Source organism: Embiotoca jacksoni, unplaced genomic scaffold, assembly GCF_022577435.1.
Source record: "Embiotoca jacksoni isolate LCO1_2020_lvr unplaced genomic scaffold, fEmbJac1.0.p SCAF_47, whole genome shotgun sequence".
Classification (NCBI taxonomy): domain Eukaryota; kingdom Metazoa; phylum Chordata; class Actinopteri; family Embiotocidae; genus Embiotoca; species Embiotoca jacksoni.
In genome coordinates this window covers 2,621,255-2,685,000 of record NW_027185400.1, presented here as the reverse complement: position 1 = coordinate 2,685,000, position 63,746 = coordinate 2,621,255, and the positions used below count along the sequence as shown (strand labels likewise).

The 63,746-nt window shown below is 43.3% G+C and overlaps 7 protein-coding genes across 7 annotated transcripts; 2 read left to right on the top strand and 5 right to left on the bottom strand.

Moving 5' to 3' along the window:
• Nucleotides 1–11,882: 11,882 nt before the first annotated feature.
• On the top strand, nucleotides 11,883–30,439 carry slc7a8a (solute carrier family 7 member 8a). Its single transcript, XM_069169781.1, has 11 exons — nucleotides 11,883–12,676; nucleotides 17,702–17,906; nucleotides 20,936–21,087; nucleotides 25,284–25,409; nucleotides 26,102–26,255; nucleotides 26,597–26,720; nucleotides 26,932–27,035; nucleotides 27,475–27,571; nucleotides 27,724–27,873; nucleotides 28,415–28,592; nucleotides 28,700–30,439. The coding sequence occupies exons 1-11, from the start codon at nucleotides 12,529–12,531 to the stop codon at nucleotides 28,855–28,857; spliced, it is 1,596 nt and encodes a 531-aa protein (XP_069025882.1). The 5' UTR covers nucleotides 11,883–12,528; the 3' UTR covers nucleotides 28,858–30,439.
• Nucleotides 30,440–30,966: 527 nt separating this feature from the next.
• nedd8 (NEDD8 ubiquitin like modifier) lies at nucleotides 30,967–33,880 on the bottom strand. Its single transcript, XM_069169782.1, has 4 exons — nucleotides 33,705–33,880; nucleotides 33,579–33,626; nucleotides 32,579–32,661; nucleotides 30,967–32,301 (listed from the first exon to the last, which is right to left on the bottom strand). Exons 1-4 carry the CDS (start codon nucleotides 33,720–33,722, stop codon nucleotides 32,175–32,177), a joined length of 276 nt encoding a protein of 91 aa, XP_069025883.1. The 5' UTR covers nucleotides 33,723–33,880; the 3' UTR covers nucleotides 30,967–32,174.
• Nucleotides 33,881–34,189: 309 nt separating this feature from the next.
• On the top strand, nucleotides 34,190–41,838 carry gmpr2 (guanosine monophosphate reductase 2). Its single transcript, XM_069169883.1, has 10 exons — nucleotides 34,190–34,274; nucleotides 34,616–34,772; nucleotides 35,508–35,627; nucleotides 35,983–36,066; nucleotides 36,154–36,327; nucleotides 36,405–36,486; nucleotides 36,674–36,780; nucleotides 40,518–40,560; nucleotides 40,674–40,833; nucleotides 40,915–41,838. Exons 2-10 carry the CDS (start codon nucleotides 34,686–34,688, stop codon nucleotides 41,102–41,104), a joined length of 1,047 nt encoding a protein of 348 aa, XP_069025984.1. The 5' UTR covers nucleotides 34,190–34,274; nucleotides 34,616–34,685; the 3' UTR covers nucleotides 41,105–41,838.
• On the bottom strand, nucleotides 41,835–44,054 carry LOC138210628 (tripartite motif-containing protein 16-like). Its single transcript, XM_069169885.1, has one exon. The coding sequence runs from the start codon at nucleotides 43,862–43,864 to the stop codon at nucleotides 42,278–42,280; it is 1,587 nt and encodes a 528-aa protein (XP_069025986.1). The 5' UTR covers nucleotides 43,865–44,054; the 3' UTR covers nucleotides 41,835–42,277.
• Nucleotides 44,055–46,828: 2,774 nt separating this feature from the next.
• On the bottom strand, nucleotides 46,829–49,101 carry LOC138210594 (tripartite motif-containing protein 16-like). Its single transcript, XM_069169837.1, has one exon. The coding sequence runs from the start codon at nucleotides 48,912–48,914 to the stop codon at nucleotides 47,334–47,336; it is 1,581 nt and encodes a 526-aa protein (XP_069025938.1). The 5' UTR covers nucleotides 48,915–49,101; the 3' UTR covers nucleotides 46,829–47,333.
• A 3,665-nt stretch (nucleotides 49,102–52,766) lies between these two features.
• Nucleotides 52,767–55,046, bottom strand: LOC138210662 (tripartite motif-containing protein 16-like). The gene has a single exon (XM_069169939.1). It carries the CDS (start codon nucleotides 54,853–54,855, stop codon nucleotides 53,272–53,274), a length of 1,584 nt encoding a protein of 527 aa, XP_069026040.1. The 5' UTR covers nucleotides 54,856–55,046; the 3' UTR covers nucleotides 52,767–53,271.
• A 2,431-nt stretch (nucleotides 55,047–57,477) lies between these two features.
• LOC138210665 (tripartite motif-containing protein 16-like) lies at nucleotides 57,478–59,692 on the bottom strand. Its single transcript, XM_069169943.1, has one exon. The coding sequence runs from the start codon at nucleotides 59,499–59,501 to the stop codon at nucleotides 57,921–57,923; it is 1,581 nt and encodes a 526-aa protein (XP_069026044.1). The 5' UTR covers nucleotides 59,502–59,692; the 3' UTR covers nucleotides 57,478–57,920.
• Between the last annotated feature and the right edge of the window lie 4,054 nt (nucleotides 59,693–63,746).

The following is a 63,746-nucleotide window of genomic DNA, read 5'->3' as shown; positions in this document are numbered from 1 at the left end:
AACTAAATGAAAAGCCCACTAACCTGATTAATTGCCAGCTGTGTGCGTGTGAGTCTCCGAGCTGCTCTGTAGCGCGGTTGTGTTACACTGCCCCCTGCAGGCGGCCGCGTGTCAGTACACGACAGAGGATGCGTTGACGCAGTGCGGCCGCTAGGTGGAGCACGAATGTTAGTTTATAAAGGAAATAAAACGTAAAGCAACGACTAACCAAGTAAAGAAGATAAACTCAGATCCTTTATCAATGTAATTATGATATTAATGATTAATGCAATCCCTAACACCACAGATGTAACTTTTTTAATAGGCAAATTACAAACAGAAAAAGGATCAAAATGTGTTTTATTGACCTTTTGGATATAAAATATCATCAACTCTTCATCTTATTTATCCTGTTAGACATTTGTGTTCAATGTTGTTATAATTAGTGTGTGAATTTTTGAGAGGGCCAGAAGACGTGTTTTGTGGAGGGCACTGTGACCTTTGACCCCTGAGATGGACAACCTGAAAGCGGCTGCGTTTCACACATCAACCTGAAAATGGGTCAAATTTGGATCAAAACAGGAAGATTCAGTGCTCGAGTAAATGTTCTCTACTACTTTCCAACACTGCCTGTATTTGATTGTTTTTGTACATTTCGTATGTGTTTATATCGACAGATTTCACCAGCCTTATATTTAATTCATTTGTTTAGATAAATCAACATTATCATTGGAAATACAGTAATGTGAGTGTTGTTTTCTAAATTCTCACCTCTGTAACAACATGCAGCTAAAAAAAGTGAGTGAAAGAAGGAAGTTAAGTAAGTAAGTGAGTGCACATGACAGCGTCACATCTGCTGAGCACCACGGTTTTTTTATGGAGCCACTCAGCAGCTGTCAAAGCATTTTGTAAAACACAAATCTCTGCAGGTCTGTGGCCTCCATTTCCTGCAAGGGGGGGCGGGGGAGGGCGGGAGGCCCGGGGGGGGGGGGGGGGGGGGGGGGGTCCAGACGGGGAAGCTCACTGACTAAAGAATATCAGACAAGCAAAATAAGAGTCTGCAAGGGAAGGTTGTTATATTCAGTCAATGGTTCTCAACTGATGAGTCACGACCTCTGATTGGGTCACGGTGTGTAGTAGTAATCAGATAGGGGCGGAGCTACTTGTTGTATCATGCTGATTTTGATTTGATGACTTTGCATAACGTTTACAGGCTCGTGAGCTTTACACCTTGTATCTTGGCATGCATGTGTTCATTTTTTTATCGATCAACTATTAATGAACTGATTAATCTTTTCAGAGATACGAGACAGAGAGTGTCGTCCATCCATCCCATTATCGTGATATCTCATACAACACCGTTGGGGGAGGGGGGCATTTTCTTCTGATGTGCCGCAAACTTTTATTTGGACTCAAAGGTCAAAGGTCACTGATGTCACAGAACACGTTTTGTTGTGGCCATAACTCAAATTGTTTTTTAATTATTCACAAATGAATGACAAAATCTCACACAAATGTGGAACAGGGTGAAACGGCGTGTCTATTGATTACCACCGTGACTCAGACTGGGACTATACTTCACATTTTGGTTGGATATTAAATCAGTGACACGAATCAGGGGTGTCCATCCTGAAACTGTGCTGACTGGACAGATTTTCTGCGCCGTCGGGTTGAAGATGGATGTGAATTTGTGGCTTCTTTTGCAGCAGCCTCCTTATCATCTACCGTCCGTCAGCTTTATTGACCAAGCATGTGAGCAAACGTCTTCCCCACATTTATGATCTGAGTCTGGACATATATAGCTGTGACCTGTAGTTGACTGGTTAGCAAAGACGTTAATTCTAGTTAAACTGGGAGAAAGGTCAATTATTCTGGATTTGCTCCATAAACCTTGTTTTGTCTGCAGAAACTGTAACATTTTAAATTTTGAATGCATATTTTTTAGGCATTTTCTATGTTTTTAATATTACATGACTCAGCTGCAAATCAATGGAGGCTGCCGAGACAACATGTTCTCACCTCATGTATGTGCTCAGAGTTTTATTGAGGTTTTTTTTCTGTTTCATTGCAGTGCACATAAATTGCCCTTTGGGGTTAATTAGAGCGGCTGAATCACTGATTGATTGATAAGATCATTACCAAAACAAAAGGTTCCGAGCTTATCCTTTAGTGTCTGAACCAAACAAAACCGCTAAAGAAAAGAGTTTTTTCACTGAATGCCAAATCTGAATTTCTCCCTGCAGGCTCTCAGACTGATTACAACTTCAGTTTATTTGTATGCTCACATGCTGTAAACCAAGCTGCCACAGAAACAGACTGCAGTGTGCACGAGTCCTTCACAGTCACCCAGAATATCGATGCAGCTGACGTGTCCGTGACGCTGCGCACATATTTGTGTCTGTGTGTGTTTGTGGGTCAGATGTGAAGCTGTGTGAAGTGGCGGTGGTGAAACTATTGGTTTTTATATTCAGCGCAGGCTATTTATAGTCCGCACACGCAGCCTAAATATTTTATAAGTCCAACCAGCCAGCAACAAAATGACGTCCTGGAGGAAGAAAACCGACCACACGCGCTCCTTCGTAGGTTTATCATCCTTTATTACTGAATAACCTCCCATCGATGTCCAGAGTGAGCCATCCCGCCATCAGGTTCTGTGACTGGTTTCCATAGCTACCAAGGTCGCAATCAATCAATACACAAAGAATCAGTTTCGAAATCCCTAAATAATGTCAAATACTTCCTTGTTTCCAGGTTTCAGTAAATTGATTTCTGCATATTCTGTCTTTTGTTTGTCACTAAAAAAGCTCTTCAGTCCACAGAAAAAATAATTAGTGACTTTTGATCTTTTTGTTGTTGCCCCCAATCAATCAATCAATCAATCAATCAATCAATCAATCAAACAATTACTAAATCAATCAGTCAATCAATTAGTCATCAACTCAAAATGAGAAAACCAACAGAAACATGCAAATGTTCTGATAATCACGTTCATAACAGGCAGCAGCTGCTTCTGTTGGTCTCCATGTGAAAATGAATATTTGCTTAATGGCACTTTATGAGCTATGAGTTTAACTGTTGGGGGATTTATTCATATGAACTCCCTCCGAGAGAAGGACACAAACAATCGGTTTGTGGTGCTTTTGTCTCTTTATTCAGTCTTTTTTTTTTTTAATTCAATGTGTTCATTCAGCATCTCTTCTTCACCAGTTTTGTCACTTTCTGTTGTTTTCGATCTCTGTTTTGAATCTAACATTTTAAATATATGTTTTGAATCTTTATTTTGAATTTCGATTGTAGTTTTGAATCTGTTTTGAATTTCTGTCATTGTTTTTAATCTCTGGAAGTTTGTTGATATTCTTGGTGACTCTTCGCAGCCGTTTCACATCTGTCTGTTAGTTTTGTCTGTTTCTCATCGTCTCCATCTCCTTGCAGTCTGTTGTACGTCCCTTTGGGGTTGTCGTGAATCTCTCTGTGGTCATCATGTGTCTCTTTGCAGCGCTTTTTACATCTAATTCTGGCTTTGGTTCATGTTTCTGTCTCGTAGTCGTTTTGGGTCTTTTTGCATCTTGGTGGTGGTCAGTTCATCGACTTTCCAACGGGAAACATCAGCGGTCCCGTCAAACAGCCAGTCCTGTCCATGACCCCTTCAATGACCCCTCGGCCTCTTGGACCAGTTGTCTGTGATCCTCCTGTGACAAAGGCCTGTAAATGCACACATAGTAGCACAGTAGAGTAAAAAGAGAAGTGGGAGAGCGTCGTGGTGGGAAAGATCCACGAAGAAGAAAGGTGTTAGATTCTACACCTTCACTAGAGCCATACATCACAAACACACAGCGCCAGAAAAAACAAGAGCCAAGATCCTTTTTTGTTGTTGTTGTTGTTGTCGTTGTTAGACTAGTTTACAAAGTTGAGAATGAACTTTAATTTGTACCTTTAGTGTTATTTTTCTGCCCTCTTGTGTTTCTTGGAGACAAGCAGATGCAGATGTTTTCAAGCTCATATCCTTTTTTTTTACCTGCAGATTCTTCAACAGCCTTTTGGATGGACGTGTCACAGCAGCAAGAGAACAGGCTGAGATGGAGTAAGATTTCATGAGAGCGGGGCTGCCACAGTATGCTTGGATGACTCCATGCCCCAAAACATCATCAGATCGTTGCTCCAGTCAGTGTTCATACAATCAAATTCTCCAAAATGATCCAAACATGTCGCCTGATATACAAGTGTTCATGAAAGAAGGTCGACGGAAGAGAAAACAGAGATAGGAGAGGTGAAGGACGGAAAGGAAGGAAAACACTGGAGGAGTGTGAAATGACAGGAAGCAGAAAAAACAGAAAGACTTCAGAAAAAGTAGGAAAAAGACGGGATGAGGAGAAAAGAAAAAGAAAGTGGAGGAATAAACAATATGAGCCAAATACCCATCAAGTCTCAGATCTTCATCCGCCTAAATACCACATTATGGGATGGCCTCTCACACCTGACAAAAAGCTGCTCCTCTATTAAATACTTGAAAAGGTGCTTAAAAAAATATTTAACTTCTGTTTCCTAAACTGCAACATACACATATATTAACTCATCCATCACCATACTCATATCTTTTTGCTTTTATATTGACTTTATTGTTTTTGCTGTGATTGTTGGAGCCTGTATTTTGTTGTTATTTGTTTCCATTATTTCTATGATTTTAATTTGTCCAAAATAATTGAAATCAAAAAGGAGAGTAAGATGAGGAGTTGTTGTCTCGAGGCAGCGTGAACTGGATTCAGCCAGACTTCCATGAAAACAAGCCGAGTTGACAGTCGGAGAGGGGCTGCAGTGGGGGGAGGGGGGGGGGAGGGAGGGGTTGCTATATTTGCTGACTCATGTGAGAAACACATGTGTTTTTATCCCTCCTCCGCACTCTGAAAGAGGAAGTTGTGGTCATACAGTTGTTTTAGGGAATCTATAGCAACGAGCTGCTGTGACAACTGATCAGGATTACTGTACTTGTTCAATCCCTTGTTATTCTTAAAGGATGTCCGCTTGTAGTTTTAGATTAAGGAGCACAAAACACAGACTGCAGGCAAAGAAATGAACTCTGTGTACTTTGAAAATGTATTTTAGTTTCCTTACTAACGAAACTGAATTTATTTTGAGTTAAAGATTTTGAAGGACATTTAGATAAAACAGATAAATCAGATGCCCTGTTGTGACCACGCCGTGATTCTCAGGGTCGACGGTGACATTAAGGATCTGAGTAAACAACAAGCCAGATGAGCAGCAGTAAAGTGTGTCAGCTGTGATGCAATTTGACGGCGTAGACAAGTGATAAGATGAGTGATAAGATGAGTGATAAGATGAGTTCAGATGCGATGGACCCGGAGAAGTTAACCATGAAGTTTGAGTATTTCTTTGTTTTTCAGAAGATGGGGGTTTTATTCAGTTGTTTTAAATTCAGAGGTACTGAGAATGTTTGTCCGCATTACATATGAATTACATATGAATGTAAATAAATAAATATTATCTTTGACAAAATGTACTGTTGATGATTTTGGTAAAATTTTTTATATTCTAAACTGAAAACAAAGAGTTCATCACGTCAGTTGTTTTGAAATATCAACTTTTCAGCTACAAAAACTGCATATTGATGATCAGACTCCAACAAACCATCTTCAATGCAAAAATGTCCAAACAGTTTCCATCGTTGGAAACACAAGCAGATATTTAAATATGGACTTTGGCCATTTGAGCTGCAGAATGGAGGCAATCTTTAAAGCTGACAAAGAAAGAAGCTTTATTTAAACCCATTTTTTAATCTAGTATAACACCGGGATCAGAGCTGTTTTTGCCTCTTTACATCCCATTTCTACAGAATAACAGGAATCATTTCCTGTTTACAGGTTCACTCTTCCACCTGAAACCAGCACCGAACTGAATCCGCTTGTTTGGGTCATGATCTCAGTCTGGGATTTTGAATGCATTGTCTCAGGAACTCATATGTTTCTCGGGACAGTAAACACATGGCTCAAATTACCATCTCCTCCTCCTCCTCCTCCTCCTCCTCCTCCTCCCTCTCCTCCTCCTCCTCCTCCTCCTCTCCCAGCCAGTCAGTCTCTTCTTTCCCCTTCACTCCTCTGTCTTGTTCCCACTTTTCACTGTAAATTCAGACATTCCTCTAAGAGGTCACAAACGTTTTCACTTTCCAAATATTTTCCTCTCTGTCTCTCTCTTTCTCTGCCCCCCACCCCCCCCACCCCACCCCCCGCCTGTCTGTTTTGCAACTCCACCTTATGTTTCTGTAAATAAATGTTTGTAGGTTTACAAGCATGAATAAACAGCATGTCACATTACTGCCCTGAAGCCCCCCCGGATCCCTGGAAGGAGGTTTCTAGGAAAACGATGGGCGGCGACGCTGACGTCTCCTCCCTGCTCCTTATTTGGTGTTCATACGCAATGCAAAGCCCCCGAATCTAAAAACATGCTGAGCGGAGCATTTGTCTTCTGTATATGAACACTGATTTATATTTGTCCTGATGTCGTCTTCAGTTTATGAACACTGATTTATATTTGTCCTGATGTCGTCTTCAGTTTATGAACACTGATTTATGAACAGATGTGAACAAGTCAAATGGTGTGTTGAGGGAGATCAAATCAAATGTTATTCGTTCTTTCTTTGTTTTGTATTATAACTGTCACACCGTGTCCCAAAGGTTTTTTTTTAATTCGGTTATGACATAACAGCTACACCCCTGTCTCTCTCTCTCTCTCTCTCTCTCCCCCCCCCCCCCTCCCCCCCGGTGGTGGTTGACTTGTGCCCCTGGTTGATCAGTTAATGCTGTAAAGCTTTTGTCCGCCTGCCATCGCTCAAGCACAAATTAAATCACCGACCGGATCGTTTTTCACCGAGTATTGTGTGTGCAAGTCTCCAACCTGTATTTTGAGAACCTGAATAGGCTCCTTCGGGGGGAGAATTGAATTTACTGTAACCAGAGGAAACTAGAGTCAGTCCACAAATGTGTGGAAACAAGAGGTAGCTGAACAAACCATGCATTAACCAGATACTATAAAAGACAGGTAGACTGAGCCTGTTAGTTTATCTCATTAAAACCATCACAGCATTGTGTTGAGAGTCTTGTCATTCGAAGCCAAATGCTTAACATAACTTTTGTTCTACGAACGCAGGAGTAAATCTCATCAGCGTCGGTGGAGCCACAGCGTTAACTGTTACTGGTTCAACTTCAGTCAGTAAATCTTTCATTGGAACACCTTGTTTCACGCAGAGACACTGTGAAGTTTGGGCTTTTTTTTCTCTAAGATTGAATAACAACTATGGAGGCAAGCTCACATACAGTCATCAATAATGTAGCCTGGATATTTTAATCCCTTTGATTTACCAATGTGAGCGAGAGAATCACACTGCATTCAACGGTTGCTCTGGAGGATTTATTTTAAAGTGTTTTTTAGTCACAACACAGCAAATGTTTCACAATAAAAGCCTCGTTAAGGAAATGAACGGTTTCTGACCACCGACATGTTAAAGGGCTTTTAATTTGATACAAATACAGGGAATTGTTTGGTTTGTATTAACGTATAATTCAGTAACTTGAGCAGAGCAAATGGGAGCGGATCAAATGGCGGCTGAGCGTATACTGATATAAAGAGGAACCTTAATGGACAGACGAGTTGAGAAAGACGAGCTCAGCTCGGATGAAGCATCACGTCTCCGGCACACCTCCAACTCCGAATACTCGCCGCTTGACGAGATGAATATCAGAGTGATTTCCTCTAAGAATCTAGCGATGTGTCATTTTTGGTTTCAACCAGCAGTGATCGTCCTCTTTCATCTCTCGTTTTAATTGGACTTCTGCTGCATCGAGACTCAAACATCTCAGGGTCATGAAAAATGTTTTTGACTTAATCTTAGATTTCATCACATGATCGCAATGCAGAAATTAATTGTCTGTTGGAGAGTAACAGTCTCAGATTTTTCAACACGTCCTCATCTGTTTCCACTGATTCTCCAAAAAACAACAGGTGAGTGTTTTTGGCGCCCTCTACAGGACTAACACGTCCTCAGACCTAAATGAGAGAATAGCTCATTTACCAACACCACATTCGGTATATCACCGTTGAACATTACCAGCGACAGGTGTACTGGACCTTCGTTGTCATGGTAACAACAATGGACACATGGATCACAGCTTGTTTACGTTTCGGCACCCAAACCACTCAGTTAGGTTCAGATGACAATCAGGGTTTGGGTTTAAATAAGGACGTTTGTTATGTAAGGTATGTTATGTCGTGAGTTAAATGTGCTACATAAGTTAAAAAAGGTTTACGTGGAGTTTTGTGTTCATGCAGGGGTGCTCGGACCTCTTGGTATATCTTTGGTATATCAGTATAAAGCTAAGCACAAACAGTGGAAACTTACCTCGTTACAACACCAAGATGTTATATCTTCTCTTCCAAAAACCAAAGTACAGTCATGACTTCGTTCCACACAAACATAAGGGAGGGCTTCGATCCCTCATCTGACTTATCAACTACGATGTTGAAGTATTGCTTTCAAAACATGTTTTTGTTCAGCTGTGTTTGTCAGTGAAGAAAAAAAAATAATTTCAAGGATCCTGACACCAAAACAGCTTTTCTTCCCACAGATGATCATGTGCTTGTTTTTCAGTGTATCACCCTCCTGTGCAAGTCGGGTCTTGCACAAGATACCAGACACTGAGATGTTAATAGATTCAACGATCACTCTCAGTACATCTGTCTTTATTCATGTCCCATCAGACAGTGTTTTATAGCTTTAAGACACGACTGTAGTGAAGCTGTGTTTGCTGTTAGTGCTCTGGTCTGGTCCGTGTTGGAGACCTGCATCTCCTCTGTGGACCGCCTGCCCAGCACCATCAGCCATTACCTCCGTGTTTGCATGCTATGGTTCCAATTTTCCAGCCACTGAGCAGCAAACAACCTGAAACAGCAGCGTTACTCATTAACAGCCTCATAGGTGGAGAATCTCTGCCTTTCACGACCTGATCTGTCACCTGCCACAGAGCCAGTTAGTGTGTGTGTGTGTGTGTGTGTGTGTGTGTGTGTGTGTGTGTGTGTGTGTGTGTGTGTGTGTGTGTGTCTGTGTGTGTGTGTGTGTGTGTGTCTGTGTGCATGTATGCTATGTATGTACATGTATATGTTACAGAGGATTATGTCATGTGATGGAGACTGACATTTAGCTTTTAAGATCATCCTGCATGGTTTGATGCATACTTGTGTGTTTTAGATCTTGTGCGCACACACACACACACATACACACACACACACACACACACACACACACACACGTGCGCGCGCGTACACACACACAGCCGTGCATCAATGTGTGTTGCTATCAGAATAAAGGCTCAGTCAGCTTTACCACGGTGATAAATTCCCAGTAAGAGCTGATTCAAGACAAACTGCCAAAGTTCAAACCTCTCGCCTCCCGACAGTTATTATTCACCAAACTTTCCCAAAGCTTTATTTATCTTAAAAATAATAAAATGTCTTTCAGTCTTTCTGAATCTGCACACACAATCACATCAAACTAAACACAAGCCATTTATTGATTGGAAAACTTGTGACCTCTGCAAATACCGACCCTCCCCCCCCTCCCCCCTCCCCCACACACCCTTAAAGCTTAAAGCACTTCCAGAAAAATTAAGGTACGTGACATCGTAGAAATCACGATAAAGTTTGTAGAGTAGCAGTTTAATACTAAAATGAATATCTGAGGGGAGTTGAGAAACAACAGCAGCCGGTTTCTTTGCTATTTTTGCAGCAAGTTTCAGGCTTTCAGCAGCTTAAGCTCATTTGATGTTCCTAAAAAATTTAACAATGTTGGGTATTTGTCAATTGTATTTTTGAATGAGTATGTATAGACATATATTATGAATTTTAATACTTTACCCAATAAAGAAGATAAAATATTCAGCATCACCCAACAGACTAACACGAATCTTTGAAATAGTATTCAGACCTTAATTGCAGGAAATTAATTCTAAAAACGTAACAAATATATACAAACTTTTTAACATAGTAAATCACATGATTATCAGGAAAACATGGACTCATTACTGAGGTATTTCTAAAATCCTTGCTTTACCCAATTGCACAATTTCCTGTCATGATCTCACCTTTCTGTTCTCAAATAGAAGCAATGTTTGCCATTTCCCAAACCTATTATCAAGTAATTATTTTAACAAAGCTCTTTATCCTGCTCTAATTACTGTGACGTAATTAGAGACAATCTAATCTAATCATGCAAACAATGTGAAAATGGAGGCTGTTTGGTTTCAGTCAGCGAGCGTAGAAGATAATCAAGGACGTCGTGCACCGAAACGATCGATGCGATCAGAAGCAGAACGATAAGACTCACTAAGGTTTCTTGAAGCGATCAGCAGAGAACAGAGAGAATTTACTGACATCAAATCAAAAGAGAACAACACAAAGATCAATGATGATGAACGATGAAGCTCCTAAACTGTGAAACATCGGGCGGTTTGAGGCCTTCACTGTCCAGTGGGACCAAATGTTGGTTATTACAGCCAACTCTATTCTTTTTAGTAGAAAGCTTACATGTCCATTCATTTGTGTGCAGATTTTGAGCCTTGTTTTTGATTGGTTCTCCTGTTTGAATTCGCACCGTCTCTCGTCTGCCAATCAAATCACACGTGCATCGCTCTGAGCAACTATAGGCTAAGTAGGTTAGCGGGGGATTGTGGTTGTTTTGTCAACTCAGCAGTGAAACACAGCCTCGCTCAGATTTGCACATTTATCTGCGGATTATGTAACAGCTGCTTTCTGTTCTGCTCAGGTTGTCGTGAGTCAACAGTTGTTCAGGAAGTCCTGAGAGGTTTCTCAGGTGAATTCGATGTTTTCCTAAAAAAAATCTCAGGAGATGCTTAAGAAAGCAGAATGTGTGGGCCGGACACGAGTTCAGGGGCTCCTCGTCCTGCCTGAGCCTCTCTGTCCTTGAGCAAAAAAAACACTGGAGCAGGACTCCAGAGTCCAGCAATGATCTTGTTTGGAGTGAAACTACTTATTTAAATTTAAATGTTGTAATTGTATCTGTCACTGTGAGTCCTGTCCGTTAACACGGACGTGATGCATTTTAAATAAACTAAGACCTCAGTCCTATTTTTGTGAACACGATGTCTCAAGAACTCCTTGATGGAGCTTCGTCAGATTTGGCGCAAATGTTCACTCGGTCCCAAGGATGAGCTGATTAGATTTAGGGGTCACTTTGACGGTTAAGAGTCGCTGTTTACCTCGCGGCCCGTCACATTCCTGTCAACACGATGCCATAACTTGGGAGCAGAAGAGGAGATTGGGAAAATATTTCCCATTTGGTCGGATACTGAATTGGTGCCACTAATCTCGGGTGTCCACTTTGAAACTGTGGCGACTGTTCAGATCAGCTCCTTCAAAGTATATTGATTAATTCTATGTTACATACAGATCACACTGTCGAAAGAACGTATTCTTTTCTCGCACGCGGCCCACTATAATTTGAAGAGAAATAGTCTTTGAGAAGGAAATCAAGAGTTTGGGATGATCATGGTCCAGTCACCACTGCAGCTTCTGTAGCCTCCATAATGTGAACATACAGGATGGATGGAAGCAGTCCTGCAGCAGCAGTGGCAGACTGAGGTGTGACGTCACAGTCTGAGGGCTAAATTTAGATTGTGCTGCATCTTGAATAATAGGCATGAGCACGTGCACGACAAAACAAAAACGAAGGAGGAAGTGATGAAGACGAGGTCCGAGCTGTCGAGCTGCGTGTCACCTGAACTGAGTCTGTTTTCTCACCATGTTTGGGAGAGGAGCCGGAACAGCTGATGGGAGGGTCCTGGAGACGCTGAAGGAGTCGGAGTAGGAGGGGCAAGCATGGAAACGGGGCGGTGCTAACGTACTCTTATGAAGATGTGCATATTTACTCCAATGCAATCCTCTGGTGTCTCAGATCCACGCAGGTCGGGTGTTTACGAGGCAGACCTGAACGACTCGGAAGACCTTTCTCGCTTTATTTTGTCGTCCAGTCCCGGAGCAGATCTTTGGTGGCGCACAGAGAGGATGTTCATGTGTCTCCTGCTCTCACCTGAAACAAGGAAACCACGACAGCTCTTTTCTTATTTTTAAGGGTAATTTTTGTTTGCCACCTGAGAAGGTTATTTTATTTTCGCACTTTTAAGGACTGTCACTGGAATATGAGCTCCGCCGGTCGATAAGGAGACGTGCCATCACGCCCCACCTGTGTCACGCTTGAAGAAACGATTGCAGGATTTTTTTTTTTTTTTCCACTGTGCAGGGCAGTTTTTGCACAAGCGTTCTCAAAGCCCGCACTTTTTGTTTTCATTTTTGTGTGATTATTGTTATTTTTTTGCTTTGTGGTTTCGTCTCTTTTTAAATTCATTTTCGCAAAGTTGCTGACACCGCAACAACTTCCTTTATCAGATCAGTGCTGCACGATTCACTGAACGTAGTTCCGCCAGCATCCAAAAAGACTAAATAAATAAAAGCCAAGTGCAGCCATCAAACATGACGGACGGTCCGAGACAGCGGAGCAGCACGTCGGCCTCTGCCAAGGATGCTGCCGGTGAGACGGAGTCCGGAGGAGGAGGAGGAGGAGACGGGGTGGCGCTCAAGAAGGAGATCGGGCTCGTGAGCGCCTGCGGCATCATTGTCGGTAAGTGATTGTCACTTTTAAAGGATCGGGGAAACTGACATTTAATATAATGCAACCAGTTTTTCTATCTGACCCCACAGCAGTTAAGTTTGTGCATTTTTTTTTATGTCCACAGTTTGTCAGAGAAAAGTATAACAAGTTTGTTAAAAGTGAGAGAAATAAGAGATTTTTTTTATTTTTATATAAATGGTCATAAACTACTCATTAAAACAGTAAAATATTTGCAGGGTTTAAAAGCTGCTTTGGGATCAGATTCCACTGAGACAAAGTTTATGAGGATGATATTTATGTAAGAATCTCCAGATTAAGATGTTGTGTTTGACCTCAGTTATAATACCTGCAGTTGGGCTCAGACAATAGTTGGTCAAATGGAGCTGGTGTTTACTCAACCTGTGCTTCAGATAAAACGCACGCACGCACGCGCACGCACGCGCGCGCACGCACGCGCACACACACTGATATGATTGTAACAGGAACTCAGCATAAAGACCCCTTCTCTTGCAACAGTCTCATGCCCTCTGACCACCGTTAATCAGTGCAGCTTTCATCATCTCTCTGTAGCCCGGCCAGTAACGAGGATGTCCTCACCCTCACTCATCTCAGGTGTCCAATCACAGCTCACATGACTGACTTGGACTCGGTGAGGTGGCTGTAAGGAGGCTGCTGGCAACATGTAGGCGGCCACAAACCGGCCTGCAGATCTTGTATTTCACTGGAAATTTAGGATCCAGGATGTTTTGAGTTTGAAGGATATTTCTGCTCTGATTTCCATAACTTTGTTTCTGATCAATTCATCGACCGTCTTTCAGCTCTACTTCATACTAAAGGATTACTATTAGTTTAAACAATCCGCCAGCAGTCACTGTCCTCATGAATTAGATTTATAGAAGAGGTCAGGGAACCTAAAGCCATTAAAGCTAACATGAGGTCATCATACTGTATAATAATGGCGGTAATTGACACATCGACGTGTCTCATCTTCATTCAGCACCGATGATGAACAGGTCGACGTCGATCAATACGAACTCAGGAAGGAAATGTGGGATGTCCAGGTGGAGCGTGGGTTGTCTTTTTTTACACGTGTGTTGACCTTGACTGGATGAAGAGACAGGAGGGGAGGATGACTCATTCAGTCATGTGTTTCCACGGTAACGGGAGGAAAAAAGAGGGGAGAGAGGGTCCCCAGGAGGTTTGCAACAAGAGAGATGAAGAGCAACGTTTGCATTGACGTGACATCATAGTTTGTAACTTAAATCCCGAAATCCTGGATGAAAGAAAAAATGAACTTTAAATTAAATTATTACTTATCGATAGAATAATGTTTCTAATATTTCTCCGGGGCATTGATCCGGTCCTGAGTGATTACATGTATTGATTATGCTTTGTTAAAGGTCCCTGTGCGTGCTGCTGCTAGTATCTTTCCCTTCAGCCCAACCCTCCATCGTATCTATGCAGCAACATTCAGATAATGTGCGTTTCCACGGAAAGGGCCGAGCACACGATGGCATCAAACGCTTTCACGGTCTATTGTAGCAGCGCAGGCGTCTATCACACATACAGAACTCCATAAACGTGCAAATCAGGATTAGAGGTGAACTTTTGGCCAAAGAAGGACCCACCCTGATAAGGCTGTTATTAACTGCGTCTGAGCTGGACTCCGATCGCTGTGTTTTGTGATGAAATCGCTGCATAAATCTCCTTTTGATTAAATATCGAGCTCCGTTTCATCTCGTGTTCGTGGCTTCTGGTCGTTTCAAACTGAGTTAGGCTGCAGAGCCCAAATCCTTCATTGGAAGGATTAATGAAGACATCAAACTCTCTTTGCTTGCCTCGTCCTGTCCTCTTAGCAGCATGGTAAAGTGGGCTCCGTGTCATACATGGCTCTGTGCAGTAATAACTCATGCGAGCAGCCGGACCTGCAGCGCCCGCGAGGTTCTGGCCGAGGGTCACGCAGAAGGTTGCTTCGGCTCGGTGGCTGTTTGAACAGACAGGAAATCTTCCAGGGCTTTATAAAGGCTGATTAGGGTTATATCATAATGCTGCACAAACACACACAGATGCTTGTTGGTATTCGTAGTCAGCTGCTGCTGTGAACGCTGTTTGGTTGAGTGGTGGCCTTCGACCACGAAGGCCCAAAATCAAACGGATTTCATCGGTTTCTTCTTTTACTGTCGGTGTAACGTTTAAACAGCTGATCCCTGCTTAAGATAAAGCATTTTAAAAAGCCTCTGCATAGTAAGTTTACACATAAATGTTCATTATATGTATTTATGTTAACAATCATTAACTTTTGCAACACATATTCAAAGAAGAAATGTTCTAATATGCAAATAATAAGTTGTAAAATAACAATACTCAAGTTATTCTTACAATACTGAACCTGTATTTAACAAGGACAGCCTGCTGGTCCTGACTATGCTAATTAGGAGAGATAATTCGTAATCAGTCATTTTGTCATGTGATGGTAAAATGAGATTTGAAAGCATCAACTTGGGCTTTAGATAATTGTAAGAAGCTTTTCTCACTATTTTCTGAAAATGATCAGTGGATTAATCGATAATAACAGTATTTGTTAGGAGCCATTATAACACACATACCAACACAAAATAGGTAATTAAGTCTATTTAAACCTAAATAAATAAATTAGGTAAACCTAATTAAAATCTAAAATGTGATTATAGAGTAGATTGCATCTTAAAAAACAACATAAATATTACTTTAAAGGAGCCAAACTTCCGTCTAAAACTGTAAAAAGACCAATTTTAAAGGTTGAAGTTGCCTGTTGCTTTCAGAAAACATAAAAGTGTAAAAGGAACAGAAATGTGCTCAGAGAGCACGTCAGAGAGCGAGCCTCTTCCTCTGTGAACCAACAATCCAACAACAACACCAGTATCCTGCAGCAGAAAGAGGCCTGCTGGGATTTGAGTGGACACGTCGGACGTTTGTTTCACACTTCAGACTTTTTATCCGCTGCTTCTTAAAATTGATGCATTTCTCTCAGATTTTCTGTTTTAAAAAAAAAGAAAAAAAGAAAAGAAAAGTTCTCTCTCCCTGTTTGTAGACAAAAGGATGTCAAAACCTCTGCAAGGACAGGAAACCTGAAGATTCCACGAGTCAGCAGTCTCACACACACACACACACACACACACTCGATGCACGTGATACGAACACACACACATTTGATAACCTCTGATAAAACCTGATAGTTTCATAAAAGTGAAAACATAACCTCCCTCACACCTTCCAGAACCGGAGCGTAAACTTTGATTGCTGCTGTAAACGTTGCCTCACTCAAAAAGTTACTGCTGAGTCGGCACGTGGCAAATATCAAAGGTCACACACTGAAGACCACTTGTGCCATAAAGATGTCAGAACAATCAGAGGAAGGGAAGCTTTCTTTGTCTCGTTTTCATCTTTTACCTGCAAAACGAGTTTCATAAGAGAGCAGCGGTCAAGTATTGTTTAATCTGTTGATTTCTTCTTTTCACAGATTTTTTTTTAAAGACCTGAAGAAGGCTTCTCTTTGTGCAAACTTGCATCTTCCAATAAGATGCGAGGCATTTAGGGAATATCAGTAAACCGTAGCTGCAGCAAACAACCTGGGTTACACTCTCCCCCTCTAAACTGCATGAAAACTAAAGATTTCATTTTCTACTTCTCAAAATGGATTTTATATAATTGGTGTAGCTCACTTACATGTCAAAAAGTCCAAATATTTGCTGTTTCCAGCTTCTGAAATGGACGATGTGCTGAACTGTTCTTCATATTTATTATATTAAATCTTTGGACTTTTAAACTATCAGCCCGACAAATAAATGAGTTTAAAGACTGGTTTCGATACCAGTTCCTGAACAATACTTATAACACTGCTGTTCTGTCGCACCGTGCTGGATGTAAAGTTAATTGCGAGTCCTAAACTTCACCAGCGGCTCCAAAGTATCCGCACACACACACACACACACACACAAACACACACACACACACACACACACACACACACACACACACACACACACACACACACACACACACACACACACACACACTTCATTGAAGACTGCATCGTCCGTATCTTTGACTTTTGTACTGTAAAAAATTCCACTCAGCCTCCTGTGATTTCAAACCCTTCAAACCTTCGACCCCGACACCTTTTTTATTGGCCATCCGTGTTCAAGTTCACTCAAACCACAGTCGACCCAGTCAGCTGAACTTGATTGGAGGCTCCTGACCTCCGACCCCGGGCCTTATCAGACATGGCTTGTCTCTCATGTGGTACCCGAGCCCGATCATCCGTCCCCCCTAAAGTAAACTGCCTGGCACGCTGATGCTCATTGAACATGTCAGGTCATTATTCTCCCGGCTCTGCATCCGCCTCTCATCCCTCCGCCCTCTCTGCACTCGTTCACCCTGCTGCTCCATCTTGCTCCATCTTTGCTCAGTCAGCATATTGCAGGTTCCCACTTTGCCCCGTGAGCTCGTCTGCTGCATCGCTGCTTTGAAATCTCTTTTTTTTTTTCTCCTGCTGTCTTGTGACCTCATTCCTTTTCCTGTTCAATTTGCCTTATTAACTGAACTGTAATATTTGGTCTTGTTTGCCCACAAGGCTTTTAACTCAAGACTTTGACCATCTACAAGTAAATTATGCTGTCAGTCAGCAGTTTTTTCCGACATTAGTTAAAAGCCAGTGATCTCGTTTTCTTTTCATAGCGCTGCCTGACCAAACTGTGACTCAAGTTAGGGTCAGTTGAAATTCAAAATTATTGTTGTAAAAGCCCTTTTATAGATAACATGAGTATCAGTATGCATTTTTCTAGCTGCGTATCACGTACGCTTTTGCAGGCCATTTTTAAAAGCAGGCTTAAAAAGTCAAAATAGTTTAACTCGATAGTCCGACGCCTTTTCCTCCGCTACTGTTCACCAGGTAATTGTTGCAGCACATGAAAGGCTTCTAGCTGAGATGACCTAGTGCATCACAGTCGTCCTCCATCATCCTGACACCTTCCTCCCTCCTCCTCTTCTCCGCAGGTAACATCATCGGCTCCGGCATCTTCGTCAGTCCGAAGGGAGTGATGGAGAACGCCAGCTCGGTGGGCATGGCCCTGATCGTCTGGATCATCACCGGCATCATCACCGCCATCGGGGCGCTGTGCTACGCCGAGCTGGGCGTCACCATCCCCAAGTCGGGAGGAGACTACTCCTACGTCAAGGACATCTTCGGAGGGCTGGCCGGGTGAGCGAACACACTCAGATGAGGCGTATTTAAATATTTGGACGGTGTGATTTGAGTCATAGGAAACGGAAGTACAAGAGCAGGAGGGAGTTACGAAAGAAGTTATTTCATATCTTCTTTACGGTTGATCTCTTTCCTTTCGGGAGACCCTGATTTCCGTGTTGGACTCTCGGGTCAGTAAGGTTTCTGAAACCCCCAGTCGACCCTCCAAAGTCCTGTTTATTGAGTGTATGACCCAGTTCTCCAGAAGAAGGGGCCTCCCGGCCGATGGGAGTTAATTTGACGAGGATTTAGGTGAGCATACCGACATGTCTAGATTCCTGTCTTCATTCCGGTGGATGAGCCTGCAGACATATTGATCAACGTCTGGCTCTTTCGCTGGAAGTCCGGCACAGATGTAAGATGCAGTAAAAAAAGATATTAAACCGTCAGATTCACAGAAGTACAAATGTCACAGCGCTGTGTTTTTTTTAAAAAAAAATTTATGTCTTTATTGACCAGCTGTGAGCTTCCATTCATCCATAAATGCTTATTTATTCAAGGTCATGCTGCTTACAGTTAAAGCTTGGGAACCACACTTAGTTAATTTCCGAGCCAAACAATATCGTTTGTTAGCGTAGATTTCACACACACACACACACACACACACACACACACACACACACACACACACACACACACACACACACACACACACACACACGGTGTGCCTTCTGCACAGACTGTAAACACAGATTAGACCATTGTTGTGGTTTTTCTCCATCTATCGCAAGGAGACGTATTATCGGGTATTTCGGGAGAGGAATTCACCCAGACAAAACAGCCAAGGATTGTTTTAGTCTCTTTGTACAGCAGCTATCAATACACATCAATGAAGTCGTGGCTTCACATGCTCAGTTTGAACTGTTTCCCCGTGCCCTCCGACTGGCTTCAATAAACCGCATTCAAGGGCGGTTTGTTTTTGTTGTCCCGACCCTTTTGTCCCTGTGTGTGTGTGTGTGTGTGTGTGTGTGTGTGTGTGTGTGTGTGTGTGTGTGTGTGTGTGTGTGTGTGTGTGTGTGTGTGTGTGGGCGTGGAGGAGTAGAAGTTGTGTTTGCTTATAAGTCCATAACCAGTTACATCACCTGGTCGCAGCCGGACGAAGGCGAGCTCGTAAAGAAAGAGAAGCTCTCGAACGGGTCGTTGTTGGATCGGACTCATGAGGAGTGTGTTACACCCTTAATGTTCCCTCTGTAGATTATCATAGATGCAACAGGTTGAAGGTGGTGATTATATCAAATGTGGAAACGGATGGTTTACTAGATTGTCTTCATTTTAAAGGAAGTCAGCTGATATCTGCTGTTTGTGGTGGAAGGAGTATTCAAATCCCAAGTAAAAGCAGAAGATCTCCAATGATTGTTCAATTTTGATTAAAAAAAAAAATCATTTTTAAGCAAAATTGCTCCCAAAATATGTTCTCTTTCCAGCCTCTGGAGCTTCTTTGTCTGTAAACTAAATGATCTTTGGGTTTTGGATTGTTGGTTGGACAAAACAAACAGTTTTAATATGCCAATTTCTTCCTGTTTTTTGTGAAAATAATCCACAGAATAAAGGATTACCAACATAATCATTAGCTGCAGGCATTAAAAATGAGCAACACCACTAAATCCTCTATTAGCATTCAAGTGAAAGTACAATCAGTTGAATTGGAGAAACTTCTCCTGGAAAACCTCAGCGGAAAAATCTAAGAATGTGACCATGAAACATGTACAGAGCTGAACGATGTGCAGATAAATGGTTTTTAAACGAGGACAGGCCTAATAAATAAATAATACATACAAGTGTAAGTGAATAAAAGTACTATCAGTCATATGGAGTATCACATTCTGCAGAAAGACCTCTGCAGTGCATTTTAAAGCACTCTGGGTTTCTTGTTGGTTTGATAGCAGAGCATCATCACATCTTATTTTATAATGTACAGAATGAAGTATGTGAAACCCAATCGGCAACGTAACTGTAGTTTAAGTGAATTAATGAAGTTAAAATGTTATATTTCCCTGAGAACGGCAATTATAGAACTGAAATATGTGAAAAACTAGAGAAAAGGAGTTAATGTGCTGTAAATATGAGGAAACTACTTCACCACGCGGGTTTCTATGTGGAGGTTTCAATCAGCATCACGATTTTTTAATGAAACGCATTCCAGCGAGTTCCAGTCCCGTTAATGCAGTCAGGTGTAATGATCCCTTTATAAGCTCTCTGAGAATTTCATGGAAATACCTCACGGCCGGTCCGTCCTACTACACTAAGACCAATGCATCAAGTCCTGTAAATACCAGTAGTACGAAAAACAAAAACAGAAGGAAAATGACTAAGACTTCTCGTAAGCTGGTGTATTGTTGCATCATCATGTTAAACAGAGGGGCTGAGTCACTTCAGTTAAACTGGTTACCAAACAGAGATTTTATTAGTCTGCTTTTCCAGCGAAGGGTTTAAACGAAGAGCTGCTTCTCTGCAGATGTCTCCAATAGAACCTCAAACTCGACCGAACAGAAGTACGAGCAAGTTAGTCGCTAACAGCGGGGGGTTTTCCCTCCGCTTTGTTTTGAGTGCCGCAGGGAAGTATTATTTGGATTAATTCTTCCTCGTTTGTTGTTTAATTTTGTTTTTGCCTGTTAAATCCCAAATTAGAAAAAGAGTCATTCATGAGTTCCCAGAACCGACAGTGATGTATTTAAATAGCTTATTTCTCTAAGTAGGAGTACAAAACACCCAGATATTCTGTTTACAACATTATGAAACGAAACCAAAAAAATGAAGGAAACCCTCATATTTAAGGAGCTAATAGCAGCATATGTTTTTGAATAAAACACCATAAAGCTGTAAAATACGGGACCATTAAAAGTTCTTTAAATAGAAGAGAGTGTGATGAGAAAATAAAGGGTCACATTTAACGTGCTGTAGCTCCGTGTGTTGGTAACCATGCCTCCGTCCCTCCATCCATCCCTCCCTCCGTCTGTCCCTCCCTCCCTCCTTCCTCTCGGCCTCAGGTTCCTCCGACTGTGGATCGCCGTGCTGGTCATCTACCCGACCAACCAGGCCGTGATCGCGCTGACCTTCTCCAACTACGTCTTGCAGCCTCTGTTCCCCACCTGCTTCCCGCCGGAGAACGGCCTGCGTCTGCTGGCTGCCGTCTGTCTCCGTGAGTAGCACTCCACGCCTCACAGTCACAGACATGTTTAATGCTTCCTAATGCAGAACAAAAAGCTGAAATATACTCTGCTACACAACTTATTTAAACACTTGAAGCGTACATCCCGTCTCAGATGTTTTTGTCTTGGAAAACTCTTATTTCCAAATAATGAAGCTGCCCAGTTTATTTGTGTCTTTATTTCCAGTCTGGTTGCTCATCTTAAGATCTTAATATGAAGAGCTGTTTTCAGAAACACTCCCGTTCTTCTTGAGTGCGCCTGTTGAGACAAGCTCAGGTCTTCAAAAAAAAACATAAGAATTCACTCGTTGTACTTCCAGGGTATAAAAGTAGAGTTTAGTATGAAAGAGCAGATTGAAGCAGTTTCTCTGCTTTGTTACTTACTGTTACGTCATCAAATCAAAGCTGAAATTGTGGCTTCATTTAATCCAGTTTACGTCCCGGTTTTCCCCCTGAAGCTCTCGTTATTTAACCCTGAGTTAGAGGTCGTCACGGAGACGACGAGAGTAACTGGCAGAGTGCAGCGGCGAGCGGCGAGTGCGTGAAGACGAAGGAGAAATGTGTTGGCGCTGACGTGACAGCGGGCGACATGAAGCCCTCAACAAAGTTCACACACGGCGGTCAAATACTGCAGGCAGCCTTCAGACACACGGAGAGACGAGAGTGTGTTGAGGATCTGACCCGTCAGATGAATCTCACCCTGATATTTCCGACTGTTTACCAGAAACACAGGTTTCAGGGGGAGCTGCGCTCGAACTCCTGCAGCTCTGATGAGATTTAGAGGGAATAACGCGCGCAGATGTTTTCAGTCGTCGCCTCCAAATCACTGCTAAGTGCTCGTCGTCCTGCCGGGAGAAAAGAAACAACATGCTCATAATGCTTTTGCACATTTTTCATCCTTCCAAACCAAAATATTCTCTCAGAGCTGGTGGAACTGGAAAGATAGCAGCTGTCACACTCACATCTACAGAGTTCAGCATGACAAGCTGTCACTCACCTTTTCTCTCTGCCCTCAGCGGAGAGGTGAAACTTTCTAGTTCTCGATATATGTTTTTTAGATTTCTTTTCCTTTAAAATGATCTCCGAAGAGTTTGTCATGAAGCTGCAGAGCACCGGAGACGACATCATTCCCTGACGGGCGTAGAAATATAGAAGGTTTAAGGTTTACACAAAAACATGCACGAACACTTTTGAGCACAAGAGATCCACCGTATAGTTTATTATAGAAGTTATTAATAAGTTAGCAGGGTAACTCATAAGAGAAGTTTTTGCACTTTATGCTCATATTATTAAGAGATATTTGGTTCCAAAGGACAGGAAGGCAGGGTGGAATATCCAAAAAGGAGCAGTTCATTTCATGGTCATCTGACTATAAATCATATTCAGGTGAAATTTGCAAAAAAAACAAAACATGTTGGAAGTGGGTTTTGGTCGAGCATCAACCCGCCGTGACGTCATCCACTTCTGTTTTTACACTAATCAGTGATCAGAAGGAGAGAATTGAGCGACTGACACCATCTAGTCTATTGGAGCCCAGAGGCTTTGTGGAGCGAGCCCCTAGTGGCCCTCAGTGGTATTGCACTTTAAGGCACCGCTGCAGTGGCTTCACCTGAAGACCCAGAAAACTACATTTGAACTATTTTTATATTCAGTCTGTGGTTTTGGTGGAAATTCTGGTGGCGTTTCTAATGGCCTCTGGAGAGATCTGCACACCCTGAATGCCTCATTATTCCTGTGTTTCTGACACATTAACCGACTTTCTTGTTCCATTTTTTAATTCATGCCTTGAGGCCAAATGTGCTGTGTTTTAACAAGAACTGCTGGTGGATGCTTTGTTACCAAACTCCAGCATGTTTTCAGCTCCTCTCTCCCTCGAATTGGTTGGACAGATGGTGTCGGGCAGCTTCAGCCTTGTTGCTGCATTATTTCTGCTTTGCTGTTGTTGTTCAGACCAAAAACAAAGTGGGTGAGAGGTTTGTTGTTCCTCCCCACAAACTCTAATGTAATTTATGGGGGCAGCATGTACTATACGTGTTTATTGGTGTTGAGACAAATATGATTTCCCTTAAACTGGGTCCATGCTGAACATGACATGAGAGTTTACAGGATATAACCTTACGTATTTACTCAGAAATCGGGCTATAAACAGATCGAGGGACGGTCGGTTGGGAAATGCCACAGGCTTTTTTTAAGGTGTACCGTTTCAAAAACATGCCGGAGGGGTGATTCTCCCACGGAGTCTGTCTCTTCCTACAGATGGCGAGGTCGCAACTCTGGCCTGTTTTCCAACATAGTTAACTCAGCAAGTTTACACACACACACACACACACACACACACACACACACACACACACACACACACACACACACACACACACACACACACTTTGTATACTCAGCTTCCAGACAGCTGAGGGTTGTGATCAGCAGAATGTGTCCTCAGGTGTTTAGTCACCAAGACAAGAGGAGGACGTTGCTGCTGTCACGCAGGAGATCATGTAAAACAACTCTGTTTACCTGTTCAGAGGTTCAGCATGTATTCACTCAGGGCTCCATGAGAATTAGTGAGTTGTTAGGTTAGGTTAGGTTAGGTTAGGTTAGGTTAGGTTAGGTAGTTACTTTATTAATCCCCAAGGGGAATTTTTTTCGCTGTGTGTGTGTGTGTGTGTGTGTGTGTGTGTGTGTGTGTGTGTACACAACATACATCAAGTCATAAGATAATCTGTGTGTGAAGCCTCTCATTTCCTGTTTTCTGTGGAGGCAGTCGCAGCAGCAGCCGCTCTGCCGTCCTCGTCCTCCCTGCCGTCCTCGTCCTCCCTGCCGTCCTCGTCCTCCCTGCAGCTCATGTTCTGTCTGCAACAGTAAAAAAAAAATAACAACAGACAGACAAAGTCCAAAACTCACCTGGAAACATGCTCAACTTGTACTTTTTGTTTGCATCTGACACCAGTACGCTCATGTGCGTCTGTGTTTGTTCCAGCAGCTCAAACAGTTATTTAATGTGATGAACTTAATCCCGCCGAGTCAAACAGGCTGATTATTTAATGGCACCCTGTCGGCCCTGAACCCGCTGGCCCGGTCCAGCTCAGCGGTACGCATCAAACCAATGTTCTTCTGCACGGATCAGATTGCATCGACATCAGTTTGGTGTGTTCAACAAATAAGAGAGTTCCTGCCAAAGCATTCAAGTTACCTGTAATTTAAAGTTGACACACCCTGACATGAAACAATGACTACCAGTCACTTTACAAACTGGAAAATCCAGAATTATTACCCAGACTATAACAGCTGTAACATCACCAGATGTAATAAAATGCACTTTTATATATATATATATAAAAAGGTTCATATGGCCAGAAATAAACAATATCACTTCACATTATCATTCAGCACTAATCACATCTGAGGCAGCAGGTCAGATAGCAGCTGAATGTGATGATGCAGCAGCAGGGTCAAAGGTCGACGTTAATACTGATGTTGCATTTGTGCAAATGTGCAGCTTTTAATCTTTCGTTGCATTTCGATGATCAGATTGCTTTTCATTGAGGGAACTTTAAAAGGCTGCCAAGTTACATAACCAATAAAACAATGAACGCACGAAGCAGTAAAACGCTCGCGGAGGAAAGTGCAGATCAGCATATTCGCTTCCGTCCTGCTGATTCGTTCACCTCATTTCAATATTTCCAGACACGACGGCACAAAGTCAAAATCTATAGTTGAAGATTATCAGAAATCTGCAGATTGTGGAGACACAAAAGTTCCCATTAAATCCATTAAAACATGAAGATGTGACTTTTAATATTTTACAGTTTTTGTTCAGTAGTAAAAAATACATCAAGTCAGACGGCATGAAATAAGATGGTTTTACCAATATTAAACACGGTCTGACTGATTCAGCATTTTTCTGACCAATGTTGGAGAGTAAAGAAAATCCCGATATCAACATATTGGCTGATATTCTTCATACATTAATATTCTTTATATATGTATACCGTATACTCAGATCATTTAAACACACATTTTTGGCAGTAATTTATTAAACACTCTTCACACTTGTTTATTGTCCATTATGCTCTGTAAAAAAAAAAAGAAAAGTTTTCATATTGCTAAATCATTTATTAATAAGTCAAACTCTAGATATTAAAGACATTCCAATAAATCCTAACTTTTGCGTGTTTGTGTCTCAGTGCTGCTGACGTGGGTGAACTGCTCCAGCGTCCGCTGGGCCACCAGAGTTCAGGACATCTTCACCGCCGGCAAGCTGCTGGCCCTCGCCCTCATCATCGTCATGGGCATCGTGCAGATCTGCAAAGGTACGCTCACCGCTGAGTCCACACACACACACACACACACACACACACACACACACACACACACACACACACACACACACACACACACACACTCTCCTCGCGGTCAGTGGGGACATCCTCAGGGATTCGGGGCCTTCGAGGCTCCACATGGAGTCTTTGGGGCCCTTCTGGTTAAAACTCACACTGCTAACATCAGCAGGTGGGGTGAGGGAGGGGGAGGGGGAGGGGGGGGGGGGCCTGAAACAACAAAATGGGGATTTCTGTGCGAGTGTTTGAAGACGATGAAGAGTTCAGCGACCGGTTGGACGGTATGTAGAGGGAGAGGAGTGAAATCACGTCTCACGGAGGGAAAACAAATGTGACGAAGAACGAGAAAGCCACTGAAATACGAAGAGCTTTTTACAGCGAAACAGGGTTTGTTTGTTTGTTTGTTTGTTTGTTTGTTTGTTTCTCAGTTGCTTTCCAAGCAGATGTAGCTGACCCGTCTTTTCCAGCTGGTTCAACACACGCGTCATCAGCTGATGGCTTTCAGCTGCGTTTCCTGACAACGAGCCCAAACTTCAGCGTGTTTACCTCCGTAAATGATGAGGAGCAGACCGACCTGAACCGGGAACGGAGAAAAGTGACTAAAGATGTGTTGATATTTCTAAAGAATGAACGTGAACATGTTGCGTCTCCTTTGGCGCCTGCAGGAGACTACTACTGGCTGGAGCCCGCCAACGCCTTCGAGCCCTTCCAGGAGTACGACGTGGGTCTGATCGCGTTGGCGTTCCTACAAGGATCCTTCGCCTACGGAGGCTGGAACTTCCTCAACTACGTCACCGAGGAGCTGGTGGACCCCTACGTGTAAGACCCTCAGAAACACACGTTCATTCCCACAGATCTGAAGGGTTTATTACCACAGATGAATATATTTCAGCGATTAGCCGTCGCATACCGACTTCACTCTCCAGTTTAATCCTCCTTTATTTTTGTTGAATTGATTTAATTTAGTCATTCCCACTAATCTGCCCGCTGATCTCCAACGATGTCTGTGTATGAAATGCTTTATTTCTTCATTTCCTTTTGCCTGTCTTTGAAACATTGTTTTTAATAACCTTTTTATCTGTTAAATTCGCCTCCCGCGAGACTCCGTTTTTTGTAATTTCCTACCTGTAATCCTCCTCCGCCTCCCGCTCTGTCTGCAGGAACCTTCCTCGTGCCATCTTCATCTCCATCCCCCTCGTGACCTTCGTCTACGTCTTCGCCAACATCGCCTACGTCACGGCGATGAGCCCTCAGGAGCTGCTCGCCTCCAACGCAGTCGCCGTGGTGAGTAGCGACCGCCGCGACTTCATCCATCTGCACACCTCCGTAGCAGCGCGACTGGCGCCCTCTACTGGTCCCTGTCGCTCATTGCACGAGTCTAACTGTGGACGCCACATATTAAAACATAAACGTATTAAAAAAGATAAGCATCTAGCCACCCGCCGGTGTGTCTGCTTCACTCCCCGTCATCCTCCCGCTAACCTTCATCCTCCAGACGTTCGGGGAGAAGCTGCTGGGCGTCATGTCGTGGATCATGCCCATCTCGGTGGCTCTCTCCACCTTCGGGGGCGTCAACGGCTCCCTCTTCACGTCCTCACGGTTAGTTGGCACTCAGCATTTTACTGGAACTTAAAAACACTATTTATCTTTGATATTTCATCTCTAACATCACAGATTTTGTGTGAAATTAACCTAAAGCACTCTTTTAATGGAATATACGTTCTTCATAAGCGTGTAGGAAGGAGTTTGCGTGAGCCAGGAACCAAATGATACCGAGTATTAACTTTGCTTTCGGCCTATAAACACGCATCAAAGATGCATCTCAGCCTGAATTAACGTTGCACCAAATGTATTGTAAATTACATCTGAAAATGATTCTGCTGATCGGTTTTTAATTTCCTCTAAATTCAGATTTTCTTCCTCGTCTCAACCTTCGACCTCCATCAGCCTCCTTCAGTCTGACACGGGGTTTTTTCATCATCATTCAATGAACTTCATGGATCATGTCTTCATTGCATCTCTCTCCTTCTCCCTCCAGACTGTTCTTCGCCGGCGCCAGAGAGGGCCACCTCCCCAGCCTGCTGGCCATGATTCATGTGAAACGCTGCACGCCCATCCCGGCTCTGCTCTTCACTGTGAGTACCTCTCTCTCCAGCGGAGCCACGCTCCCCTGCAGTCCACCGAATCACCATCCCTCACGTGCATTAGCTTCGTGTTGCGGCTTCCCTGCCTCTGACCGCCCCTCTCCTCCCCCTTCTCCTCCCCCCTCCTCCTCCTCTCCCCCCAGTGCCTGTCCACGCTGCTCATGCTGTGCACCAGCGACATGTACACGCTCATCAACTACGTGGGCTTCATCAACTACCTCTTCTACGGAGTCACCGTCGCCGGGCAGATCGTGCTGCGCTTCAAACAGCCCGACATGCACCGGCCAATCAAGGTCAGCTCACGAGTCACATATTTCACTCTTTACCCACGAAGGTGCAGGATGGACCGCATTTAAACATGTCAGATACTGCACATGTTTCTGGTGATTTCATTCAGCTTGATTAGATTATTATTATTATTAAATTATTCATATGTACTTTGGGAACACAAAAAGTGTTTGTTTTTAAGCAAATTCAACCAACTTGTGAAAACAGTAATAATATTTAAGTCAACTTATCTATATGGAACTTTTAAACACAACATACTTTGACCAAAGTGTTTCACAACTTCAGACAGATTCCAACACTTTGTACAGAATTCAATATAATTAAGTCATAATACAAAAAATTTTAAATAATAAGAGGAACAACATAAACAACAACAATAAAACATACGCAGAACATCGGCAAGTAACACACCAATAAAATGAAATAAAACAAAATAAATACAATTAAATGATAATTAGAAAATAAAATAGGATAAATTAATAAATAAATACAATTAAAAGATAAATACAAATAAAATAAAGTACATCATGTGTTTCCCTCCTGCAGGTGAGCCTGATATGGCCGGTCATTTACCTCATCTTCTGGGCCTTCCTGCTCATCTTCTCGCTCTACTCTGAGCCCGTGGTGTGCGGCATCGGCCTCGCCATCATGCTGACCGGCGTCCCCGTCTACTTCCTGGGCGTCTACTGGGACAACAAGCCGCAGTGCATCAAAGCCTTCGTCGGTAAGTTCGCTCATCGCACGCCAGGTTTTCTTTTCTGTCAGGGTATGAAATGTTTGACATTTTTAAAAACTACGAGTTGAAAACTTTGTCTTTCCTTCTTCTTGCAGATAAGATGACGTACGCGGGCCAGAAGATGTGTATGGTGGTTTATCCGGCTGTAGGCGGCGGCGGCGGAGAGGAGGGAGAGGAGGGAGAGGAAATGAAGGAGGCGCCGTCTACTCTGTCCAAGGAGGAAGGAGACAACCTCAAGACAGGCGACTGTTGAAAACAAGAATAAACAGACACATGCAGACACACACCACGCTTCGTAGTGGATTTACTGATCAAGCCCCGCCCCCCCACACACACCTTTTTAGATTTTTAATGTCAATCAATACCTTCCTGTGCCAAATATATGAGGAAATATTTAATGGGGTCCATCAACAGTGCAATGACGAAAGGTTTTCACCTTGCAGCTCCTTAATTCATTCATAAACACACATCTTCATCTTCATCTTCATCATCATCATCATCATCATCATCATCATCCTCCCTCTGAAAGTGTTTTGTTTTAACTATTTTTTTTTATTATTATCAAAAGACTCTTACCGTACTGTGGTGGCGACGCAGACACTTTTATCGTTCTTTTTTTATTTTATATTTCATGTTGCTTTGTCGTACGTTCGGCGCACCAAAGCAGACGATTGGATTCATGTTGTGAAGTACACTAATACCGTTTGTTTTGTTTTTTTAAAGCTGACCGTAATTCTGAAATGTCTCTTTTTTTTTGTAATTGTGATAATTGCTTGTATTATTCGCCTTTTTGTTATTGTTATTTTTTTATTTTTTTTTTTAGATTTGATATGTTAATTTTAGTGTTGTTGATGTTCTTCTTTCTTTTCTAACAAAATATTCATCTGGGCCTTTTTCTTTTTTTTTTTTACTCCTGAAACTGTGAGTCTTAAAAGCTGATGTGAGATCTGTACTTTGTATTGATATTTTTTAATTGCCTTAATTAGAATATATTCTGTGCTTGGGTGTGATTACAGCTGTGTGTGGAGAGACGGTGAAATCTTCATGCTTTGGCGTCATTGTTGGTTGTTGTTTTTTTTCAATTTCAGTAAAAAAAATTTTTTTAAAAAAGCAACACAACACATAATGAAGTCGATAGTTTCACCACGTCTGCATTGTGAATGACTCCCGACAACGACACACACGAATGCCTGTGGTAAACTTTTTTATTTTCTTTTTTTAAAGGCATTGACTGTCTTTCATGTTTTAAGGTGAAAGTATTTCTTTTAGCTGACCATCTAGCTGTTTAAATGTTTTTTTTTATTCATCTAATTACCTAGAAGACATTTTTAGTGCAATATTACCAGCAGAAACTGAACCTGCAGCGCTGAATGAAGTCGTCTGGTAATATTCACGTGTCTGTACTTACGCTGTGTATTATAGCAACAACACACACCAACACACAGTACGTACTCTCTGTGGTTTTTCCTATACTCTGTTAGTGTCTCAGGGCATCCCCCCCCCCATCCCCGCCTTCTCCTCCCAAAAACACTGCCGACAACCTCCAGAAAAAAAACATCTGACTGACTGCTTCTTTGAAATCCAGTATGTCAACGCTAAACGTCTGTACCGGTGCTTCTTAGATATTTATTCCTCAGGAGTATCAATGACAGCTGTTCAATAATAGAAAAACACCATTGAAGTCTGGCCAGTATTGTACAGAGTGAACGTGAGGCGAACAGGGTGTCTCGGACTTCTTTTGTGTTTTTTTTGTGCCTGTATGGTTATCGTGTATTTGCACCGATGTCATGACAGTCTGTATATTGTCTCTTTAGTAAATAAAAAAAAAAAACTGACTAACGTTTGAATTTTTGTAATTCAAGGCTTCATTTATATTGAAAAACAAAAAATGCTCCCAAGAGACATTTATTTCAATACAAAGCATAAACATAAAATCTGTGGATTCCACTTTTCACATATTGTGCATAAAATGAGGCCTGAAATGCTGCAACTTTCAACTGTGCAGGATGAAGTTTAATCTGCGTTTCTTCCTGATGAGCTGCAACCTTCTCAGACCAAAACAGGCCTTCAGTGTGGTGGATGTTTTGTGTGTAACAGTGTGTGTGTGTGTGTGTGTGCTGGTGAGCAAACCATCTCTTCTATAAGCAATACGTGATCTCGCTTTAACGCGCCGTGATGAGAATGTTATTTCTGAATCACTTCACCGTCACGTCGGTCCTTAACTTAAGTTGCATTAAACACTGTTTGCGGTTCCACCTTCCACGACACGTTGCTCAAACTTCAGTCTGTTTTTTTGGTGTTTAAGATGTAAAATGTACATATTTGATGGTGAGTCTGTGACAAGAATAAAAAAAAAAGTGAATTGGAGTTTTCAGCGTTTAAGTTTATTCTTCATCAGTCAGTTTCACACGTTTGTGTCCACGCTGAGGGGAAGCGGTACGCTGACAACGCTGAACATCTGAACACCTGAACAGACCAAAGAATATTCACGTAAACTGAAGCCACTCCTCGTTTTCTGGTAACGTTAAATCAACCGTTATCCCGTCAGATGGTCCGAGACGAACTACAGTATGTTTTATCATTCAGAACAAGTTGTAGGAGGCTCGCAAGACTTTACCGACATGACACTCTCAGATTTGTCCGTTAAACACAGCGTTAAAGCTGCAGCTAGCCCGGCTCCAGAGGGAAGATCATGATATTTCAGGGTTTCACTGCAAAAAAGAATCAAAAAAATAAAATACTGCAAAATATCTAATTATTTCAGGAGCATATAATTGCAAATAAAAGTCTTACAGTTACAATGTAACAGTTCTAATATCCTGTAACGAATCACTGTGGTTTCTTGTACATCCGATCGACTGAAGCCCCGCCCCTTTTCAGAACAGACTGCTAAAAAAGTTAGCAAAAGTTTTTGTCGCGCTCGTTGTTTCTGTGCGTTAACTGTTAACGTTGCGTTAAAATATCGCCGTTATGTTTATCGTATTCAAAATGATAAAGATTTTTATCGCAAACAAAACAATCGACTACGATCACTGTTTGTCGAAATCAAACAAACAGTTTACGAACTGCAGGTCCGTGAGACCGTTTCCAGTCTGATGACGTCATACCGAACGGACAGATGTGAGAGTTCGTGGTAACTTTTCTTTTATTATTCGTGCTGCCGATCACTCGCACGTCTCGCTGAGCTGCATCAGTGTTTCACGAGAGAAAACGACCTGCGATTACACAACCTCAGATAACTTACACTTCGTTTGGGGGGCGATTTGTAGAGAAACCAAGACAACAGATAACTTCTCACTCGAGAAACTCAAAACAGGTTTGCAGTAGTTTTTCTACAAAATCAGCTCCGGGTTGTAAAAGATTTGTTTCTTGTCGGACTTTTCTGCGGTCGTTGGCAGCATCACAGCGGCGGGAGGCTGCAGGTGAGTCTGACCGCGATGCCTTCAAAGCCACCAGGAGATTTTCCCCACAGCTATGTGTATGTGTGTCTTCAGTGTGTGAGTGTGTGTGTGTGTGTGTGTGTGTGTGTGGAGGCATCAAGGCGTTGTTTTTTTCCCCCGTTGGTGACGGCTACAACGCGGGCTGAGAGCAGAGGCTTCTGGGACGGCGGCGCCGGCAGCCTCCTCTCAGGGCGAGAACCAGGTGGAGAACCGAGCCGCCCTGGATTTTATAGTCCGCTGCCGTTTTCTCATCGTTCCTGAGAACAAGAATAAGAACAAAAGTCGGAAAAGTATAAAACTTCTGCTTTTTGAGTCATTAATTTGAGTCTTTTTTTTTCCCCAGCTGATGACGACTCGTCTTTATTTTAACACGCGTGTCGTGCAGTTATTAAAACATTTACTGCAGCAGGAATATTATGTGTGTTTTCCTCGAGATGAACTAAAACACGTCACACGGCGACTGGCACAAAAAAAGCAACCTGAATCAAATAAAATCATCGTTATATTTATGCCTTTTGTTGGTCGTGTTCTTACATCTGTTTCCCGCTGTAGATCAACCGCTGCTGCTGCGGAGGGATGCCCTCCTTCTCCTCCACCCTCTCTTTGATCCGCTCCACCTGGATGGAAATGCATCATAATTCATTTATTATGTCGCGCGCTGCACGTCGGGGATCAGCGGGTCGACGTGCAGCACGCGAGGGTCCGAATATTCCCGCTTGCAGTTAAAAAAATTAATTCTCGATGTCGTTCCTTATTCTTCTTAAAAAAGAATTGCCTTTTTTTGGCGGCTTTAACATCTTCGAAAACTCGTGAAAGTTGGTGGCTGACGCATGTGCAAAGTTTTGTGAGGTTTGGAGCATCGTTTGACCTTAAACATCAACTTCAAACTTAGCCCCATCGCCCTGGCTATAATAAATACTATATACTATATAATATATACTATATAATATATACTATATACTATATACTATATACAAAAGTGACTTTTGGGTCACTTTTTGGCCGCCACGCCACGGGCACACCGATTGACGAAAACAAATTCTTTTGATAACTTTTAATTCCAAACATGTTCAGAGTGCACACACTCAATTTCAAGTCGGTCCGACAAAATCTGCAGAAGTTCGTTGAAGTACAACACGTGCCAAAAAAAAAAAAGGCGATTAAATTCAAAATGGTGGACTTCCTGTTGAGTTGACGTAATTGTGCGTTGGAACTTTTTTGTACATCTCGGTGTGATACACGTGTCCACCAAATTTCGTGCGTGTCGGTAAATGTGGCCACCGGGGCATCTCTGTAGGGGGCGCTAGCGAGCCATTAGGCCACGCCCACTTGCGACTCTACTAAAATACCACATTTTTCGCGTGTACCAACTTTTATGAGTTTTTAACACGATAAAACCTCCAAAAATGCAGTTGTTTACGGAGAATAATAACAACTCAGAGTAATAATTCCGTGAAGAATAAAGAAGGTCTTTAAAACACTGAAGAGTATTAAAGTTATGAGACATGCTGGGGACAGATCACGGTTGTTGTACCTTGTCTGTGGGCTCGATGTCGATCTCGATCTCCTTGCCAGTGAGCGTCTGTGATGATAAAAAGATGCTTTCATTGATGACATCAGATTACAACATGGATGTCCAGCTGGTTGTTGGATCACTTACCTTCACTTTAATCAGCATCTTGTTTCAGAACATTCACCAGAGTCGGATCCGCAATATGACTGTATGTTAACCAGCGCTGTAATTTGCCTTTTAATGCTTCTATTTGGTATTTTGGTGGAGAAATTATTCGATTTTCATCTATGACTAAAAGAAAAATTCAATGGGTGTTTCCTGTGTTTCTCTTATTAAAAACCCACCGCCTCCCTATTTGTATGTCGAAGGTTCCGCTTCACGTGACGTCAGCTTTTTATTTATTTTTTGCTTCATTTGCCGTCGAACAAAGCTAAATATTGGGCCTACAATTATCTTACATGAACCCAAAACACGAAAATGTGTGTTATCTATAAATACCTAAAAAAAAAAATTAAAAAAAAAAAAGTATTTTACGACATCAGCGCAACGTGACGTCAAGCGAGTCTCTGAGTTTGTAGTTTTTCTGTCCGTTGAAAGCGCTTCAAGAACTACAAGCCGGCTGTCGGTTTGGTGTCCGCCTCCCTAAATGTTCCCGCGCACCCAGTGAGGAAAAGGAAGCCGAGGCTGAGCACACGTCAACAAATCACTTTCCTGACGGTAAATACTTTATTTTACTGTTTTCAAGACAACTCAGTCTGCAACGAATTATTACGTCACATAAATGGGTTCCAATGCTCATGAAGCGGATTAAATTTGGACATTTTTACCGTGAATTATGACACGTAGGGGGGGGGGGGGGGGGGGTAAAAACTATTATTACATTTCCACAACGGAGTCATCACACGTGTGGACAATTGTGACGAAGAAGATGTATTTTGCTTTTTTTTTTTTTTTTTTTAAATACCTCGTGGACCCATCTGACAAGTGTGTGTGTGTGTGTGTGTGTGTGTGTGTGTGTGTGTGTGTGTGTGTGTGTGTGACCTCTTCTCTTCTTTCAGTCACTTTCTGGACAAACTGCGTCAGTGCACATTTCCTTTCTTCCCCTGTGACGTCAGCTAGTTTCCCAACATGCCTCGCATCGAGAACGACATCAAGCTGGACTTCAAGGACGTCCTCCTCCGGCCGAAGCGCAGCACGCTCAAGTCTCGGAGCGAGGTGGGTAATCCAGATGTGGGTAATCCAGATGTGGGTAATCCAGATCCAAAAACATGCACCTCAGGTCAGGTTACCTGGCGCCGCGCTAGTGGCAGCCTGTTGCAGCAGCTCCCCCCTGAGAGCCCCCCTGCTGTAGTGAAGACATTTCCCCTCGGGGATTAACAAAGTGAAATAAAAAAAAAAAAATTTAAAAGATGTGTGTAATCCAGATGTGTGCAGCGGTGAACCAGCGGCAACGTACCACTAAACTTCTAAAACTGTGGAAACGCAGCTGTAACAAATACACATTGTCCCTCATTGTCCCACATTGTCCCACATTGTCCGTCATTGTCCCACATTGTCCCTCATTGTCCCACATTGTCCCTCATTGTGCCTCATTGTCCCACATTGTCCCTCATTGTCCCACATTGTGCCACATTGTCCCACATTGTCCCTCATTGTCCCACATTGTGCCTCATTGTCCAACATTGTGCCTCATTGCCCGACATTGTCCCACATTGTCCCTCATTGTCCCACATTGTCCCACATGGACACATTTGGTTTGTTGGAAGAATCCGGTCACCCCCAGCTGTGAAACCCAACTGACCTAAATACAGATGTTTCCAGATGGGGCATTATGATGTTACTTAAAGAGAGAAAAAAAAGAAGTGACACATCTGGTGAATCATAAATGAGTGTTTTTGCCGTTGACTCGTTGACTCGATGACCCGATGACTCGATGCTTGTCTGCGTCAGGTGGACCTGCTGAGGAGCTTCACCTTCAGGAACTCCAAGGGCAGCTACCGAGGGATCCCCATCATCGCCGCCAACATGGACACCGTGGGCACCTTCGCCATGGCTCTGGCTCTGCACCAGGTACCGTCAAGGAAGGGAAAGGGATTATTTATTAAAAAAGTCCAAGAAAAAACTGGGTGAAGTTAAATGTAATCTCAGCTGTGATGCTGAATAATCTGGATATTACACAGCAGGCTGATAATAACAACACAAACTACTGTCTGCATCCTTCTGGGCCGGAGAAGGTTCAGAAACTTACATTTCAAAGGAAACACTTAACATATTTAGTTCATCTGCTCCTAGTGGCCACCAGGTGTCACTGCACCGTCCGGATGATTCCCGTCACTGGTTCTCTGCAACACACCTGAATTATGTTGTAATATATCCGCATAAATATCCTGACGAATGTTTGTTTTATTTTTGTCTCTTCTGCCAGTTCACTCTCTTCACTGCGATCCACAAACATTACTCCGTGGCCGACTGGGTGGAGTTTGCCAAGAAGCATCCCGAATGCCTGGAGGTACACCGACCCTGATTCTCATCTTATTTTGAAGGGTTTTATTAACGGTGGGATCGATGGTAGTTCAACTCTCTGCTCGTGTGTCAGAGCCTGGCGGTCAGCACGGGGACCGGCGACGGGGACTTCGACAGGATCTCGGCCATCGTGGCGGCGGTGCCGCAGCTCAAGTACCTCTGCGTGGACGTGGCCAACGGCTACTCCGAGCAGTTCGTCCACTTTGTCAAAGATGTCCGGCAGAAGTTCCCTTCGCACACGATAATGGTCAGTGAGATGACGGCTGCTGTGAGCGACGTGAAACATGAGCGGAGTCGTGAAGGAAAACATTTATTGTATTGCAGGCGGGAAACGTGGTGACGGGGGAGATGGTGGAGGAGCTGATCCTCGCCGGCGCCGACATCATCAAAGTAGGCATCGGACCAGGTGACCACAGCATCGCATCATCAGCAGACAGCTTTCACACCTTTACATTATTGATCTGTGAATGCATCAGATTATTTATATCAAATTAAGGAACTCGCATCTGGTCATAATATTGGCATCAGAACGAATGATCGGACCGCTCGAGATCCTGTTTCCTGTTTGAAACTGTTGGTCTCTTCCTCTTCAGGCTCCGTCTGCACCACCCGGAAGAAGACGGGCGTCGGCTACCCTCAGCTCAGCGCCGTGATCGAGTGTGCGGACGCGGCTCACGGCCTCGGCGGCCACATCATCTCCGTGAGTGACTCCGTCCCGTAATAATCAACAACAACAACAACAACAACAAAATAAATAAATCGGAGCTTAAATTCAAACGGCCACTGAGGCACCGAGGAACCAATCTCACAGGGAAAAGTGTTTATTTATACCCATATATGTATATTCACCTGAGCTGCCCGCTGCCTTCAAAATAAAAGCATTAATGTAATGTAATGAAACGGTATTGATGCCATTACTTTAATTACAGTAATGGTATTAATAATTAGTTCATTTGTAAACACAGCTAAGAGCTCCAACAATGTCAGTTCATGTCGTCCATCTTTATAAGCAGTTTATATACAGTTCATATACAGTTCATATACAGTTCATATACAGTTTATATACAGTTCATATACAGTTCATATACAGTTCATATACAGTTTAAATACAGTTCATATACAGTTCATATACAGTTCATATACAGTTTAAATACAGTTTATATACAGTTCATATACAGTTCATATACAGTTTAAATACAGTTCATATACAGTTCATATACAGTTTATAAGCAGTTTATATACAGTTCATATACAGTTCATATACAGTTTATATACAGTTTATATACAGTTTATAAGCAGTTTATATACAGTTCATATACAGTTCATATACAGTTTATATACAGTTTATAAGCAGTTCATATACAGTTCATATACAGTTTATAAGCAGTTCATATACAGTTTATATACAGTTCATATACAGTTTATATACAGTTTATATACAGTTCATATACAGTTTATAAGCAGTTTATATACAGTTCATATACAGTTTATATACAGTTCATATACAGTTCATATACAGTTTATATACAGTTCATATACAGTTCATATACAGTTTAAATACAGTTCATATACAGTTCATATACAGTTTAAATACAGTTCATATACAGTTCATATACAGTTTATAAGCAGTTTATATACAGTTCATATACAGTTTATAAGCAGTTTATATACAGTTCATATACAGTTCATATACAGTTTATATACAGTTTATATACAGTTCATATACAGTTTATAAGCAGTTTATATACAGTTTATATACAGTTCATATACAGTTCATATACAGTTTATATACAGTTTATAAGCAGTTTATATACAGTTCATATACAGTTTATAAGCAGTTTATGTACAGTTCATATACAGTTTATATACAGTTCATATACAGTTTATAAGCAGTTTATATACAGTTTATATACAGTTCATATACAGTTTATATACAGTTTATAAGCAGTTTATATACAGTTCATATACAGTTTATAAGCAGTTTATATACAGTTCATATACAGTTTATAAGCAGTTTATATACAGTTTATATACAGTTCATATACAGTTTATATACAGTTCATATACAGTTTATATACAGTTTATATACAGTTCATATACAGTTTATATACAGTTCATATACAGTTTATGAGCAGTTTATATATAGTTTATATACAGTTCATATACAGTTTATAAGCAGTTTATATACAGTTCATATACAGTTTATATACAGTTCATATACAGTTCATATACAGTTTAAATACAGTTCATATACAGTTCATATACAGTTTAAATACAGTTTATAAGCAGTTTATATACAGTTCATATACAGTTTATATACAGTTCATATACAGTTCATATACAGTTTAAATACAGTTCATATACAGTTTATATACAGTTTATAAGCAGTTTATATACAGTTCATATACAGTTTATAAGCAGTTTATATACAGTTCATATACAGTTTATAAGCAGTTTATATACAGTTTATATACAGTTCATATACAGTTTATATACAGTTCATATACAGTTTATATACAGTTTATATACAGTTCATATACAGTTTATATACAGTTCATATACAGTTTATGAGCAGTTTATATATAGTTTATATACAGTTCATATACAGTTTATAAGCAGTTTATATACAGTTCATATACAGTTTATATACAGTTCATATACAGTTCATATACAGTTTAAATACAGTTCATATACAGTTCATATACAGTTTAAATACAGTTCATATACAGTTCATATACAGTTTAAATACAGTTTATATACAGTTCATATACAGTTTATAAGCAGTTTATATACAGTTCATATACAGTTCATATACAGTTTATAAGCAGTTTATATACAGTTCATATACAGTTCATATACAGTTTATATACAGTTTATAAGCAGTTCATATACAGTTCATATACAGTTTATAAGCAGTTCATATACAGTTTATATACAGTTCATATACAGTTTATATACAGTTTATATACAGTTCATATACAGTTTATATACAGTTCATATACAGTTCATATACAGTTTATATACAGTTCATATACAGTTCATATACAGTTTAAATACAGTTCATATACAGTTCATATACAGTTCATATACAGTTTAAATACAGTTCATATACAGTTCATATACAGTTTATAAGCAGTTTATATACAGTTTATATACAGTTCATATACAGTTTATATACAGTTTATAAGCAGTTTATATACAGTTCATATACAGTTTATAAGCAGTTTATGTACAGTTCATATACAGTTTATATACAGTTCATAGACAGTTTATATACAGTTTATATACAGTTCATATACAGTTTATAAGCAGTTTATATACAGTTCATATACAGTTTATATACAGTTCATATACAGTTCATATACAGTTTATATACAGTTTATAAGCAGTTTATATACAGTTCATATACAGTTTATAAGCAGTTTATGTACAGTTCATATACAGTTTATATACAGTTCATATACAGTTTATAAGCAGTTTATATACAGTTTATATACAGTTCATATACAGTTTATATACAGTTTATAAGCAGTTCATATACAGTTTATATACAGTTTATAAGCAGTTTATATACAGTTCATATACAGTTTATATGCAGTTTATATACAGTTTATATACAGTTCATATACAGTTTATATACAGTTCATATACAGTTTATGAGCAGTTTATATATAGTTTATATACAGTTCATATACAGTTTATAAGCAGTTTATATACAGTTCATATACAGTTTATATACAGTTCATATACAGTTTATGAGCAGTTTATATATAGTTTATATACAGTTCATACAGTTTATATACAGTTTATAAGCAGTTTATAAGCAGTTTATATACAGTTCATATACAGTTTATATACAGTTCATATACAGTTTATATACAGTTCATATACAGTTTATATACAGTTTATAAGCAGTTCATATACAGTTTATATAAAGTTCATATACAGTTTATATACAGTTCATATACAGTTTATATACAGTTTATAAGCAGTTCATATACAGTTTATATAAAGTTCATATACAGTTTATATACAGTTTATAAGCAGTTCATATACAGTTTATAAGCAGTTCATATACAGTTTATATACCATTTATATACAGTTTATAAGCAGTTCATATACAGTTTATATGCCGTTTATCCCTCGAACATGAGCAGGCCATCTGTTTCTAGATTTTACGCTGAGCTGAGCGGTTTTCTGCTTCACATGAATTGGACATCCGACTCAACGAAGAGAAAATAAGCTGAACTATTTCTTTAAACTGAAGCTTATAGTGGAAACTATTGATAATAATTCATCTATTATTAACGTATTAGGCTTTTGTGTGTTACTGTCTGTAATTGCATGTCATTTGTTCCAGTTGTTCACATGCAGCCATGATTAACTTCCAGTCTCTCCTGACACGGTGTTTCTTCTTCTGTTTCCTCTTTCACCCAGGATGGAGGATGTACTTGTCCTGGAGATGTCTCCAAAGCTTTCGGCACGTTTCCGAGTGAATTCTGACTTTCCCGAGAATTATTTCCGTTTAAATAGAAAAGGCCCGTCACTGTTTATTTATTTGTTTGTTTGTTTGTTCCCGCGTGACTCTCTAAGGTGCCGGGGCGGACTTCGTGATGCTGGGCGGGATGCTGGCCGGCCACTCAGAGAGCGGCGGCGAGATCGTCGAGAAGAACGGCAATAAATACAAACTGTTTTACGGGATGAGCTCCGACACGGCGATGAAGAAACATGCGGGAGGCGTGGCCGAGTACAGGTCCGAGTTAATCCGGTTTATAACGGGCTGAATATGTTTCCGCTGTCTCCTCTGAGGATGACTCTTGTATTTTGCCTCCAGAGCGTCGGAGGGGAAGACGGTGGAGGTTCTTTACAAAGGTCCGGTGGACGTGACGATACGAGACGTGCTGGGCGGAGTTCGCTCCACCTGCACCTACGTGGGCGCCGGCAAGCTGAAGGAGTTGAGCCGCAGGACGACTTTCATCAGGGTCACCCAGCAGCTCAACACCGTGTTCGGCAACGACAGCTGAACCGCCCGTCTGACTTATTAATACTTCAAATACTGCCCGTTTTTTTTTTCTTTATCCGAATTTCGGATTTTGATGCAGTTTAAGGTTTTCTTTAAATTGCAATTTTAGTATTTCGTCTTTTGATTTCCTTCGAGTCGCTTTCCACTGCAACGTTGTTCTTTCGCACATTTATGCAAATCGGCAGCCGTTTAAATCAACTGAGCCGAGATCATGCTGCAAAGCCTTCGTCACCAACAGGTCAAATCATAGCAAATGTCTTAAACTATTTGTAAAGCTTCAGTATGGATCCAACTGCTGCAGCTGGTTAGTAGATTTTTAGAAAAGTCAATCATTCCATCACTCATGTTTTGCACTTTAATTTGAAAGTCTAACATTAGTTTGTTGTTGTTTCATGGATGTGTGAATGAAGAGCGTAGAAGTTGTTCAGTATCAACGTACGTTCTCTGGTTCCAGCTGCTCCTGATCAACACCAACGTTTGTATGGCTTTTATTTTGCTGATGTACACATTCAAGTGTATTTATGGTTCTTTAAAGTCTAGCGGTAGTTGGAGAGTTTTTCACCATCGATACTGAACTGTTTAACTTCACACTGAACTGTTCTTACGTGATCTGTTGTTTCATTTATTGTTGACGTATTGGTTTCAAGTAAAATATGAAAAAAAGATTGTTTTTATGTTGCCAAAACAAAAATTAATTCCCATTTCATCCAGACAATAAAACATTCCACGTCTTAAGATTTTACTGGTTTTATTGTTGATTTGATCCTTTGTAATGTATATATGTGACAAAACAGCATTTATATCCTTCTACAAAGCAAAGCAGAGATGTGAAGCAGTGACCATCCGCCACCACCAGATGGAGACAAACACATGAAACTAAAAGAACCATCAAAGTTGACCCAGACAAACAGTTGAAGAAAATGATAAAACAAAATATTTCATGTTATTTCGATGTAAAGACATTCAGCTAAATATTTTATAGCACCTGAAGTGTTTGATTTTGATTATGTTCACTCAATATTATTACGTGAAGAACTGAATTACACACGATGTGTCAGAGCTATTGGATACTGGATCTATCTAGGATTTCACTTCACGGTAACTTCACACCAATCCATTACATTTATACTCATTGAATGACAGCTGAAAGCAATGATCTGCAGAATCCTGCCACTTAGCAAAGTTCACAAACCATCTCCGTGGTGCGCCGGCCACCAATCATTTCTCCACAGGAACATTTCGCCAGGGGAGAGTTGTTGGAATGATGCTGCCAGAATCCGTAGACATCCTTGTTGTATTGCTCCCCACATGTGCATCCCCAATACTGCTGCTGCAGCTGCTGCTGCTGCTGCTGCTGCTGCTCCAGCTGCTGCTGCTCCAGCTGCCCCAGCTGCTGCTGCTCCAGCTGCAGCTGCCTCTGCTGCCACCTCTGCTGCTGCCTCTGCTGCTGCAGCTGCATCTCCTTCTGGGAACTTTTATGGGCATCTTCCTTTCCCAGTTGGACAAACGGGACCAGGTCCCTCTTGTTGGGGCTCACCTGGATTGTGAGTATCTCCTTCCTCTGATGCTGCCCGGTTCTGCTGTAGAAGGACAGCTTGGAGGTTGGAAAGTTCCAGAACACCTCCACCATCTCAGGTCGAGGCACGGCCTCATCTCCTTTCTCCCGCTGGAGTTTCTTCCGTGTAGAGTTTTTAAGACAGCTGATCTGGTTGTCTTCGCAGCACAGTCCGTAGACAGGTCCATCTTTCTCTGTACTTGCAGAGCATTTAGACCATAAACCAATGGTCCAGTCAGACTCTTTGGAAAGACGGACCGTCCATCTCTGAATGTCGGCCCCTGCGAGGGTACTGCTGATTAGAAGAGTGCCACAGCACTGCCCCATCCAGCTTTGGTGGAAAACCTTCCTGTTGTCTTTGGACAGCGACATGCCGGGGCCGAAAATCTCTGGGTCAAGGAACAGGTCTGGACTAGGGACAAGCTCCTGGTGGTCTTCTGGATCCACCAGAGTCAGCAGAGATCCCCAGAACTGGCCAGCTTGCTGCATTATTTTTTCCCCTCCTTGTATTATCTCTTGAACCAGCTTGTCCTGATCGCTGCCAGGCTCCAACCCTTTCCTCAGATCCACCGCCTTGGCCTTCTCCACATCCTGTTGCACCTGAGAGTACATCTGCAGGAATCTGAAGGTGTCCTTCTCGTCCTGCGCCGCCTGCATGCTGCGCTTGCTGGTTTTGATGGACACCATCCGAGCGGAGACCGAGCTCTGGACGCTGGTCAGAGAAATGTCTCGAAGGTTGGTCACGGCCTCGATGAGACGCAGGCTGCAGCCTTGCAGCTTCTCTCTTTCACTCTTCTCCCACTTTTCCAGACTCACATTCTTGTCATCTGTTTTCACCAGCAGGGCCTTCTGCTCGACTTCGAGCTTCTCCACGAGGTCTTTGCGGGCTGTGGAGAAGGTCTTCATGTTGTGCAGGCGGTGCTGGTCTTCGATGGCGCAGGAAACGCACACGCAGGTCATGTCGTCCAAGCAGTAGTACTCCAGCATTTTGCCATGCTCGGGGCATTTAGTGGTCCCACACAGAGCCATGGGTTCGGTCAGAGGATGAGTCTGCAGGAACACGGGGGTGGTCAGGTGGGCCTGGAGGTGCTGCACGCACATGGAGATCTCACACTTCATGCAGGTCTTCTTTGCCGGTTTCCTGTCCGTCTCTGGACACATGTCACACAGAGTAATCTGTGGATCCTTTTCTATCTGGTCAGACATGTTTTCAGAAACAGGAAGTCTTGATTAGATTTCTTTAAAATCCTTTTTGTTGAGTGTTTGATAAAGTCCTTTGAATCCTGCTAGTTGCTCTTTGGTCGACTGGATGACTGAAATCAGATTCTGCTGAACTGTTAGTTGGATTTTGCCAGTTGTTTTCCTGTTTACAGTCTCTTCATCTCCGGTGAGACACGTCAACAGTGCAGCACAGTTTCTCTTTACTGAGAGATGTTCCCACCCATTGCATGCTTTACTGCCTCACCAAGCAGTAAGGGGTGGAGTAGGGCAGCATTGGCTGCAGGAGGTTTACTGATAAGTTTTCACAGAAAATAAAGAAGCAACACCCATGGGAGTGGAAATATATTCAGCCAATGACATGCACACATGTTAATGCAATTCTTTGATGCAAAGTAGGTTTATTGAACATTTCATGGGAAATAAACTGCCCACAGTGAAGGCTATAATATCATACAACAGTACAACAGTGTCAAACAGTCACCTGCTGCTCATAAAAAATCCTCAGCTCATCAGTCAGTAAACTCATACAGGCAAAGTCTGCACTCAGGGTAACTGAGTAGACTACATTTACTCAAGTACTGCAAGTACCAGTACTCAAGAACTTTCCTTGAGTATTTCCATTAGATGCTGCTTTATACTTCCACTCCACCACATTTGATTGACAGCTTTAGTTGCTTTCAAATTAAAGATTTGTCACAATAGATAATCTAACAAGCCTTTATAACACAATGAAAACAGCAGTTTACAACCTTTTGTTTTTCAATTTGATTTTTGCCTCCTGACATCTCACAAAAACCTGCATAGTTGGTTCACAGGTCAGATGTCAGCGAGTTGTTAACAGCTGTTTTTTTCCACCCAGAAAACTTCTGAGTTTCATTTAAATAAAATATGTAAATGATCCAACATCTCACCAAAAATCAAAGTAAAGATCTACTCTAATGATGTCATAATGAATCATAATCATATATATCAGTCAGAGGGACCAAACCAGTTCTTTGTGGATACATTTTTGCTGCTGTTATAAAAGTACTAGTATACTTGTACTTCTACTTGAGTAGGGTTTTTCCATGTAGGACTTTTACTTGTAATGGAGTATTTGTATGTTGCTGTATTGGTACTTTTATTTTAGTCCACAGTGAAGCACAAAAATTAAACTGGCAACTCTATCCAAACCCTTTTTTTGTTTTCAGTTTCCATAAATATTGAAGATCGATGAGAACAAAGTGGAAAAGTCAGGCTATAAAATGAATATGATGATTATATATTATCATCATCATGTATATCCGCCATTATTAATCAGGTGGTGGTGGTGGTGGAGGTGGTGGAGGGGGGTTGGGGGGCGTTGGACTTCACATTTCATGTCACCACCAGAAACTGCGGGAAAAGGAAACTTGCAGACATGTTTGCACACCAACAGGTAGGAGCTCCTCACCAGGGATTAATTTAATCTGAATTAATCTGTGTCTCCGTGACTGCTGCGAGGGAAGACATGAATCTTTAAAGAACAACCATCATAGTTTACAGACACGGCGATGAAGAAACACACGGGAGGCGTGTCCGAGTACAAGTCCGAGTACAAGTCCGAGTACAAGTCCGAGTACAGGGCCGAGTACAGGTCGGAGTACAGGTCCGAGTACAGGTCCGAGTACAAGTCCGAGTACAGGTCCGAGTACAGGGCCGAGTACAGGGCCGAGTACAGGTCCGAGTACAGGTCCGAGTACAAGTCCGAGTACAGGTCCGAGTACAGGGCCGAGTACAGGGCCGAGAACAAGTCCGAGGACAGGGCCGAGTACAAGTCCGAGGACAGGGCCGAGTACAAGTCCGAGTACAAGTCCGAGTACAGGGCCGAGTACAAGTCCGAGTACAGGTCCGAGTACAGGGCCGAGTACAGGGCCGAGAACAAGTCCGAGGACAGGGCCGAGTACAAGTCCGAGTACAAGTCCGAGTACAGGGCCGAGTACAAGTCCGAGTACAGGTCCGAGTACAAGTCCGAGTACAGGTCCGAGTACAGGTCCGAGTTAATCCGGTTTATAACGGGCTGAATATGTTTCCGCTGTCTCCTCTGAGGATGACTCTTGTATTTGCCTCCAGAGCGTCGGAGGGGAAGACGGTGGAGGTTCTTTACAAAGGTCCGGTGGACGTGACGATACGAGACGTGCTGGGCGGAGTTCGCTCCACCTGCACCTACGTGGGCGCCGGCAAGCTGAAGGAGTTGAGCCGCAGGACGACTTTCATCAGGGTCACCCAGCAGCTCAACACCGTGTTCGGCAACGACAGCTGAACCGCCCGTCTGACTTATTAATACTTCAAATACTGCCCGTTTTTTTTTTCTTTATCCGAATTTCGGATTTTGATGCAGTTTAAGGTTTTCTTTAAATTGCAATTTTAGTATTTCGTCTTTTGATTTCCTTCGAGTCGCTTTCCACTGCAACGTTGTTCTTTCGCACATTTATGCAAATCGGCAGCCGTTTAAATCAACTGAGCCGAGATCACGCTGCAAAGCCTTTGTCACCAACAGGTCAAATCATAGCAAATGTCTTAAACTATTTGTAAAGCTTCAGTATGGATCCAGCTGCTGCAGCTGGTTAGTAGATTTTTAGAAAAGTCAATCATTCCATCACTCATGTTTTGCACTTTAATTTGAAAGTCTAACATTAGTCTGTTGTTGTTTCATGGATGTGTGAATGAAGAGCGTAGAAGTTGTTCAGTATCAACGTACGTTCTCTGGTTCCAGCTGCTCCTGATCAACACCAACGTTTGTATGGCTTTTATTTTGCTGATGTACACATTCAAGTGTATTTATGGTTCTTTAAAGTCTAGCGGTAGTTGGAGAGTTTTTCACCATCGATACTGAACTGTTTAACTTCACACTGAACTGTTCTTACGTGATCTGTTGTTTCATTTATTGTTGACGTATTGGTTTCAAGTAAAATATGAAAAAAAGATTGTTTTTATGTTGCCAAAACAAAAATTAATTCCCATTTCATCCAGACAATAAAACATTCCACGTCTTAAGATTTTACTGGTTTTATTGTTGATTTGATCCTTTGTAATGTATATATGTGACAAAACAGCATTTATATCCTTCTACAAAGCAAAGCAGAGATGTGAAGCAGTGACCATCCGCCACCACCAGATGGAGACAAACACATGAAACTAAAAGAACCATCAAAGTTGACCCAGACAAACAGTTGAACAAAATGATAAAACAAAATATTTCATATTATTTCGATGTAAAGACATTCAGCTAAATATTTCATAGCACCTGAAGTGTTTGATTTTGATTATGTTCACTCAATATTATTACGTGAAGAACTGAATTACACACGATGTGTCAGAGCTATTGGATACTGGATCTATCTAGGATTTCACTTCACGGTAACTTCACACCAATCCATTACATTTATACTCATTGAATGACAGCTGAAAGCAATGATCTGCAGAATCCTGCCACTTAGCAAAGTTCACAAACCATCTCCGTGGTGCGCCGGCCACCAGTCATTTCTCCACAGGAACATTTCGCCAGGGGAGAGTTGTTGGAATGATGCTGCCAGAATCCGTAGACATCCTTGTTGTATTGCTCCCCACATGTGCATCCCCAATACTGCTGCTGCAGCTGCTGCTGCTGCTGCTGCTGCTGCTCCAGCTCCAGCTGCTGCTGCTCCAGCTGCCCCAGCTGCTTCTGCTCCAGCTGCAGCTGCCTCTGCTGCCACCTCTGCTGCTGCAGCTGCATCTCCTTCTGGGAACTTTTATGGGCATCTTCCTTTCCCAGTTGGACAAACGGGACCAGGTCCCTCTTGTTGGGGCTCACCTGGATTGTGAGTATCTCCTTCCTCTGATGCTGCCCGGTTCTGCTGTAGAAGGACAGCTTGGAGGTTGGAAAGTTCCAGAACACCTCCACCATCTCAGGTCGAGGCACGGCCTCATCTCCTTTCTCCCGCTGGAGTTTCTTCCGTGTAGAGTTTTTAAGACAGCTGATCTGGTTGTCTTCGCAGCACAGTCCGTAGACAGGTCCATCTTTCTCTGTACTTGCAGAGCATTTAGACCATAAACCAATGGTCCAGTCAGACTCTTTGGAAAGACGGACCGTCCATCTCTGAATGTCGGCCCCTGCGAGGGTACTGCTGATTAGAAGAGTGCCACAGCACTGCCCCATCCAGCTTTGGTGGAAAACCTTCCTGTTGTCTTTGGACAGCGACATGCCGGGGCCGAAAATCTCTGGGTCAAGGAACAGGTCTGGACTAGGGACAAGCTCCTGGTGGTCTTCTGGATCCACCAGAGTCAGCAGAGATCCCCAGAACTGGCCAGCTTGCTGCATTATTTTTTCCCCTCCTTGTATTATCTCTTGAACCAGCTTGTCCTGATCGCTGCCAGGCTCCAACCCTTTCCTCAGATCCACCGCCTTGGCCTTCTCCACATCCTGTTGCACCTGAGAGTACATCTGCAGGAATCTGAAGGTGTCCTTCTCGTCCTGCGCCGCCTGCATGCTGCGCTTGCTGGTTTTGATGGACACCATCCGAGCGGAGACCGAGCTGTGGACGCTGGTCAGAGAAATGTCTCGAAGGTTGGTCACGGCCTCGATGAGACGCAGGCTGCAGCCTTGCAGCTTCTCTCTTTCACTCTTCTCCCACTTTTCCAGACTCACATTCTTGTCATCTGTTTTCACCAGCAGGGCCTTCTGCTCGACTTCAAGCTTCTCCACGAGGTCTTTGCGGGCTGTGGAGAAGGTCTTCATGTTGTGCAGGCGGTGCTGGTCTTCGATGGCGCAGGAAACGCACACGCAGGTCATGTCGTCCAAGCAGTAGTACTCCAGCATTTTGCCATGCTCGGGGCATTTAGTGGTCCCACACAGAGCCATGGGTTCGGTCAGAGGATGAGTCTGCAGGAGCACGGGGGTGGTCAGGTGGGCCTGGAGGTGCTGCACGCACATGGAGATCTCACACTTCATGCAGGTCTTCTTTGCCGGTTTCCTGTCCGTCTCTGGACACATGTCACACAGAGTAATCTGTGGATCCTTTTCTATCTGGTCAGACATGTTTTCAGAAACAGGAAGTCTTGATTAGATTTCTTTAAAATCCTTTTTGTTGAGTGTTTGATAAAGTCCTTTGAATCCTGCTAGTTGCTCTTTGGTCGACTGGATGACTGAAATCAGATTCTGCTGAACTGTTAGTTGGATTTTGCCAGTTGTTTTCCTGTTTACAGTCTCTTCATCTCCGGTGAGACACGTCAACAGTGCAGCACAGTTTCTCTTTACTGAGAGATGTCCCCACCCATTGCATGCTTTACTGCCTCACCAAGCAGTAAGGGGTGGAGTAGGGCAGCATTGGCTGCAGGAGGTTTACTGATAAGTTTTCACAGAAAATAAAGAAGCAACACCCATGGGAGTGGAAATATATTCAGCCAATGACATGCACACATGTTAATGCAATTCTTTGATGCAAAGTAGGTTTATTGAACATTTCATGGGAAATAAACTGCCCACAGTGAAGGCTATAATATCATACAACAGTACAACAGTGTCAAACAGTCACCTGCTGCTCATAAAAAATCCTCAGCTCATCAGTCAGTAAACTCATACAGGCAAAGTCTGCACTCAGGGTAACTGAGTAGACTACATTTACTCAAGTACTGCAAGTACCAGTACTCAAGAACTTTCCTTGAGTATTTCCATTAGATGCTGCTTTATACTTCCACTCCACCACATTTGATTGACAGCTTTAGTTGCTTTCAAATTAAAGATTTGTCACAATAGATAATCTAACAAGCCTTTATAACACAATGAAAACAGCAGTTTACAACCTTTTGTTTTTCAATTTGATTTTTGCCTCCTGACATCTCACAAAAACCTGCGTAGTTGGTTCACAGGTCAGATGTCAGCGAGTTGTTAACAGCTGTTTTTTTCCACCCAGAAAACTTCTGAGTTTCATTTAAATAAAATATGTAAATGATCCAACATCTCACCAAAAATCAAAGTAAAGATCTACTCTAATGATGTCATAATGAATCATAATCATATATATCAGTCAGAGGGACCAAACCAGTTCTTTGTGGATACATTTTTGCTGCTGTTATAAAAGTACTAGTATACTTGTACTTCTACTTGAGTAGGGTTTTTCCATGTAGGACTTTTACTTGTAATGGAGTATTTGTATGTTGCTGTATTGGTACTTTTATTTTAGTCCACAGTGAAGCACAAAAATTAAACTGGCAACTCTATCCAAACCCTTTTTTTGTTTTCAGTTTCCATAAATATTGAAGATCGATGAGAACAAAGTGGAAAAGTCAGGCTATAAAATGAATATGATGATTATATATTATCATCATCATGTATATCCGCCATTATTAATCAGGTGGTGGTGGTGGTGGAGGTGGTGGAGGGGGGTTGGGGGGCGTTGGACTTCACATTTCATGTCACCACCAGAAACTGCGGGAAAAGGAAACTTGCAGACATGCTTGCACACCAACAGGTAGGAGCTCCTCACCAGGGATTAATTTAATCTGAATTAATCTGTGTCTCCGTGACTGCTGCGAGGGAAGACATGAATCTTTAAAGAACAACCATCATAGTTTACAGACACGGCGATGAAGAAACACACGGGAGGCGTGTCCGAGTACAAGTCCGAGTACAAGTCCGAGTACAAGTCCGAGTACAGGGCCGAGTACAGGTCGGAGTACAGGTCCGAGTACAAGTCCAAGTACAAGTCCGAGTACAGGTCCGAGTACAGGGCCGAGTACAGGGCCGAGTACAGGTCGGAGTACAGGTCCGAGTACAAGTCCGAGTACAAGTCCGAGTACAGGTCCGAGTACAGGGCCGAGTACAGGGCCGAGTACAGGTCCGAGTACAGGTCCGAGTACAGGTCCGAGTACAGGGCCGAGTACAGGGCCGAGTACAGGTCCGAGTACAGGGCCGAGTACAGGTCCGAGTACAAGTCCGAGTACAGGTCCGAGTACAGGGCCGAGTACAGGGCCGAGAACAAGTCCGAGGACAGGGCCGAGTACAAGTCCGAGTACAGGTCCGAGTACAGGTCCGAGTACAGGTCCGAGTACAGGTCCGAGGACAGGGCCGAGTACAAGTCCGAGTACAAGTCCGAGTACAGGGCCGAGTACAAGTCCGAGTACAGGTCCGAGTACAGGGCCGAGTACAGGGCCGAGAACAAGTCCGAGGACAGGGCCGAGTACAAGTCCGAGTACAGGGCCGAGTACAAGTCCGAGTACAGGTCCGAGTACAGGGCCGAGTACAAGTCCGAGTACAGGTCCGAGTACAGGGCCGAGTACAGGGCCGAGAACAAGTCCGAGGACAGGGCCGAGTACAAGTCCGAGTACAGGTCCGAGTACAGGGCCGAGTACAGGGCCGAGTACAGGTCCGAGTACAGGTCCGAGTACAGGTCCGAGTACAAGTCCGAGTACAGGTCCGAGTACAGGGCCGAGTACAGGGCCGAGTACAGGTCCGAGTACAGGGCCGAGTACAGGTCCGAGTACAAGTCCGAGTACAGGTCCGAGTACAGGGCCGAGTACAGGGCCGAGAACAAGTCCGAGGACAGGGCCGAGTACAAGTCCGAGTACAGGTCCGAGTACAGGTCCGAGTACAGGTCCGAGTACAGGTCCGAGGACAGGGCCGAGTACAAGTCCGAGTACAAGTCCGAGTACAGGGCCGAGTACAAGTCCGAGTACAGGTCCGAGTACAGGGCCGAGTACAGGGCCGAGAACAAGTCCGAGGACAGGGCCGAGTACAAGTCCGAGTACAGGTCCGAGTACAGGGCCGAGTACAGGGCCGAGAACAAGTCCGAGGACAGGGCCGAGTACAAGTCCGAGTACAGGTCCGAGTACAGGGCCGAGTACAGGGCCGAGAACAAGTCCGAGGACAGGGCCGAGTACAAGTCCGAGTACAAGTCCGAGTACAGGGCCGAGTACAAGTCCGAGTACAGGTCCGAGTACAAGTCCGAGTACAGGTCCGAGTTAATCCGGTTTATAACGGGCTGAATATGTTTCCGCTGTCTCCTCTGAGGATGACTCTTGTATTTGCCTCCAGAGCGTCGGAGGGGAAGACGGTGGAGGTTCTTTACAAAGGTCCGGTGGACGTGACGATACGAGACGTGCTGGGCGGAGTTCGCTCCACCTGCACCTACGTGGGCGCCGGCAAGCTGAAGGAGTTGAGCCGCAGGACGACTTTCATCAGGGTCACCCAGCAGCTCAACACCGTGTTCGGCAACGACAGCTGAACCGCCCGTCTGACTTATTAATACTTCAAATACTGCCCGTTTTTTTTTTCTTTATCCGAATTTCGGATTTTGATGCAGTTTAAGGTTTTCTTTAAATTGCAATTTTAGTATTTCGTCTTTTGATTTCCTTCGAGTCGCTTTCCACTGCAACGTTGTTCTTTCGCACATTTATGCAAATCGGCAGCCGTTTAAATCAACTGAGCCGAGATCATGCTGCAAAGCCTTCGTCACCAACAGGTCAAATCATAGCAAATGTCTTAAACTATTTGTAAAGCTTCAGTATGGATCCAACTGCTGCAGCTGGTTAGTAGATTTTTAGAAAAGTCAATCATTCCATCACTCATGTTTTGCACTTTAATTTGAAAGTCTAACATTAGTTTGTTGTTGTTTCATGGATGTGTGAATGAAGAGCGTAGAAGTTGTTCAGTATCAACGTACGTTCTCTGGTTCCAGCTGCTCCTGATCAACACCAACGTTTGTATGGCTTTTATTTTGCTGATGTACACATTCAAGTGTATTTATGGTTCTTTAAAGTCTAGCGGTAGTTGGAGAGTTTTTCACCATCGATACTGAACTGTTTAACTTCACACTGAACTGTTCTTACGTGATCTGTTGTTTCATTTATTGTTGACGTATTGGTTTCAAGTAAAATATGAAAAAAAGATTGTTTTTATGTTGCCAAAACAAAAATTAATTCCCATTTCATCCAGACAATAAAACATTCCACGTCTTAAGATTTTACTGGTTTTATTGTTGATTTGATCCTTTGTAATGTATATATGTGACAAAACAGCATTTATATCCTTCTACAAAGCAAAGCAGAGATGTGAAGCAGTGACCATCCGCCACCACCAGATGGAGACAAACACATGAAACTAAAAGAACCATCAAAGTTGACCTAGACAAACAGTTGAAGAAAATGATAAAACAAAATATTTCATGTTATTTCGATGTAAAGACATTCAGCTAAATATTTCATAGCACCTGAAGTGTTTGATTTTGATTATGTTCACTCAATATTATTACGTGAAGAACTGAATTACACACGATGTGTCAGAGCTATTGGATACTGGATCTATCTAGGATTTCACTTCACGGTAACTTCACACCAATCCATTACATTTATACTCATTGAATGACAGCTGAAAGCAATGATCTGCAGAATCCTGCCACTTAGCAAAGTTCACAAACCATCTCCGTGGTGCGCCGGCCACCAGTCATTTCTCCACAGGAACATTTCGCCAGGGGAGAGTTGTTGGAATGATGCTGCCAGAATCCGTAGACATCCTTGTTGTATTGCTCCCCACATGTGCATCCCCAATACTGCTGCTGCAGCTGCTGCTGCTGCTGCTGCTGCTGCTGCTCCAGCTGCTGCTGCTGCTGCTCCAGCTGCCCCAGCTGCTGCTGCTCCAGCTGCAGCTGCCTCTGCTGCCACCTCTGCTGCTGCAGCTGCATCTCCTTCTGGGAACTTTTATGGGCATCTTCCTTTCCCAGTTGGACAAACGGGACCAGGTCCCTCTTGTTGGGGCTCACCTGGATTGTGAGTATCTCCTTCCTCTGATGCTGCCCGGTTCTGCTGTAGAAGGACAGCTTGGAGGTTGGAAAGTTCCAGAACACCTCCACCATCTCAGGTCGAGGCACGGCCTCATCTCCTTTCTCCCGCTGGAGTTTCTTCCGTGTAGAGTTTTTAAGACAGCTGATCTGGTTGTCTTCGCAGCACAGTCCGTAGACAGGTCCAGCTTTCTCTGTACGTGCAGAGCATTTAGACCATAAACCAATGGTCCAGTCAGACTCTTTGGAAAGACGGACCGTCCATCTCTGAATGTCGGCCCCTGCGAGGGTACTGCTGATTAGAAGAGTGCCACAGCACTGCCCCATCCAGCTTTGGTGGAAAACCTTCCTGTTGTCTTTGGACAGCGACATGCCGGGGCCGAAAATCTCTGGGTCAAGGAACAGGTCTGGACTAGGGACAAGCTCCTGGTGGTCTTCTGGATCCACCAGAGTCAGCAGAGATCCCCAGAACTGGCCAGCTTGCTGCATTATTTTTTCCCCTCCTTGTATTATCTCTTGAACCAGCTTGTCCTGATCGCTGCCAGGCTCCAACCCTTTCCTCAGATCCACCGCCTTGGCCTTCTCCACATCCTGTTGCACCTGAGAGTACATCTGCAGGAATCTGAAGGTGTCCTTCTCGTCCTGCGCCGCCTGCATGCTGCGCTTGCTGGTTTTGATGGACACCATCCGAGCGGAGACCGAGCTGTGGACGCTGGTCAGAGAAATGTCTCGAAGGTTAGTCACGGCCTCGATGAGACGCAGGCTGCAGCCTTGCAGCTTCTCTCTTTCACTCTTCTCCCACTTTTCCAGACTCACATTCTTGTCATCTGTTTTCACCAGCAGGGCCTTCTGCTCGACTTCGAGCTTCTCCACGAGGTCTTTGCGGGCTGTGGAGAAGGTCTTCATGTTGTGCAGGCGGTGCTGGTCTTCGATGGCGCAGGAAACGCACACGCAGGTCATGTCGTCCAAGCAGTAGTACTCCAGCATTTTGCCATGCTCGGGGCATTTAGTGGTCCCACACAGAGCCATGGGTTCGGTCAGAGGATGAGTCTGCAGGAGCACGGGGGTGGTCAGGTGGGCCTGGAGGTGCTGCACGCACATGGAGATCTCACACTTCATGCAGGTCTTCTTTGCCGGTTTCCTGTCCGTCTCTGGACACATGTCACACAGAATAATCTGTGGATCCTTTTCTATCTGGTCAGACATGTTTTCAGAAACAGGAAGTCTTGATTAGATTTCTTTAAAATCCTTTTTGTTGAGTGTTTGATAAAGTCCTTTGAATCCTGCTAGTTGCTCTTTGGTCGACTGGATGACTGAAATCAGATTCTGCTGAACTGTTGGTTGGATTTTGCCAGTTGTTTTCCTGTTTACAGTCTCTTCATCTCCGGTGAGACACGTCAACACTGCAGCACAGTTTCTCTTTACTGAGAGATGTCCCCACCCATTGCATGCTTTACTGCCTCACCAAGCAGTAAGGGGTGGAGTAGGGCAGCATTGGCTGCAGGAGGTTTACTGATAAGTTTCATTTCACAGAAAATAAAGAAGCAACACCCATGGGAGTGGAAATATATTCAGCCAATGACATGCACACATGTTAATGCAATTCTTTGATGCCAAGTAGGTTTATTGAACATTTCATGGGAAATAAACTGCCCACAGTGAAGGCTATAATATCATACAACAGTACAACAGTGTCAAACAGTCACCTGCTGCTCATAAAAAATCCTCAGCTCATCAGTCAGTAAACTCATACAGGCAAAGTCTGCACTCAGGGTAACTGAGTAGACTACATTTACTCAAGTACTGCAAGTACCAGTACTCAAGAACTTTCCTTGAGTATTTCCATTAGATGCTGCTTTATACTTCCACTCCACCACATTTGATTGACAGCTTTAGTTGCTTTCAAATTAAAGATTTGTCACAATAGATAATCTAACAAGCCTTTATAACACAATGAAAACAGCAGTTTACAACCTTTTGTTTTTCAATTTGATTTTTGCCTCCTGACATCTCACAAAAACCTGCGTAGTTGGTTCACAGGTCAGATGTCAGCAAGTTGTTAACAGCTGTTTTTTTCCACCCAGAAAACTTCTGAGTTTCATTTAAATAAAATATGTAAATGATCCAACATCTCACCAAAAATCAAAGTAAAGATCTACTCTAATGACGTCATAATGAATCATAATCATATATATCAGTCAGAGGGACCAAACCAGTTCTTTGTGGATACATTTTTGCTGCTGTTATAAAAGTACTAGTATACTTGTACTTCTACTTGAGTAGGGTTTTTCCATGTAGGACTTTTACTTGTAATGGAGTATTTGTATGTTGCTGTATTGGTACTTTTATTTTAGTCCACAGTGAAGCACAAAAATTAAACTGGCAACTCTATCCAAACCCTTTTTTTGTTTTCAGTTTCCATAAATATTGAAGATCGATGAGAACAAAGTGGAAAAGTCAGGCTATAAAATGAATATGATGATTATATATTATCATCATCATGTATATCCGCCATTATTAATCAGGTGGTGGTGGTGGTGGAGGTGGTGGAGGGGGGTTGGGGGGCGTTGGACTTCACATTTCATGTCACCACCAGAAACTGCGGGAAAAGGGAACTTGCAGACATGTTTGCACACCAACAGGTAGGAGCTCCTCACCAGGGATTAATTTAATCTGAATTAATCTGTGTCTCCGTGACTGCTGCGAGGGAAGACATGAATCTTTAAAGAACAACCATCATAGTTTACAGACACGGCGATGAAGAAACACACGGGAGGCGTGTCCGAGTACAAGTCCGAGTACAAGTCCGAGTACAAGTCCGAGTACAGGTCCGAGTTAATCCGGTTTATAACGGGCTGAATATGTTTCCGCTGTCTCCTCTGAGGATGACTCTTGTATTTGCCTCCAGAGCGTCGGAGGGGAAGACGGTGGAGGTTCTTTACAAAGGTCCGGTGGACGTGACGATACGAGACGTGCTGGGCGGAGTTCGCTCCACCTGCACCTACGTGGGCGCCGGCAAGCTGAAGGAGTTGAGCCGCAGGACGACTTTCATCAGGGTCACCCAGCAGCTCAACACCGTGTTCGGCAACGACAGCTGAACCGCCCGTCTGACTTATTAATACTTCAAATACTGCCCGTTTTTTTTTTCTTTATCCGAATTTCGGATTTTGATGCAGTTTAAGGTTTTCTTTAAATTGCAATTTTAGTATTTCGTCTTTTGATTTCCTTCGAGTCGCTTTCCACTGCAACGTTGTTCTTTCGCACATTTATGCAAATCGGCAGCCGTTTAAATCAACTGAGCCGAGATCATGCTGCAAAGCCTTTGTCACCAACAGGTCAAATCATAGCAAATGTCTTAAACTATTTGTAAAGCTTCAGTATGGATCCAACTGCTGCAGCTGGTTAGTAGATTTTTAGAAAAGTCAATCATTCCATCACTCATGTTTTGCACTTTAATTTGAAAGTCTAACATTAGTTTGTTGTTGTTTCATGGATGTGTGAATGAAGAGCGTAGAAGTTGTTCAGTATCAACGTACGTTCTCTGGTTCCAGCTGCTCCTGATCAACACCAACGTTTGTATGGCTTTTATTTTGCTGATGTACACATTCAAGTGTATTTATGGTTCTTTAAAGTCTAGCGGTAGTTGGAGAGTTTTTCACCATCGATACTGAACTGTTTAACTTCACACTGAACTGTTCTTACGTGATCTGTTGTTTCATTTATTGTTGACGTATTGGTTTCAAGTAAAATATGAAAAAAAGATTGTTTTTATGTTGCCAAAACAAAAATTAATTCCCATTTCATCCAGACAATAAAACATTCCACGTCTTAAGATTTTACTGGTTTTATTGTTGATTTGATCCTTTGTAATGTATATATGTGACAAAACAGCATTTATATCCTTCTACAAAGCAAAGCAGAGATGTGAAGCAGTGACCATCCGCCACCACCAGATGGAGACAAACACATGAAACTAAAAGAACCATCAAAGTTGACCCAGACAAACAGTTGAAGAAAATGATAAAACAAAATATTTCATATTATTTCGATGTAAAGACATTCAGCTAAATATTTCATAGCACCTGAAGTGTTTGATTTTGATTATGTTCACTCAATATTATTACGTGAAGAACTGAATTACACACGATGTGTCAGAGCTATTGGATACTGGATCTATCTAGGATTTCACTTCACGGTAACTTCACACCAATCCATTACATTTATACTCATTGAATGACAGCTGAAAGCAATGATCTGCAGAATCCTGCCACTTAGCAAAGTTCACAAACCATCTCCGTGGTGCGCCGGCCACCAGTCATTTCTCCACAGGAACATTTCGCCAGGGGAGAGTTGTTGGAATGATGCTGCCAGAATCCGTAGACATCCTTGTTGTATTGCTCCCCACATGTGCATCTCCAATGCTGCAGCTGCAGCTGCTGCTGCTGCTGCTCCAGCTGCTGCTGCTCCGGCTGCTGCTGCTGCAGCTGCTGCAGCTTCTGCCGCTGCAGCTTCCTCAGCTGCTGCCTCAGCTGCTGCAGCTGCTGCTGCATCTTCTTCTGGGAACTTTTATGGGCATCTTCCTTTCCCAGTTGGACAAACGGGACCAGGTCCCCCTCATTGGGGCTCACCTGGATTGTGAGTATCTCCTTCCTCTGATGCTGCCCGGTTCTGCTGTAGAAGGACAGCTTGGAGGTTGGAAAGTTCCAGAACACCTCCACCATCTCAGGTCGAGGCACGGCCTCATCTCCTTTCTCCCGCTGGAGTTTCTTCCGTGTAGAGTTTTTAAGACAGCTGATCTGGTTGTCTTCGCAGCACAGTCCGTAGACAGGTCCATCTTTCTCTGTACTTGCAGAGCATTTAGACCATAAACCAATGGTCCAGTCAGACTCTTTGGAAAGACGGACCGTCCATCTCTGAATGTCGGCCCCTGCGAGGGTACTGCTGATTAGAAGAGTGCCACAGCACTGCCCCATCCAGCTTTGGTGGAAAACCTTCCTGTTGTCTTTGGACAGCGACATGCCGGGGCCGAAAATCTCTGGGTCAAGGAACAGGTCTGGACTAGGGACAAGCTCCTGGTGGTCTTCTGGATCCACCAGAGTCAGCAGAGATCCCCAGAACTGGCCAGCTTGCTGCATTATTTTTTCCCCTCCTTGTATTATCTCTTGAACCAGCTTGTCCTGATCGCTGCCAGGCTCCAACCCTTTCCTCAGATCCACCGCCTTGGCCTTCTCCACATCCTGTTGCACCTGAGAGTACATCTGCAGGAATCTGAAGGTGTCCTTCTCGTCCTGCGCCGCCTGCATGCTGCGCTTGCTGGTTTTGATGGACACCATCCGAGCGGAGACCGAGCTGTGGACGCTGGTCAGAGAAATGTCTCGAAGGTTGGTCACGGCCTCGATGAGACGCAGGCTGCAGCCTTGCAGCTTCTCTCTTTCACTCTTCTCCCACTTTTCCAGACTCACATTCTTGTCATCTGTTTTCACCAGCAGGGCCTTCTGCTCGACTTCGAGCTTCTCCACGAGGTCTTTGCGGGCTGTGGAGAAGGTCTTCATGTTGTGCAGGCGGTGCTGGTCTTCGATGGCGCAGGAAACGCACACGCAGGTCATGTCGTCCAAGCAGTAGTACTCCAGCATTTTGCCATGCTCGGGGCATTTAGTGGTCCCACACAGAGCCATGGGTTCGGTCAGAGGATGAGTCTGCAGGAGCACGGGGGTGGTCAGGTGGGCCTGGAGGTGCTGCACGCACATGGAGATCTCACACTTCATGCAGGTCTTCTTTGCCGGTTTCCTGTCCGTCTCTGGACACATGTCACACAGAGTAATCTGTGGATCCTTTTCTATCTGGTCAGACATGTTTTCAGAAACAGGAAGTCTTGATTAGATTTCTTTAAAATCCTTTTTGTTGAGTGTTTGATAAAGTCCTTTGAATCCTGCTAGTTGCTCTTTGGTCGACTGGATGACTGAAATCAGATTCTGCTGAACTGTTGGTTGGATTTTGCCAGTTGTTTTCCTGTTTACAGTCTCTTCATCTCCGGTGAGACACGTCAACACTGCAGCACAGTTTCTCTTTACTGAGAGATGTCCCCACCCATTGCATGCTTTACTGCCTCACCAAACAGGAAGGGGTGGAGTAGGGCAGCATTGGCTGCAGGAGGTTTACTGATAAGTTTTCACAGAAAATAAAGAAGCAACACCCATGGGAGTGGAAATATATTCAGCCAATGACATGCACACATGTTAATGCAATTCTTTGATGCAAAGTAGGTTTATTGAACATTTCATGGGAAATAAACTGCCCACAGTGAAGGCTATAATATCATACAACAGTACAACAGTGTCAAACAGTCACCTGCTGCTCATAAAAAATCCTCAGCTCATCAGTCAGTAAACTCATACAGGCAAAGTCTGCACTCAGGGTAACTGAGTAGACTACATTTACTCAAGTACTGCAAGTACCAGTACTCAAGAACTTTCCTTGAGTATTTCCATTAGATGCTGCTTTATACTTCCACTCCACCACATTTGATTGACAGCTTTAGTTGCTTTCAAATTAAAGATTTGTCACAATAGATAATCTAACAAGCCTTTATAACACAATGAAAACAGCAGTTTACAACCTTTTGTTTTTCAATTTGATTTTTGCCTCCTGACATCTCACAAAAACCTGCATAGTTGGTTCACAGGTCAGATGTCAGCGAGTTGTTAACAGCTGTTTTTTTCCACCCAGAAAACTTCTGAGTTTCATTTAAATAAAATATGTAAATGATCCAACATCTCACCAAAAATCAAAGTAAAGATCTACTCTAATGACGTCATAATGAATCATAATCATATATATCAGTCAGAGGGACCAAACCAGTTCTTTGTGGATACATTTTTGCTGCTGTTATAAAAGTACTAGTATACTTGTACTTCTACTTGAGTAGGGTTTTTCCATGTAGGACTTTTACTTGTAATGGAGTATTTGTATGTTGCTGTATTGGTACTTTTATTTTAGTCCACAGTGAAGCACAAAAATTAAACTGGCAACTCTATCCAAACCCTTTTTTTGTTTTCAGTTTCCATAAATATTGAAGATCGATGAGAACAAAGTGGAAAAGTCAGGCTATAAAATGAATATGATGATTATATATTATCATCATCATGTATATCCGCCATTATTAATCAGGTGGTGGTGGTGGTGGAGGTGGTGGAGGGGGGTTGGGGGGCGTTGGACTTCACATTTCATGTCACCACCAGAAACTGCGGGAAAAGGAAACTTGCAGACATGTTTGCACACCAACAGGTAGGAGCTCCTCACCAGGGATTAATTTAATCTGAATTAATCTGTGTCTCCGTGACTGCTGCGAGGGAAGACATGAATCTTTAAAGAACAACCATCATAGTTTACAGTATGAGCAGCTCATTAACAGCTAGCCACTTAGCAAGCACACGTTCCCGCATCAGGATCCATGAAGGCAGGTTGGAGGTCTGCAGAGTAAAACCAGGATCCAGGATCGATGGACTTCATCCTCTGGAGACATTTGAGGATAATTAGCAGGTGGTGAGCGATGCCACGAGATAATGTTGGCGTTTACCGAAACGGTTTTTTTTTTAATTTTTATTTGTCATATTTATTCAATGATATAGTTAAAATGCAAAGAGCACGAGGCAGTTTCTGGCTCGGTGACCTTCCCCTCCACGTGCAGCAGGTCCACCGGAACTCAGTCAACCGGAACTCGGTTCTTTATTGACTTAAAGATACTTGCTGTACTTGCCAAGCCTTTATTTTGAGGGAGATATTGTATGTTTACTGCAGAGCTTCATTGACTCTTAATTGAAATCTAAGAATTCCCTGTTAAAGAAGGCAGTAAAGAACATGACCTTAACCAGCTATTTGAAAAGCACTTGAATGCATCATAATGTGAATGGATACTCGTGAAATATATTTTGCTCATAAGAAGTACAACAGCAATACAAGTAACAGAGTATTTGTACTCTTAAGCTTTGCAACGTACTCCACAATCAACAAAACCCGTCACAGGTCAGGTCATGTTGGTTTTATTCATATAGCTCCTTAAAACAACAGAAGTAGCTCAAAGTGCTGCCCGACATGAAAAACAACATTTAAGACAAATAAGCAATAAAACTAAATGAAAGAAGGTGAAAACGAGGTCAATACAGGAGGATGTATGTGAGCAGTTAATTATAAAAAAATAAATAAATGGAATGACAGGAAAGGTTTGTTCAGCCTCTTCCACACAGAAGCAGCACGAGTGCTTCAGATTTGGAAAAAAAAACAAGCCTTTGTATATTTGTCTTCCTCTTTGCAGGAGTCGTCACCACAGATCAGTCGGATGAGACAGCTCGGTGACGGAGGACTCGGTGACGGAGGGCTCGCCGACGGAGGACTCGCCGACGGAGGGCTCGGTGACGGAGGACTCGCCGACGGAGGGCTCGGTGACGGAGGACTCGCTGACGGAGGGCTCGGTGACGGAGGACTCGCTGACGGAGGGCTCGGTGACGGAGGACTCGGTGACGGAGGACTCGCTGACGGAGGGCTCGCTGACGGAGGACTCGCTGACGGAGGGCTCGCTGACGGAGGACTCGCTGACGGAGGGCTCGGTGACGGAGGACTCGTCGACGGAGGACTCGCTGACGGAGGGCTCCCCGATGGAGGACTCGGTGACGGAGGACTCGTCGACGGAGGACTCGCTGACGGAGGGCTCCCCGATGGAGGACTCGGTGACGGAGGGCTCAGTGACGGAGGGCTCGGTGACGGAGGGCTCGCCGATGCTCTTAAAGGGACTCCAACTCTACCAGCCAGTCACGTCCCACCGCTGGCTGTCAGCATGGACCAAAACAGTGCCGTGGTGCTCCCCCTGGTGTCCGACAACAAGAAGCTGATATGGGTGCAGACCGTCCAGATCGACCTCCAGCTGGACGGCGCGGCGGCGCAGCTGGACGAGGCCTTCGACAGGTTCCCGTACCTCACCCCCAAACAGACGGCCGACCTGGCGCAGCGCTGCTCCCTCCATCCGGACCAGGTCAAGGTGTGGTTCATGGCTCAGAGGCTCCGCTGCGGCATCAGCTGGGACTACAAAGACATCGTGCAGGTCCGGAGGACGTTCAAGTCAAGTCGGGGGAATGGGAAGAAAGAAAGGATGGGTGGAGAGGTGGAGGAGGACGGGAGGAAGACGCAGAAGAGGAAGGTGAAAGAGACGGGAGAGGTCGGGAGTGCAGAGGAGGGACAAAATGTGGCGGCCAATGAGCAGTTGGCGGGAAAAATGAAGATAGAGAAAGACATAGAAGAGGACGGCACTCTGAAAAAGTGTAAAAGGAAGAGCGTGAAGGCGAAGACGGGAAAGACAAGAAAGAAGGAAGATGATGAAGGTGTGATGGAGACGGAGAGACGAGCTCGCGCCTCCGGCAGCGTGGAGGTGGAAACAGGTCGTGGGCTGGAGGGAGAAGCAACAGACCAGCGTGTGTTTGTCACCGACGTCGACAAACTGAAGGAGCTCATCGAATTAAACGACGGTGACGCCGTTGCCGACGGACGGCAGGACTCGTCCACGCCGACCTCTCAGATCCGCTCCAGAGCGAGGACGCGGGCCCAGATGGCGCTGATGAAGACCGCCTTCCGCCACTGCCAGTACCCGGACGGCAAGGAGTACTGCCGGCTGGCGGCGCTGACCGGCGTCCCCCGCGTCTCCGTGGTGCAGTGGTTCGGCGACATGCGCTACTACATGAAGAGAGGACGGCCTCGCTGGATGAGCGAGCAACAGCACAGCCAGGCGCTCGCCAACATCCTCTACCGGCAGCACGTGGGAACGCTGGCCAGGTTAAAGAAGGCCGAGGGCGACGCCGCCTGTGAGATGAAGCCTGAGGAGGATGGCGGGGTGGGGGGAGGCGGTGGGGGAGGAGAGGCGACAGCTTGATTGAAAAAAAAGTTGCCGAGTTTTGAGAGAAAGTTGTTGTGAATCTTCTCATTCTTTTACACGGACGTCTGATCCCCGTTGTACTGTTACCATGGTTACACACGTTAAATGCATTTTTACATGGATAAGTCTGTGCTGTGCAGATGTGTTTTTTTTATTGTCAGCCAAGAAAGAACACTGT

Bases quoted from the DNA above. Each gene is read 5' to 3' on its own strand.
- slc7a8a (XM_069169781.1), top strand. From the start codon at position 12,529: ATGACGGACGGTCCGAGACAGCGGAGCAGCACGTCGGCCTCTGCCAAG. The intron at 21,088-25,283 runs GTGAGTAGCACT...TTTGTGTCTCAG, and splicing joins GCTGGCTGCCGTCTGTCTCC to TGCTGCTGACGTGGGTGAAC. The intron at 27,874-28,414 runs GTCAGCTCACGA...TCCCTCCTGCAG, and splicing joins ACATGCACCGGCCAATCAAG to GTGAGCCTGATATGGCCGGT.
- nedd8 (XM_069169782.1), bottom strand. The intron at 32,662-33,578 runs GTACAACAACCG...ATTTCCATCCAG, and splicing joins ACATCGAGCCCACAGACAAG to GTGGAGCGGATCAAAGAGAG. The intron at 32,302-32,578 runs GTAAGAACACGA...TCTTGTTCTCAG, and splicing joins ATCTACAGCGGGAAACAGAT to GAACGATGAGAAAACGGCAG.
- gmpr2 (XM_069169883.1), top strand. From the start codon at position 34,686: ATGCCTCGCATCGAGAACGACATCAAGCTGGACTTCAAGGACGTCCTC. The intron at 36,328-36,404 runs GTCAGTGAGATG...ATTGTATTGCAG, and splicing joins TCCCTTCGCACACGATAATG to GCGGGAAACGTGGTGACGGG. The intron at 40,834-40,914 runs GTCCGAGTTAAT...TTTTGCCTCCAG, and splicing joins GGAGGCGTGGCCGAGTACAG to AGCGTCGGAGGGGAAGACGG.
- LOC138210628 (XM_069169885.1), bottom strand. From the start codon at position 43,864: ATGTCTGACCAGATAGAAAAGGATCCACAGATTACTCTGTGTGACATG.
- LOC138210594 (XM_069169837.1), bottom strand. From the start codon at position 48,914: ATGTCTGACCAGATAGAAAAGGATCCACAGATTACTCTGTGTGACATG.
- LOC138210662 (XM_069169939.1), bottom strand. From the start codon at position 54,855: ATGTCTGACCAGATAGAAAAGGATCCACAGATTATTCTGTGTGACATG.
- LOC138210665 (XM_069169943.1), bottom strand. From the start codon at position 59,501: ATGTCTGACCAGATAGAAAAGGATCCACAGATTACTCTGTGTGACATG.